Source organism: Dysidea avara, chromosome 1, assembly GCF_963678975.1.
Source record: "Dysidea avara chromosome 1, odDysAvar1.4, whole genome shotgun sequence".
Taxonomy (NCBI): Eukaryota; Metazoa; Porifera; class Demospongiae; order Dictyoceratida; family Dysideidae; genus Dysidea; species Dysidea avara.
The window spans coordinates 62,602,849-62,663,796 of NC_089272.1; the positions used below are offsets into that span (position 1 = coordinate 62,602,849).

General features: G+C 36.9%; 3 protein-coding genes, 1 long non-coding RNA gene and 1 pseudogene across 14 annotated transcripts; 1 reads left to right on the forward strand and 4 right to left on the reverse strand.

The window, feature by feature from the left end:
• Positions 1–11,377: 11,377 nt before the first annotated feature.
• Positions 11,378–20,365, reverse strand: LOC136240239 (uncharacterized). 6 transcript variants are annotated; one of them, XM_066031174.1, is made up of 7 exons: positions 19,665–20,363; positions 19,139–19,515; positions 19,048–19,089; positions 18,715–18,999; positions 17,367–17,390; positions 13,868–13,960; positions 11,378–11,731 (listed from the first exon to the last, which is right to left on the reverse strand). In XM_066031174.1, the coding sequence occupies exons 1-7, from the start codon at positions 19,826–19,828 to the stop codon at positions 11,466–11,468; spliced, it is 1,251 nt and encodes a 416-aa protein (XP_065887246.1). In that variant the 5' UTR covers positions 19,829–20,363; the 3' UTR covers positions 11,378–11,465. The 6 variants fall into 6 exon arrangements, with proteins under 6 accessions (XP_065887246.1, XP_065887236.1, XP_065887263.1 ...); XM_066031164.1 differs by having other exon boundaries at positions 17,352–17,390; XM_066031191.1 differs by having other exon boundaries at positions 13,901–13,960; positions 19,665–20,360.
• Positions 20,366–20,419: 54 nt separating this feature from the next.
• Positions 20,420–53,494, reverse strand: LOC136240273 (uncharacterized). Its single transcript, XM_066031216.1, has 2 exons — positions 53,088–53,494; positions 20,420–21,267 (listed from the first exon to the last, which is right to left on the reverse strand). Exons 1-2 carry the CDS (start codon positions 53,485–53,487, stop codon positions 20,420–20,422), a joined length of 1,248 nt encoding a protein of 415 aa, XP_065887288.1. The 5' UTR covers positions 53,488–53,494.
• Positions 42,701–45,107, reverse strand: LOC136251561 (uncharacterized). The gene is made up of 2 exons (XM_066044034.1): positions 44,971–45,107; positions 42,701–44,919 (listed from the first exon to the last, which is right to left on the reverse strand). The coding sequence occupies exon 2, from the start codon at positions 43,893–43,895 to the stop codon at positions 42,756–42,758; it is 1,140 nt and encodes a 379-aa protein (XP_065900106.1). The 5' UTR covers positions 43,896–44,919; positions 44,971–45,107; the 3' UTR covers positions 42,701–42,755.
• A 1,274-nt stretch (positions 53,495–54,768) lies between the features above and the next one.
• LOC136248258 (uncharacterized) lies at positions 54,769–56,125 on the forward strand (annotated as a pseudogene).
• A 2,480-nt stretch (positions 56,126–58,605) lies between these two features.
• Positions 58,606–60,590, reverse strand: LOC136240410 (uncharacterized). 6 transcript variants are annotated; one of them, XR_010693788.1, is made up of 10 exons: positions 60,353–60,590; positions 60,170–60,213; positions 59,942–60,119; positions 59,852–59,887; positions 59,367–59,551; positions 59,174–59,316; positions 59,043–59,123; positions 58,904–58,991; positions 58,782–58,850; positions 58,606–58,730 (listed from the first exon to the last, which is right to left on the reverse strand). It is a non-coding gene; the product is annotated as an uncharacterized lncRNA (long non-coding RNA). The 6 variants fall into 6 exon arrangements; XR_010693789.1 differs by having other exon boundaries at positions 59,848–59,887; XR_010693792.1 differs by having other exon boundaries at positions 59,367–59,475; positions 60,353–60,589.
• Between the last annotated feature and the right edge of the window lie 358 nt (positions 60,591–60,948).

The window sequence follows — 60,948 nt, forward strand, 5'->3', positions numbered from 1 at the left end:
AGACCAACTCTTTACAAAGACCACCTCTCAATAGCTAGGTTCCAAACATCTTACGTCAGACCGCTTTATCAAAACAGCTAGAAAGTCTAGGCTGTCCGTTGATACAGAAGGTTTGTAGTGTACTAGCTACATTTTATACTTGCGTGGAATATTTTTGTATGACACATTCTGGTACCATTGTATTATCTATGCTGGTACAAGGCTAAGTGATGATGGTATATGACTTGAGTGAATTCATATGAACAAAGCGATGACATTGATATGAGTCATACTATTACCCTTACAACCAACCACAACACAGTACTACATTGGGTTATGCACCACCAAGCGTGGACTACTGTTAATGACCTTAACACACTTGTACAAACACGTGGCGTAGAATGAATTGTGACACTTTAACTTACCTTTTATACCTACTGTCACGTGAGAGAGGCTCGACATGACAACCATATAGTATTCATGCGGGAGCTTATTTTCTGTCTAATTCATTGCATTCAACCGACAGAAAATACACATGTTTAAAGCTTACCAAATATTACCATGTAAAGAGGTGGTCTTTATCAAAGGTGACCACAAAGCGGTCCTCCATCAATTACAATGTGGTCTTTATAAGAAGGTGGTCTTTAAGAGGTGGCCACTAAACAAGGGTTTTACTCTAGGGTACAGTTATATGACGATTTGTCCATTTCCGTTTTCCATTTTCACTTTCCGTTTCTGGTTTCCATTTCCACTGTTTCCAATTGCTCCCACGATTGCATTAATTTTTGTGGTGATACTTTTGCAATGTAGATTTACTTGTGAGATCTTTGCAGTGTACATCTACTTGATATTTGGGCTGTAGCTGTTTATACGTCCATGAACAGTAGTTGTTCTAGTTTGTCACACAGTACTTTTGGATCAAGTCATCACTGGGTCTGGGATTTTTTCTAAACATATCAGTTACTCCCTGTGTTCACAGGCTTTAGCCTTCTCACAGGTCCCTAGTGGGATAGTATTAATAATGCAATCATTGCTTTGGTGGTGTTAAAGACTTGATAACTTCACAGTCATCATAATGACATTGAAAATATTGATCTACTAAGGAGTGACCATTATAAAATACAGGATCTGCTTTCCCCAACCACTTACAACTTAGCCTGTTTGTGCCCCTTCCCTTGCCAGCTCCTGGAGTCACCCCTGGCTATACATATAGATTATACATAAAGTAGGCACCATGCAGCCTATTATGCTGGCACAATTTAAAGCACAATAGATGCACCAAAACATCAAGTGTAATGCTAGCATGATAGGCAGAATAAGGTAGCTATTGCTCATGGATAATGTCATTATCTTGCTTTAATAGACAAATTTCATAATAATGAAAAATTCAACTGTTGCCCCTAGCAACCTAAATTTTACATTATTAATGTAGGTGTCAATGTCTTAAGTCACTTCTCCAAGTTTCAAAAGGATAGCATAAATAAGTCATGAGATATGACATTTTGAAGTTGCAATTTTTCCATACATTGTCACTGAGAGGGGCAACAGTTGCCCCTTCTCAGTAATCACACAAATGATGTGATTCAAGGTGTAGTATCTATGGTCATATCTTATGACCTATATACACTATTCATTTAAAACTTGGAGAGATTATTGTTGACATTCACACCTACAAATTATGCAGATAAATGTACTTTTAATTAGTTTTTGCATATGTTAAAATACCTCATTTTTGTGATTGCCCAGAAGGGGCAACTGTAGCCCTCTCACATAGATATGTATGGGAAAATCACAAATTTCAAAATGTCATATCTTATGACATATATGTGCTATCCTTTCAAAATTTGGAGAAGTTACTTTAGGCATCATCACCAAATAATACTGGGAAATTCAGGTTGCTAGGGGCAACGGTTATTTCTATACGCTATAAAGCCTTATTATGGAATTTGTCTATTGATGAAAAGTTGGAAAATTTTTATAACTGAGGTATGCATGACTACTATATCAATAGAACTGCCAAATTTATGCATATAGTTTTATAGAATACGATGTCATTATTAACAGTTGTTGATATTATAGTTTTACGGAAAGCGATGATTTTTAGCAATAGAGCTGGTGCTTACAAAACTGCAAACAGCACCATTTACATGAGAACTATTGCAACCATACTAAGAAATAAAAATAATCAAGACAAGTCCAGTAGGTAGTCTTGAATGACCAAACCGCTTTTTCTTTTCTGTTAGGGTAGGGTCCCTACCCCAACACAAAAGAAAAAAGTGCATGCTTATCCAGTAGGTGCTTGAGCAGACTAATGTCATCAATCTATTAGAGCATACTAATTAATGTCGTCAATCTATTAGAGCATACTAATTAATGTCGTCAATCTATTAGAGCATACTATGCCGTCAATCTATTAGAACATACTAATCTTTAGAATGATAAGCCAGTATACTTGATGTACAAAAGTCTAGTGGACCTGACCTTATTTCACCATTCATTCTAAAACATTGTGCAAATGAAATTGCCCCAATTCTATACAAGTGATCTTTACTCAATCATTGTCTACCAGCTCATTCGCTACTGAGTGAATGGCTGTCAGCTAATATTTGTCCTGTATTCAAAAGAGTAACCGCAATAGTGCAAGCAATTACCAACCTATAGCTATATCTGTGCTAAGACTATGGAACACATTATTTACCACTCCATCATGAACCATCACAATGTTTTAATTGAAAATCAACATGGCTTTCAATCAAATCACTCTCATGTCACTCAGCTAATCATGCACCCTGACCGAAGATACATCCTATGCCTCTTGACCATCAAAAACAAATTGATAATCCTCCTAGACTTCTCTAAAGCTTTTGATACGGTCCCACATCATATGACTTCTGACTAAATTAGGACACTATGGAATTAACAACAGTACTCTTACATAGTCTGGCGGCGCCCCCCCCTTCGCATAGAGTAAGGGTCTGGTATGCTTAGTATAGTGGAGTTGTACCGGATTACCAAAAACTGGTGCAACCAATCAGAACGCTCCACGTTTAATCAGCGCATTTTTGTGTATGTTACGTCAAAAGAATGAATCAAATTCCCTAACAGAACTGAAGAAACAAAAGGAGTTAGCTAATAAAGAACAAAGAGAAGAAAGTGTTATATCGGGAAGGGCTTTTCGCCTTGTTTGATACGCGAAAAACCCATGTTACGCTCTGATTTCCTAGGTAGGGAGACATGTCTATTTTATAAAAGTAGACCAATCCACTTTCGCCTGTGTGAAGGCGAAGAAAGTTCAATATCTCTGCCACAGTTTTGGGTTAGGCACTTCCGTTAAGGCCATTTTCGTTACGTCATTACATTCAAATTAAATTCCTCCAGAACAACTCGGTGATACTAAGCATACCAGACCCTTACTCTATGCGAAGGGGCGGGCGCCGCCAGACTAACTCTTACATGGGTTGAATCTTGGCTCACTATAGATGCTCACAGTGTATAGTTTTAGATGGTGAAACTTCAAGGAACTGTCCTGGTCCCCGGATGTTTTTATTTTATATAAATGTCATAACAAAAGATATCAATTCTTCTCTTCAGTTGTTCACAGATGATTGCAATTGCTTGCTTTACAGAATAATCAATAGCAGAGAAGATACCATCAGCCTCCAACAAGATCTGAACAAGTTATCTGAATGGGCTAACACTTGACAACTGAACTTTAATGTCATCAAATGTGCCATGATGTGGTGCACAAGGACCTCTTCATCCATCACACATGATTACATATTGAACGACCACATATTAGAAGTATCTGAACAACACTCTTATCTGTGTGTCTTGATTAACAGATCGTTATCCTGGTCCTCACACAGATCCACCATAGTAGCAAAGGCAACAAAAACTCTAATTTTTTTGAAACACAACCTCAGCTGCTCAAGAAAAGCTACAGCTACATACCATGCACCAGCTATCAGTTGTGAAATAGCATTTTACGATTCAAATCACGTAATGAAAATAGCTAATAATGAAAAATTTTTGGGATGATAAACAGTGAGTTAATTTTGCCTAGTCGAACTACAATATTTAAAAATTTGCTAGATATAAATTACAACCATTTGTATAATAGCTAGCTGTATTATTAGTTTTGTTCTGGTAAAGCTAATAATATTTAGCTGATATTGTATCACTGTAACACTGTTGAACACAGAGACATAAATATATATAGCTAGCTGTCTACCAATTTGATAGTTGAGTTCCAGTTGAACTGACTCCACCACCTTAAATGCTGAACATTTATCAAAGAATTAATCAGCTGAATTCGAACCTCCGGACTTTAGCTCCCTGTAAAGGACACGCACTACATGTAGGACAGTTTCTGCATGTGGTCTGTACAGATCTACCAATTCGTATCTTACCTCTGAGAATGGACAACCTTAATTCTTGCAACCATAAAAATTAATCAACTGAAGTGTCATTATATGGTCTATAATATAGACCTCGACCTCAATAATATTATCCCATCCAGAAATTATACACATGAATTACACAACTGTTTGCTGTGTGTTTTAATTCATCAGATTATACACAGCAGATAGTATACAAGCAGGAGATTATTAAAGTTATCCATATGTGCATGCATACATGAACTAGCAAGCACAAATTGACAATCAATAGATGGAAATAAAAAAACAAGAGGATAGCTATACAGTACGTAAAATATAGCATGAATTAAGTTAGTGAGAGACAAATATATGCTTCATTTCACCCTGAGACCACTCTTTGAGCACAAACTTGGGCTGTGCTTTAACCAAGAGTATATAATGGTTAACTTATCCATAGAGAAATGTCAACCTGAAGCACACACAAGACACATGAAACAATTAGAGGCTCATGGAGTAGTCTTATCCCTGTTAATAAATTCTGTTGTGTTTTGTGTTTATTTTGCTTGTTTTGCTGTTGTTGCTTTTTTTTGTATAGTTTGGTGTAAAAATAACGGTCAACTTTGGACAATTTCTAGCAAGTCAAACATTATACTTTATACAGAAAGTGCAAAACTGTTAGTTAAACATGAAAAGTTGAGGCAAAAAGTTTGAGCATAATAATTGTGAGCGCAATTTTGATTTTGCACCATTAAATGTAGCCCTCTGGGAATTATACCCAAATAATTTTGGAAATAATGCAATTATGCTGACAGTTAAAAGCAAATAAGATCAAGATACTCTAAAAAGCAGTCGCATAATCTAATAGGACATCAACAGTCTGACTCAGAGAAGCAACTCTTTACTTGATAGTCGCAAGTTTAAAATATGACACAATGAGTAGGACATTTTCATACTGTGTAGGAATTAACTCCTACAAGTGTAGGAACAATTCTTATAACTTGTCTTGTGAATGCATAACTTGGTCAGCTTATAGCTGTTGCATAGTACTATTATGCGGCAAAGTTTTAAGAAAGGTACGTGAAGGTATGGAAATTTATGAGTTATTAAACTTGGATATTTGAAAAGGCTATAAGACTGGCTTTCACATTTTAGAAATAAAGCACATAAAGCTGAAGTATAAAGTTACAAGCATTGACTATACTGAGAACATTCAGAAAACAGATCAGGCCAAGTGTATAATATAATAATGTATGAAAAGCAGTATTGAACAACTCCTTTATCACCAGCTCATAATGGGGTATACGTCTGAGTCAAATATGCTCAAATGTTTGCCCAAAATGCATGCTTTCAGGAATTTCCCACTATTATGCTCTTCAGTGTTCCCATTATGCTTAGCAAAATTTCTTACAATAATCGTAAAACATTTTAATCAGTGAATGCTCTATTAGAGTATTTCACTACAAAATTACTGTTCTATTACAGAGTAAGGAGCTACAGTATGTGCAATGTATTTATTGCAGTTTCTACTGACTGCTCTATTGGGGAGTATCAATCTAATTCATGGAATTAAGCTCCATAGTTTGAAATAACCACCTACTATGCTAGCATTATTCTTATACCGAATTTATAGCTCTACACATATACAACTTTTAACATACTTTTAACAAAGTCAGGACCATTTTACTGTGAAGAATTTAGTTCCCCTTATTTATGTAGTCAAGAGATGCAGAGTCCATGAGCACATCACTATAACCTTTACTAAAAATATGTTCTATAGCTATATATATGCAATTAAACAGAAAGATGGTGAGCATACAATGACTCATGGTACTGCAAACCCATGAGTAGACACCGACAGCCTATTATGCTTTATTTTAAGGTGTATGCACAGTGCTTAAAATTCAACCTATTATGCCTGTGTGTATATGGTTATTCTCTAAAAATTAGCAAAAACTGTTTTTCTTTACTTATTATTGGTTACAAATAGCAGCAGTCAGTTGAAAAGAAGTTTCCACTGTTTAACTAAAATTATATTTATTTAATTTATTACTTTGAAACTTAGCAGCCAAAGATTACACATAGTTTTGGCATGCTGCTTTCAAGAACATGAATATAGAATTTTTTATTGTCTCATTATTAGTGAATGAAAAGTTAGTATAGAATGTTAGGGACTTAGTACAGGACATATTTAGGAGAGATTCTCCTCAGCAATTCAGTCATTCTTCTTGTTAGAAATTTAAAACACCGTTTGAACGGGCAACATCCAAGGACGTGTTTAAGCTCTACTACATACTGTATAGTGATAAAAGTGACATTGACCAGTATGGAATACCTTCTATGCCATTTAGACACAGCTATGTTACCATTGTGCCAAACATATTGTGATATCATTGTTGCTACTAAGTCCCTATAGTAAATTGTCATAAAAGAATAACATATATTCAAAAAGGACCAAGTGCAAAAGAACATCATCATAGCAGGCTACACATGCAGTTCCATGGTTAGGTGCTGCATATGCAAGTTTTCATACTCAGGGGAGGATTCATAATAGTGTTGAATACAGTGACTGTTGTATTAGAGTATTTGACTGACTGCTTTATTAGAGTATCTTAATCTTGTCTTCTGGATCCATCATCAGATGTATAGCAATTAAATTATGTGATGATTAAAGCAGATCTAGATCTTTGCCTATAGCAGGTTTGAGGGTATTTTAAATTGTCACATTATGCTTTTAGCTGCAAAATAGCCTATTGTGCTCATTTTTATGCTTTTCCAATAATATTATACTAGCTAGTTCAAAACAGCAATACAAAACAGCAATACAAAACTGCTACTGTTACATAAATTACAAAATTTAATGAAGAATCCTTTGTACCCAATGACATCATTCAAAGTTGAATAAGCGCTAGTAACTTTGCCTTGGAATCAAAACCTTATAATAGGTACAACAATTATTATTATTTTACCATTGGTAGAGATTGGTATGTCCAGTGGATCAGTTTTTTGCAACTTGCTTCTCTGTAGTGTAGAGGGGCTTCTCCAATTAAGATTACACAAATTTTACCTATTATAGCATACCTGTAATGTATTTTAAGCCAGCGTTAATGTGCCTATCCATCATCAGATGTATAGCAATTAAGGACACTGTTGCATTAGCTAACAACTAGCACCAAATAGATCTGACAGTAGCTACACTGTACGTACAACTCTGAAATTGAGACATGCATATATACAAGTGGTTCAATACCAGCTGCAGCACCCTAATATAGGCATTTTCTTTGTCTTACAGCTGTAGTAAAAAAAGACTGGTCTATTAAGGTATTAGAATAATATTAATCTTTCTTCATGGCCTCACTCCTAGAAATGCAGTTTCGACCACAATATATCTGCTAACTGAGATGGAGAGGGTCTTTAGCTCCTAACTTTCCTTTCGGTCACATATACAAGGTACAGTGTATAATATTCCATCATCTCCATAACAACTCATATTATTTGTATCATCAGTACGACACTACACTGTAAATTCAGAAGTGTGAAGTTCATACTGATGGTATGACTCCTGCGGTTGCTTAGTGTGATGCTCATACTTCAGAAGTATGACGACCACACTAAGTGACCGCAGGAGTCATACCATCAGTATGAACTTCACACTTCTGAATTTAAAGTGTATTATGATGGTGTATGTCATACTTACTACACAATGTACTGGGAGAGGTAATTAATTAAGGACTTTGCATTGGCAAGTGTGATGCACAAGTGCAGTATAGGAATTTAATTACTCCAAACAATAAGTAGTGGTGACTGCTCTATTAGAGTACTTTGTTAACCTCAGTGTACGACTGTACGTAAGCTCTATTAGAATATTATAAACAGATCAGAGCTCTGTATATCACTGTGCAAAAAGTGGGATATAATATGGTATTTCCAGTGGCTTATTGAATACAAATAAGCCTTAATATAAATCCTGCATTATACTCATTTTATACTTTAGTATAATCCATACTATACTATTGCATATATGGTTTCAGTTTATTTACCACATTACCTCAAATAGCTTATATCAAATATAATGCCCACACTATACCATCGCATATATGGTTTCAGTATATTTAACACATTAACTGAAGTCTTACATGAGATTGTTAGTATAATACAGGTTATACCAAGCTTTTTTGTATTCAATAAGCCACTGGAAATACCATCTTATATCCCTCTTTTTCACAGTGTATAAATGCATGGGCTGAATGTAAATGTACAGTGGGACCTCTATTATCTGAATACCAGTGTGCTATTTCAACCACAATAGTAAAATAAGTAATAAATGGCATTAATACTGAAGCGATGAGTTGAATTAAACATTTTTTTGCAATCACAAGATGTTTGTCCATGAATAACCATGCATGATGTCTCAACACTCATGAATGACATGCCATAGTGTACGTACAGTATGTATGTGCATTGTGTAACCATTTACTAACCAATCATAGACAGAACTATATTATGCACCACATAATGGAACGACACCTCAGACCTGTATCCATAAATTACATGTACCCAATCTTTATTCATGCAATAAAATGTGGTAAATTACATCATTATACACTTAGTTGTTTGAGGTATTGCATACATGCAATCACAGCTAGTTAACCAGCCAGTTATTAACAAAAATTCATTGATTATGCAATTTTCAATCCTTCACACAAAGCAAGTTAAAGAATGTAATTATTCTATTCCAGTGATAAGCCAGACTGATGGGGTGACTTGTAGGGATGTTGTTTAATTTGTGCCACATGTACATGCACAGTTTTCACAGGCCCAGTCATGCATATAATGAGTGTGGAGGTTTCTTAGTGAATTAAAAAGTATAATATTATTACTTATACATAGATTTAGAGACCACAAACTAGCCCACTAATAAAGTAATAATCTAATCCACAGAGAAACAGCCAGTTAAGCTATGAAAAAATGGTGCGGCCTTAAAAAGCCTGGGTTAAAAAAATCGTGAAATCAAAGCCTTCATGGGTGACAGCCAAAATATAATTTGCTGCAATGATGTTAATTTTAGCAATGCACACAGCCATTACTAAAATATATTATCATTAACATCATTGCAGTGAGCCTGGGTGAAAAAAATCATGAAATCAATGCCTTCATGGGTGACAGCCAAAATATAATTTGCTGCAATGATGTTAATTTTAGCAATGCACACAGCCATTACTAAAATATATTAGCATTAACATCATTGCAGTGATCTCTTGCAATTGGCCACCACCTTTTATTTCACAACTTTTTTCACCCAGGCTTTTAAAGGCTACATCATTTTTTCACAGTTCGGCTGTTTTTGTGTGGATTTCACTTCTTTTTATAATTATAAGGCCCCAAAACCAGCCTATGGCTGACTTTGAGGTTGTTTTACTCACATTTCTTCTTTTCTATACAGACACAATGATGATTATTGAAGACAGACTTATAAACGCATGAATTTTGTAATAGTCTTATAGCAAGAGTTCATAATATAAAAACTTTTATATTATGAACTCTTGCTTATAGAGTGATAAGAATGCAGGTGTTAAATATGGAGGTCCCTGGTTTGAACTCTGGTAAGGTTATCTTCGAGACTTTTTATGCAGCAGGGACTGCTCTATTAGAGTATCTCCATAACATGATTTTACACTTGTTTGGGTTATGTTTTACAACTTTGTATGGCTATTCAATCTGTGAAAAGGCACTACTACGATGATCAGCCTATGTACACACTAATGTTCAAGTTATTCGGTTTACCCTGTAGCCGTGACAGAAGTTTGATCTTTTTACATCAATAAAATTAATGTTCACAACTTATTCTTGGATATTCATTAGATTCACAGCAAACTTGGTACGTGAATTCACCTTTATGCATTCTGCATTTGTGCCAAAGATTGAGACAATTGAATAAATTACATGTTTATGTTTTATAGTAATGTTGCAGTGTGCGAAAATAAATCAAAGCCCGTGTGGCAAAAGAAAAAATGAAGAATTAATTAAATCGAAACTTTGAATGCCCATAATCAAATTAGTTGTGTGGCCTACCCTACCTGGCAGACAGCTTTAATGCAAAAATATAGAAGGGGCCATGGAGCTATGCACACATGAAACAGCTGTTTTCTTTCTTCCTGTCAGTGTGGTACATCAATTTTCTTGGCAGCACAACAAACTACCATTACCGTATATCTTGATAATTGTTGTAGTGCTTTGTCCCTATATAACTATAATGTACTATGTTCATGCTCTAATAACTTGACACATCAAAGCAATGGCAGATCCTGGATGGGGAATTTGGGGCAAATGCCCCCCACCCGTGGAGTAGTCATAGCTATAGTTATACTTCTTTTAAAAATTAATAGTTAGGCTAATATCAATTTAGCTATAACTCATGAAAATGTGCACATTTTAGGCCATGAAAAGTTAATTATATCTTTCTGGTATTTGTTAAAAAGCTTTCATGCCTTGTAAACACATTTCTTCTTATAAAGATGCACTAACTTTATACGCCAACTTTGTTTTCCCCTATAGCCTGCTAATTCCATGTACTGCTACATAAATTGTCAAATGTGGTGTACATCTAAAAAAAAAAACAAGCCGGTCACGTGGTCAATTTTGGGGAATTGGTAGGACCAGAAACATATAATTAACTTTGCACGGCCTTACTACCATTTATTATTACAAATTCACCTAAAACACCAAAGCAAATCAAACTAGCTATGAAATTTGTCACCCAGCACCTTCGTGCATACTAAGCACCTCTAAAATAATTATCGGGTTGCTGATGTGATCTTTTGTTTAAACTCATGACGTATTTGACAATAATAGCCTTTAAAAATCACAACCATCTGCAAAGGCCAAAATGGCAAAATCATAGTGAAACACTGCTAAGAGGTAATTATTTAATAACAAGAGAATCTGACTCTCCCCAACTATTTACAACTTAGCCTGCTTGTACCCTCCCCCTTGACAGCTGCTGGATCAGCCCCTGCAAAGTGTATACAGTATGATATAGTAGCGTAAACATTGTACAGTATAATGCATGATATGCTTTAATAATTATTAGCTATGTTTTAATGGACTGTTCAATTATTTAAGTGATTCTGCCAAATTGCTTTCATCAACACTATGACTCTTTAGTGCTAAGAATACATCATTCCAAGTTCCATCATGCTTCTCTCTCAACCATGCCTTGAACATTTTCCTACAAGCTATATCACTCTTGCTCTCTGACTTTTCAATCTGATCCAAAGTGTCATCATTAACGCCCAACTGGAGGCCCAGGTTGTACCACTTCTCATGCACACTTGTGCCAACATGTTCTACAAGTTCTGCAAGCTTTGGCTGAGAAGAACCTGCAATATCAACACATCACGTTCTGTCATAACATCTATTCCCTTTGTTACAGCTGTAATAAAGTCTAAAAATATCAAAACTGCACTAAGGCTGGCACTTTACTACATCATCAAAATGGCACATCCCCATTATTTTAAGGACAAAAAACATTTCGTTCCATGCCAGGAATTTTAAAAACTATATAAAATGTGAAGTAATTGTATTGAAAAATAGAGGTGTGCTGTTAAAAAGTAAGTTGCTTGGTAAAAGTACATAACATACTTTTGCTTGGTGAGTTATCCCGCCTAAGGAAGGTTTATGCAATAGAATGCACAATACTTTTGCCCTCATTTCCCTCCAAAATCCCCCATAAATTATCGTAAAATCTGAAGTTGTAGCAAATTTTTGCCACACCACACCTTAGTGTGCATGGGGTCTATAAATGGCAGCAATATAATAATAGTATTGTTTAAAAGTAGTTTGCAGTATGGTGCGTGGGCAGTTCAAAGGCTGCCACCAGTATTACAAATCAGTTGTAACCAGTTTACAAATAATTGTAACATGGCTAAGTACCTCATTTTGGCCACACAGTCTGGCCACTAATTAGTTCAAAGACTTCAAACAAAACCATACACCAGACTAACGTAGGAAGTCACAATGCAAAGCTAATAATGTCAAGGACTGACAAGGAGGTAAATCACTCTGGAACATAACACTGCACTCATCTGAATGAATGGGAAGCAGTAAAACCGCTGAGCTGAGCCTGGTAATCTACCACACGCTTGTTTGCCAATAAATTAAGTTAACCAAGACTATTATAGCGCTGCACCACTCAACAATGAATATCAGACACTTCAGCTACACCCATCTAAATGATGTGGAAGCTGTACAATGGCTGGAGTGATTGGCATCAATGATGGCACCTCGCGTTTGTGCATAACAAATGCGCTACCAATGAATAAACTAGCTAACAATGAATTAACTAACCATCAAGACAGTAATTAGTGAGTAAAATCGTTCCTTGTACACAGCACTCAGCGGTAGCCAATATTAGCCTTGCGTTCTTGCTCTTTCCATGTTACAAATGGGCACCTTTGATCTGCGCACACCCCATACCACAAATCAGTTAGAACACACCCATTCGGTTTATATCTGATTTGTAAACACTTCACCCTCAGGCCAGCGGCCCTCAGGTGTCGTGTTTACAAGTCAGATACAAACCTCATTGGTGTGTTACAATCATTACTTGTATTACGAGTTGAAGCCATTTAAAATGTAAAAACTAAATGCCTTAAAACATTTTAAAGAGTTAAATTCTTCATCTCAGCCTTATTAAACATACGTACAGTAGGTGGTATATAAATGCGTAGAATTAATCTCAAAAATTTTAAAGGACAGTGATCAGTATCAATTTTAAATTCGATTATGTATTTGTTTGCTACCGGTGAAATTGTTGCATAACCGGAGCTATATGCAGCTTTACAGCAAATGCTTATGCAAATACTGATACTGAATTGGATGTCTGCACTGGTGCTACAGCAGAAACATAGAAAAAATAATAAAAATATTTCCCATTTGCAGGGTAGTGAAGCACTCTTGATAACGTAACACAGAAATTTAGATGTACCACAGAGAAATAATGTTGTATGAAAGCAAGTTAATCAATTCAGGTATTTACAAGGCCCAATACTAAGTGTATTGTTAACTGGTACTGGTTAATGTAAACACACCAAGTAAGTCGGCAATGCCTCTACAAAGATTCTAATTTTGAGACTACCATAAGTGAACCCAATTAAAAATAAAATTGTAACAGCAAGATGGTCTAGACATACAATGTTCATGTATATCATGACAAAAATTGCTCTACAATAGAACGTCTATTATCTGAACTAATTGGGAGAAGGGTGTTCGTGTAATTGAAAAAGTACATAAACCAAACATCTGCATTTATATACAGAAGTTTGCACAATTACTCTAATAAAGCACACATTTGTTGAATACTGTAATAGTCAAATTGGTGTTCAGATAATAGACTATTTGGTTCCACTGTAATTGCAATTGCCAAGTTATGGATATTACCCTAGGTATGAGATGCATTGAACTTAACAGAATTGAATTGCTGTAATTAGTCTTAGAAAATAACATGCTGTAATTACCATTGTCGTCAACATTGTATGTGTTATCTTTACCATTGTCATCGCAAGAAATCTTCATTCGTGGTTTCTTTGATGGTGGTGAATGTGCATAATCTTGAGTAATAAATAAAATTAATGAGATCAACAATACATACAGTACAAGTATAGTTTTAACAGCACGTTTAAGGTAACTGAAACAGTTCCCATAATAATGGTTTCTCCATGAATTTTGTAATATAACAGTTTTGCAATGAAGTTATGAACAAATGTTTGCAAGTTAAGTACACCAAACTGCAAAGCAATTACAAAATGCATTTGCATTTTATGATGTTTTGTGAAGTGTGAAAATGAAAGAAATGCAGTATTAAAATGTCTAAGACTTTGGTTAAACTTATAAATATTAGCTAAATTTGGTCGGTTTGCTACACCTATAGCAGGGACATCCACTGTAGAGAGTGTCATTCCAAATGTGACTGAATTTTGTAAAATCACCCATATGGGCACACGTGAAATTATTAGAATTTTCATGTTTAGTAGGTTGCTAATAAGAGCACAGAACAGTTTTGAAAATATCTCAAGAATTTTCTTGTAATTTAAGGTATTGAGAATGGCTTAAAACCACCAACAAGTAGATTTGCACTATAGAGTTTGTGATATGATCATTAAATATGTGACCGAGCCTGTGATAATAGGGCATGTGGGCACATGATTTTTGCCTACTTTTTCACAGTTTCATCACTCATAACTTTTTCTACCATTATGCTATGGAATTGCAATTTTCAGCTCTTAATTAGTATGCAATTAATTGGCATTATGATGCAAGTTACAGAATGGAAATATACCTTTCCAGTACTGAGATATGACCTGTAGAGTGATGGAGTGTAGTTTGTGCCCAAATGACCTGTTTTCGCAGGCCTGGTCACATATTTTAAATGTCAAATGCACCCATATGGGTGATTTTCCAAAATTCGGTCACAAATGTGTTTACCACATAGAAATTCTCAAAGTGTTTAAAATGATTATTCATGAAATTCTATTGAACAACAGTTTGCTGCTGCCACAATCAAAGCTATAAAAGCTTGAACATATTCACAATTCTTTTATGAGGCTGTTGTCATTAATCACTTTTTATACGTACAGTGTAATTTTGTATTGACATTTTCATTATCTGACAGTTTGCACATGCATATTAAGTTATATTAAGTTATATTACAGTCAAAGGCAATGCAAGATTTCCCAATTAGTAATAATATTATGTATAATTTTGTACCATGGCAAGGTGGCTCAGAAGTTTTCATATGGCTTCAACAATGCTGAGTAAGCTACTTTGTATCCCATTAGTAGTGAGGCTTAACTATAATCATTACTGTGGTTGACCACCAGTTTATGTCATGTGCAAATGAATAAAATTATGCTACATATTGTAAGCATAAATCACCACCATGTACAGTACTATTACAGTATTGCAAGCCTCAATACAATAATTATGTTTTTTTGACTGTCGAATATTTTATGGGCTAGCAGCATCAAATATGTAAGTTTAAATTTTGTGCAAAAGCTGATTTTTATACTGCCTCCACCTGATGTTTTTTAGAAAAGCAGTTTTAAACTTTTGTGTTATGTGGGTAGAACTAATGTGTGAACTATAGACCTAATAAAAAAGTGGCACAGCACAACGGTAGATAATCTGTGTAAAAAGTGTCTAAAAGCAAATCCAGCTCCATTTTTCCAGGCAAGCATAAAGGAGAACAGTTTGCTCTGAAGTGCTAAACTTGCAACTCATGGTTTTCAGTATTTCACAAGAGTACATCAAGGGCGTATGCAGGGGGGTTCGGATGGTTCGGACGAACTCCCCTTTCAGAGGAAGATTTTTTAAAAATTAAAAATCACACCAAATCTTATAGCCCTGGAGCTCTCTGTTAGCTACTTGTCCACTGGCGCTCCTCTGGAGGGTCACATCACATTAATGCTGAACCATTGCAAAGCATAAGTATTGCATCACGTGATCAATTGCGCATGTGATGCATGGTTAAAATGGCATGAGTGAAATGGCAAAGGACTGTTCAGTGGTTGGTTGAGACAAATTACAAGGCAGCAGCTGCTAAACTTGAGTGGTCGTGATATACATGTGTCAGGTTAGCACAAACTGTGAATTGTTGATGTATATTTACCTGATGAATGGTTTGTTTATGTCTCAATCATATTGGAGTACAAGCCAAGTCTGAAGTTATTGACCACAACAGGAGGACCGGACAAGAATAATGTATAGCTGAAAAGAAGTATTGCCAACTAAGGGACTCAAGTTTGGAGGGCTTCTGTGTGCTGAAGTTGGCTGTCAGTACGCTGTCTGGAAGTGAAGATTAGTTGCTTTTACAATAGGTTTATAGTTTCTATAAGCTGCATAAACAGCAGTATGTAGGTTGCAGCTAGTTAGATGCACAAACACCTTTTAATGTTACTGCTAAGCGCACATTTTGTGTATGCATCATTTTCGTTCAAACATGGTCTAGGGAAGCACCCAGGCCATCCCATTAAGACATTCGACTTTAAATCTGAACCCCCCTTTAAAAACTCCTGGCTACGCCCCTATACATGGAGTATGCTAGGGGAGGTGGTAAAGTTCACCTATATACATTTTTTAAAAATGCAGCACCCTATGAAGAAATAATTCATAATAATTTAGCACTGATGGTTGGTTAGACTTTTAAAGGTGGTGGAAGGAACTGAAGGCTGAGTTGTAGATGGAGTCTGAAAGATCTGGTTACGGGCCAAGTAATGTACACACAATCAACTTCTGTCAATGCCTATGTTCTGATAAATCAGAAGATAAAGCAGGCATACACAGTGAGGAAAACCAAAAAATTAACTATGATTTTTCAAATGCAGTATAGCATCAACATTATTATAGTACACTTTAGGTAGGAGGGTGGGGGTAAGTGAATAGTTCTCTCTGTTTGCTTGTAGAAAATTATGAATTATTCTTCACAGAATTTTGAATGTTCATTCAAAAGATAGGCACATGGTTGGTCATTACAATACAAAGTTGAAATTCAATACTTAATGTACCATTGTACAGTGAAACATGAATAGACAAGAAATGAAAGCAATCGGCAATGATTTTATTTTCACTCGATTTGAATAACAAAATGGATGCTATTAATAAAATTTTGCCCTTGTGCTTGGCAAACACTCTTATTTTAAAACAATATTTATTGTAAGATTGCACCCTACAGAGCTTATATACTTGAAGCACTTCCTTAAGCATTTACTATAGGACTAAAGCACAAGTACAAAATTATAAATGCCTGAAATTACTGTCAATAACTTTGAAATAAGCACCTATCAGCTAGCACAAGTGTTTAAGTGCTTTCCCTATGTCAACATTAATACACACATGTGATTAGTTGCTATAATTATAAGCAGACAATTTTAAAATGACAATTAATTATCTACATGCCATACTTAAACTACATGCAGTTGCACTTATAACAGACATGTACATTACCTGTGTAAGTATTACCTTTGCTCTCATTCAACGTAGAATCTACGGGCAATGAAATGCGTGTACCACTACTAGTGAAATAGACATATTGTTTCTACACCACACACTGTACATAACACAAAATTAGCATACAATTGGATAATGTGACTATCTCTGTGAAAACCAATCTTATCACCTATTTGTAAGTGTCAACGAATGCCAGTTTGAATCAAGCATTGTGTTTGCCAATGGGTAAGGCTACACATACCAAATTTTCATATAAGTATACCAACTCCTAATATTTCCAGGCTATCTAATGCACAAGTAACTAACCAATAGCCAGATACTGAACTTGAACATATCAGGCAGGGGCACTAGATTCTTTTCAATAATCACAATTACGCTACATAGAAATACAGTGGTGAAAACAGCTCAAGCAGAGTAGTATTGTTAAAGGACAGGCCATAGAAGTCATTGTACGTGCAGTGGTGCTTTAACTGGTATATATAACAGTTTAGTCTGGGTAATCATTAGTACTGTATTGGTGATAGTAACTATAACAGCGGCTGACCTCCCACATGCTATTTAACAACTTCTTGTACAGGCAGACAAGAAAATTAGTGTTGTTGCATGACCTGTCCTTCAACAATACTACTCTGCTTGAGCTGTTTTCACCACTGTATTTCTATATAATGCAATCGTGATTATTGATAGTGGCCCCAATCAAAATGTGGGGAAAGTGTTGCTAAGCAGTGACGTATTTTTGGAAAGAGTCTATTGATGGAGATGGTACCGCAGAGAAGCTAGAGAACATGTAGAATTGAGCTAAGTTGAGTTATGGATCATTTATAGCTCAAAACAGGCTAAATAAAAATAATAATTTACAGCTCTTCTTCCAATGATAAGTACTGCTAAAAGTATATAACACAAATGTTTACTTATTGCTGCTACTGTACTCTGCCTACTAATAACACTTAGAAACTTTACGAACAACTAGTATGGGAAACTATTAATTTTAATTAGTTTAATTTACATATTCATTGTAATGGTCAGTTAAAGTTTTTTATATCTTTATACTCCACTATGTGTGACTACGAGTGTTATTAGTATGTAGAGTACAGTAGCAGTATTAGTGTAAATGTTTGATGTATAATTTACTCTTAGTGATACATATATCCTTCATAGTAGTTTGCTTTAAATATGTATAATTTCAAAATGCTTTCAGGAATTTCCTAAAATTCCCACCTCTTCGTGTTCCCAGGGAGCATCGATCTATTTTCATGGAATTAAGCTCGATAGTATGCTGGCATAGCACTCTGGCCTATTACCAATTTTGTTATGCTGGCATATTTGACGCAGACCTAAAAATTAAGTACTGACCACTCACCATATATATCAGAAACAGGGGGGAAATTTTGCCCTGCTCTATCTACATTAGTGAGAACAAGCTCCAGTTTTTTCCAACAAGCCCCAGTGTCTACTTCAAGCCATTTCTTAAAAACTTCTTTCAAGCAATTTTCATGTTTATTTCGATCAAAGGACTGAAAATCAGCTGCAATGTCATTAATGACACTAGGTTTTAAGCCAAGCTCTCCTCCAATTTCCTTCCATTTTACAGCATACTTGGTCACAACATATCTATTGAGTTCCTTCATGGCAGGCTTGTTAGTTTCTATATATAATATATACAATACAATTGTCAAATGGAAACACTACTTACTATCAGCAATATCATCAATGAAAACTGCACATTCAACTAGTCCTGTGAACACGACATGTACAAAATGATCTGTTACTGCAGCAGTACTTAAGAGGTTGTTTATTTGGCTTCACCAACAGGTTATATGCACTAGGTGGAACATCTTTACGCAGTACAGTACAATACTTAAACAACTGCATGTCACCAACAAATGGCAAATGCGGTCCAGGATCATCTTTGTCATGTAGTGGACAATATATGCAACAATCTGGTGGTGTAGCTTTTGGCATAAGTGAAGAGTGCACATCACCAATACACTGCTTGAGGTGTTCAAATAGCTTCAAGCGTTGCTCCCACAAGTCTTCATTGTGGACTTCATTTCGATGAACACTGATATAACACTTGATGCTATAACTTGTAGAACAATATTGTAGTGTGAAGTTTTGTTTGCCACTTTGAAAATCAAAAAATCCTATACCACGATATATGCTACACAAAATATAAACACGTACATAACAGTTGTACAAAATAATGGCATGCTTTGTGTAATATTTAGGGATTTCAGCAATACATAATAATTATATTGAATTAATATTAATTACTATATTGAATTAATAATTATTATACTGAATTCCTACCGGCAAACCCTATGATGATTCTTGATGGACCATTTTATAATCAAGATCAACACATGATTGAAGAAGTTGTCAGACAGGAATTGGTCAGGGAAATGATACAGTATAACATTGTCAGTAAATCCTTCAACACTGCATGGAGCAACTGTCTTATTGTATATGAGCATGGAAGGAACAAAGAATACTCGACCTGTGTCTGGTAAGGATGGACGAGGAATCTCATTTTCAAATTTAGTATCTTTCTCAACTTCAATAGCAAGACCAAACTTTTCCAAGAAAGCAATAATAATACGTTTGTCTTTAATACGACCAGCCTTCTCCAATAAGTCATCAAGTAACTCCTCTTCCAGTAAGCCATGTTTATCAAACCGAACACACTTCTTGTCCAGGTTAGAATCAGGCAGTGTTTTAGTAGTATACTCATGTGTTTTAATGACAGTGGACACAAGATCAGCAACTTCTTGAGGTGAGATAAACACGGTGTCCTTCAGTGCCTCCACTTCAGGATAATAGAGGAGGATACCTTTATTAGTATAATATTGGAGTAGTTTCAACAATGCTTCTTCATTTGCTTCCAAGCCAGCTTCTTTAGCAATATGAAAAGCATGTTCCTTAGTAATGACAGGATTTCTCTGTGATATCTCTAAAATTTCTTTCTCAAAATTTAAATAACTTATGTATCGGTGTTTATTAATGGTAAAACCAGCTGCCTTAATAGCTACAAGTTTCAGATGTGCAAAGGCTGCTTCATCTCTTTCTTAATTATCAATAAAAATTATGCCATTTCCCCAAAATTCTCTAACTAAATGATTGGAAAGTCTTTTTCCACGTAGGTGCGTAATAATGTTTCTAGATATAACTGATTTTTCATTTTTATTGAGATTTTTAGCATGGGTTGCTACCATCACAACAACAGGAATAAAACGAGAGATTGAATCACTATCATATCCCTCATATCTGCTGTGAATAGTGTGCAAAGCTATCTCAATGGCTTCAAGGGTGGTCAATTCTTTTCTTGTTTTATACTCACTGTAATCACTAGCATAGCGATGTCGTCTGATAACTGGAGCATCAAGATCTTTAGAAGCATCAAATATTAGAAACACAACATCGTGTGATGCAAGGAAGAGAAATTGAAGTTCATAATAAATCTCCTGACCACCAAGATCATAGATTATTACTCTGAAATCACCATCAGGTTTGTCTTCATTCTGTAGTAACTCCTTTGCCCTGGCTATTTCTTCTGGTCGAAATCTTTGAATCCTTTTTTCTTCAAACATTTCATTACTATTCAAAGATTCAGTCAGACAGTCTTTCATTTCACATCTGTAATGTATAGAAACTTCCCTAAGTTGTTGTTGAATTTCTTTTTCATTCCAATTTGAGACAAAGATACGGCCAACAGTTAAAGTGTTTTGGATCTCAACCTGGAAAGTATCTGCTCCAACTGTTGAAGATTGATTTGGTTGAAATGGTTTATCTAAAAGGGAAGCTACTGTAGACGTTTTGCCAGCTCCCTCAGCTCCAAGCATTACTATCTTAAATTGGTTTGCTTTGCGTTCTCCTTTAATGGCTTGACGATGGGCGATGACAGCTTTTACATCATCTACAATATATGAAACACAAATCAAATTATATAATCAATTCATACAAAGTGCATACAGATGTGTGATGTTTATAGATATTCAATTACAAATATAATGTTAAATCACTGAAATGCACATTCTGCTGACAATGTATGTTTTCCTCAGTTCTTATTAGTGTTGTTTTTGTACTACAAAACTACTTTGTAGTTCTAAAGGGTGGTACTTTTCAGTGTATGGACTGATATACCGGACTGGAACATTTAATTGATTGGGCTTACATACTTTTGACTGGATTTGCAAAATGAGGTCTTCCACATACATTTCCACTTTATAAACTTTGACAATTCATAACTTCAGATTAAAAGATCTATTTCCTTGAAATATGGCCAGTAGTGGGCACTAACGTAGTCGAATAGATGCATGCTCGTATGTATTTTGTTAGCATAGTTATGATCTAGCGAATGGAAGCACGAAAGACCCTTTTTCACAAATCCAGTCACATTTTTTGATTTTTGTACATGCCACGGTTGAATTTATTGATAGCTAAGGCAAAGGGCCTTCAGGGAGCTTGAAATCCGCTCTGAATACAAGCAATGGAATAATCAAAAACTGTTTACATTGAACACCCCTTGTGGTAAAGCACACTCTATCAGAGAGTATACATATGTGACCGGATCTGTGAAAACCCGACATAATGGCGCATTATTCAAATTCTTAATTATTGAGTATTTATAATCTACTTAGCCAAGTATATGCTCTGGCCAAGTTTCAGCCTCATATGGCAACAACGTTTGGAGTTACAGCCCTACAAAGTAGCAACAACAGAAAGATCGATTTGTACAGCAAGTATTAGGAAAATAAATTACATGCGCTTACAAAAACGACTGTAACTTACAAACACAATGCAGTACAGAGATGCAACTTGCACCATTGTGTTCGCCATGAATAGGGGAGTCCATTACTATGTAAGGTTTTTCTTCTATTATTACCATTCTTGACTGCATACAGAGATGAAATCAGTGGAGAAAAATTGATCACGTACGATCATTTCGACGTGACGTAAACAAACGCCCATAACTTACGTATCCTTCCGATTTGTACAGCAAGTATTGGGAAAATAAATTACATGCGCTTACAAAAACGAATGTAACTTACAAACACAATGCAGTACAGAGATGCAACTTGCACCATTGTGTTCGCCATGAATAGGGGAGTCCATTACTATGTAAGGTTTTTCTTCTATTACCATTCTTGACTGCATACAGAGATGAAATCAGTGGAGAAAAATTGATCACGTACGATCATTTCGACGTGACGTAAACAAACACCCATAACTTATGCATCCTTTAGTCTACTGCAACAAAACAAAGATTTTTTAACTCCTCTTGAGTAGGCAAATAAGATGATATCCAGGTTTTTATCATAGGACCCTTCCTTCACAAAGAACATAAATAATTTATAAATTTTTTTTGATTACATTTTACCCATTGCAAATCAATGGCTTATACTGAAAATTTAGGCTTGCACCATTATGTCGGGTTTTCACAGATCCGGTCACATATACTACATACGTAAGCAGTCATACAACAATGTAACACTTTGCACAGGCAAATCAAAAGGATTCTTTTGGTATAAACATGTCATGGAGGTGAGACCTGTGGATAGGGCTCTAGTTATGCTTTCTCATTATTAAATCCACTCAAAACAAAAAAGCAAAAAAGAAAACAGCCAAGCCTTATAAAAAGAGTGTGGCCTCCAAAAGCCTGGATGAAAAAAGTTGTGAAATCAAATGATGATGACTAAAGATGAATAGTGCTCTACCAATACAGATAATATCTACCGATTTGATATAAAAGCCAAAGGATCTATGTTAATACTGGTAATATTATTGCTCTACAGTTTTGTGCTTGCTTGTTCATGGCTATGGCAATATAAAGTTGTATTATTTTATTTGCAATTATAGTGTTTGACGAAGTAAACTCCTTGCAAGTTAAATAAGCATAATTGTACTATAGGGTTGGGCGATATTCAAAAAAGTGCACCACGTATATCATGTCATGATATTCAATATTATCACGATATTACATGTAAATTAGAAAAACCATGTAATATTAATAACAGCAAGTTTTTCTGTAACTCGTATTGTTGTATCCATCCCAAAAAACAACCGTTAAGCTACAAAAATTACATGCAACCATATGTATATTAAATGTAATTCACCGCATTTGTATTACAGCTAGATATTTCATTTCGCAAGCAATATATCACGATATATCATAAACTCGATATATCACACTGTGTAAAAATACGTAGTCTCGATACAGTTATCGTCTCATGCTTTCATCATGATAGCAACGATATATCATTACATTGCCCAACCCTACTGTACCATTTGTCTATTTAGACTTTTTTATTTTTCAGTGACTTTGAATAGAGTATTTCTTTTTTCATGCACAACATGATAAGTTGCAGTTACTCAATTTTTACAAAGCAAATCCTCCTACCCTTTTATGTTAGAACCAATGGAAAATCTTCAAATCGAAGCTGATATTATAGCCATTTTGGTACCGATCGGCAGGGTAGTACACTACAAACAAGACCCATTCATGCCAATCATCATCATCATAATCATCACAATAAGTGCTGTGTTAGTAAAATTGATGACAACAGGCTGGAAATAGTATGGATCTTTGAACTTACAGCTTATTGTTTTACTGTAATTTAATATATTGTGCACTATATCCCAACTTGTCTCAGTACTTTAATCGATGTGCTATATGGTCCCTACTCTAGTTGAAAATTCCAAATTTTTTCTGTGTACTTGTTTGTTAACTTTTTAAAAATTATTATGACTGGTGAACCCACCTATACTGCATCTGAATAGTGATGCGCACCCCAGCTATATTAATTATCGTCTGAAAAGTGAAGTATCTATTATGCTCCGTTGCCTACTATGTTCAAACTGTTACACAGCAGTACGAATTCAAAAAGTACTCTGCAATCAAAATAGCCACTACGAAAAATATGGACGATTTCTGTTACGAAGGGAAGCTATCACGTGCTACCACCAAATCGACACTTTTCACTGTCAACAAAGATGAATGGGACACAAAGGAGGACACTGGTAAGTCCATGAAGAATGTATTGTACGTACTGCGGCATGCCAAAAGGCACCAGTCGGGTTGAAGCAATGTCAAACACTGAAAAAATCAAGCCCGTAGCCTTAATCGAGTTACACTTGTCTGAAGACATCAGTCAGTTACTTACTCAATCAGTAGAAAATTCTGTTAAGTAAATTATTTTTTAAATTCTGTAGAAACTTGTTGAAAGTGTTTCGGGTCGATCTGAAAGCTTTTTTGAGCTTAGTTTTACCTAATTCCAATACTGCCTCATCGTCACCACGGAAAATTGAGGCTGTTTTTTGGGTGATATTATTATGTGGGCCACGCCTACTCCTTTGTGGTCCCTACTATACAGTTACTATCGTACTGTATGATAAGTACATATGTAATCAAGCTCTATAGCCTCTGATGATTAAGCACTGCTTATGTTGCAAAATCATATGACAAAGAAAGGTTTGGACAATTAACGAGATGACAAAATGGGACAGGCAAAGTCTAGTCATGTGAAACAAACAGAATACAAAATGTTATGAATGGGCTTTATCCACAATGACATCAAGAACACAAGATGGCCATGTTATTTGGTGTTAACATCTCAGGAAAGCCACAGAGTCTAGCTTGCAGGCTAATTTGGGGACAAAATTGGGACTTCGCTGGGGCGTACAAAATCTCTCAGACAAAAGGGTTAGTGCCACTGTTAATATCTGTTTGATTTTCTGCATTTAAGAGATAGCTATGCCAATCGGCATTACAGTTATTCTTTAAGCAGTATTACTGCACATATTTCCCCCACATTAAAGATTCTGTAGCCGCTGGGTGTATCCACAATGCATGTGCAATTATATAAAGTAAAACTAGCACACAGTGTGTAGCAATTACATATTCCTCAGCAATAACTACTGTAGTATACTATCATATAACTATGGAGTTACAATCAAACTGTTTGACAGCATGCAGCAATGCATATATAACACTGTGACCTTTGATTGCAGCGACTGCACAGCATGTGGCGAGACGGAATACTGGCATACACAGTGGCAGCAACCTGAGCAACTGTATGACACACAGCAAACACATACTTAACACTGTGGCATACACCATGGCAGCAACTGTACAACACGGGCAACTGTACGGCATGTGGCAATACAGAACACTGGTACACAAAATGGCATCAACTGTACAACGTGAAGCAACTGCACGGCATGAGGCAACACATAACACTGTGGCATACAAAATGGCAGCAATTGTACAACATGAAGCAATGTACAGCATGCAGCAACACATAACACTGTAGCATACACAGTGGCAGCAACTGTATGACATACTGTATAGCACTCGTATTGTTGTATCCATCCCAAAAAACAACCGTTAAGCTACAAAAATTACATGCAACCATATGTATATTAAATGTAATTCGCTGCATTTGTATTACAGCTATAGTATGTTTATGTTGAGCTGAATCACAGCTAAAAATGAAATGTGGATTTTTTCTCAACAGATTAACATTTCAGCCAACCAGATGATTATTGGTAACAGCAAAGGTGTCAACAACAGACACGTACGGTTTGGCTCCATTACAAGTTCGGGAAACGGCTGTAATGGACACTGTATTTGTATGGCTTCCCCATAGGAAATGTATTGTGAAAATTTTGATTGGCTGTAAATATTATGTCAACCATTTGAACTAAAAGATTTTGAAATATTTTTAGCGGGTCAAGCAGTACTACAAATGAGCCAAATTTCAAGAGCGTGAGTAATTGCATCCATGAGTTATTAAATGTTTTTGAGGATTCAGCTCAACGTGAACATACTATAGATATTTCATTTCGTAAGCAATATATCACGATATATCATGAACTCGATATATCACACTGTGTAAAAATAACCTCAATACAGTTATCGTCTCATGCTTTTATCATGATAGAACAATATATCATTATATTGCCCAACCCTACTGTACTATTTGTCTATTTAGACTTTCAGTGACTGTGAATAGAGTCTCTTTTTTCATGCACAACATGATAAGTTGCAGTTACTCAATTTTTACAAAGCAAATCCTCCTACCCTTTTATGTTAGAACCAAATGGAAAATCTACAAATCGAAACTGATATTATAGCCATTTTGGTACCGATCGGCAGGGTAGTACACTACAAACAAGACCCATTCATGCCAATCATCATCATCATAATCATCACAATAAGTGCTGTGTTAGTAAAATTGATGACAACAGGCTGGAGATAGTATGGATCTTTGAACTTATAGCATATAAAATTTGAACTATTGAGTAGATTTCAGCTAGAATTTTCATTTATACCTGTATAAGGTAGAAAATTAAGTGAGGTGAACAACCGTGATAGCAGGTTAAGGATTTGGGTGCTCAGTATGGAGGTCCTGGTTCCAAAACCGGTAAGTTTTTTTTGACATTTTACATGTACCTTTTTTAACCCTGTGGTGACCATTTTATTAGAGTATTAATTTCAACCCCGAGATTAACAGTTGTTTGGTTTTTGCATTGTAACTCTGTAGCTGTTAAAGTGATTTCTTTCAAACCACAAAAGGTTTGAGCTATGATTGTTAACCTATATGCATACCGATTTTTAAGTTACTCCCATTTTCTAATGCAAATAATCATCAACTATTAATCAAATTTATACCAAACTTGATATGTGATTGTGCCGCAACATGCTCTTAAAATGTACTAAAGCTCAAGCTATGTATTTGTATTTTATAATGGATTTTGTAAAGTGTGAAAAGAATAATCTAAGCCCCCCAAGCCTCCTAAACAAAGAAAACACTGAAGAAATTAAACCGAATTTTAAAGGCTCATATTTCACGATTGCACTAGGCAATCTTGGTACATACGTGGGGTGCCAAAGGTGGCGGCTGTTTGCAGTATCACAATGATTAAAATTTGAGAAAGGAGCATGAAGCTATGTATGTGTAAAAATCGCATTTTTTTCTTCCTGTAAACATACGTTCTCATGTTGTGGCACACCAACTTTCTTGGCCACACAACACACTACCATGTGTCTTGAACAGTACGTAAGTAGTAAAAATATACAAACCTATTAATATATAAGCAAGATAGACTTTACATTGTTGGGCTCAATGATCTCCTCTGGCTTACAATTTAGACTCCTGTGGCTCTGAATAGAGAACTAAATCTCACAATCCAATCCTTTGATTTGATTAGTGATAACTGTGTAGAGATAATGAATGTTTGGGCTTTTCTGGTCACCCAAAACCAAAATCACAATACCTAATATGGTATCATGGCAGTGTTGGAGTGGTATAAACAAACCCAAACGTGTCTACAGGGATGTCAATTCAGCCCAACCAGTGCTTTTTGGCATACCACAAACTTACTTTTGTCCTCCTGTGTACCATTTCTTTTCACTGACAGTGTGATATGTTGATTCTCAGTAATGTATTTGATTTCCTCTCAGCTGATTATTACGTACGTTTATAATGAAAATGTTGTAGGACTGGATTGATTAAAGAACTGTTTCCTGTACTGTTCTTTGTAATGCTGTGTAACAGGCTGAAAACTATAAGCATAATGGCACTTCACTTTTCAGTAATAACTGATAGTTGTAACGTGTGTTCAGATGCAAAGTTAACGATGTTCCTTATGTTCAATGAATTATGTAATATAATCAGTCTTTGTTCAATAGCGTTTGATTTTTATAAATTTGTTTTAGTGCAGAGCACAACATATTGCTTGGACAGAATGACCACTCAAAAGTAAACGTGATTGACCATCTGCAACATTACATGATCATGAGTTAGTAAGCAGAAGCAGGGGTCTGGGGTTAAGAGATTAAATCTGAGATCAACTTCAATTCTTTATCACCAAATTTTGATGCACGCCTTTTTAAGTGAGTGCATTTCAAGCAGTCTAATGAAATAGCCATTAATCATTCACAGGCATAACTAACTTTAGAGGCAGAATCTTGGTACAAAAGTAACAAGGCTTGTTAAATGAATTACCGTTTGTGTGGGAGTTATTGTTGACTTCATTTTGAGCAGGTACAGCCCAAACCAGGCCATTTTTCTTGCAGACACCATTCCATATGCAAAACCATACAATGTCAAAACTTATAAGATGGAGAACATAGTTTGTTGTTCATTCTATTATAGCTTAAAAATTAAAGCTCAATATGTATAACCTAGGAAGCTTATCCAGTGCACAACAGTTTGTTACTAGATGACTTTCCGAACTGTAGTGAAAACAGGCATATCATCCTGATGTGTTTTCTCTCAAGCCTACTAGATACAGTACACTGCATTGTACAAAGTTGCCTACAAAGATCATCAAAACAGTTCACTCATAAGCCCGCATACAGCTATGTGCATTTTCTTCAATATGTGATGTATTGTGGTTTATAGTCTAGTCACATGAGGGTGTGACACTGTCTGCAGTGTGGGTGCTACACTTACAGCTGCTGACCACATATACAACATATATAGATTTCTTCAGTGTGGTGCCCATGGATGCCAATAGCTGGAAATGATATACAGTGTTAATGCATACTGTTAATCTTAGCAGCCATGCAGGCCACTTGTACAAACTAGCATGTTTTCTGACATCACATCATACCACATGTGTAGTAGATGTAAACCAATCTTGTAAGCCTGAAATATTTATCAACATTGAAACCAGGTCACTACTGCTGGCCTGGATGACCTGCTGACTTGAATGGCAATTTGGGTCAGACCTGACCGGATTAATTAAAATTAAGACATGCCCCAAGAGCTAATAGTATATTTTCAGTGCTTGACTAGCATGTTAAGTACAAGGGTAGTTATAATTATAAAAAGTAAGCAGGCAAATAATAATAATATTAGTCAGTGGGCGTAGCTCCACATAAAGTTTACAGATAACAAGAAACGTTTCACGGGTGTGGTGTTACGCATACCTAACACATCACAGTATGGCATATTCCTGATGTTAAATTGGGTACAACTCATACAAAACAAAACTTGCCAGTCACAACACTAGACCATGTCTTGTACAATACCAACTGATTAGTGGGTGTGACTCCACATAAGCCTGCAGGCAGTTATGGGCATGCATACCTACAGACTACAATGCCACTGATAAATGGGTGTGGTTACACACATGGCTGCAGTCATCCTGATAAGTGGGTGTGGCTTAGAAAGAAGCTGAGTTGCATCTGGACTTGACCATATGACACGTTTATACACTTCCATATCATCCAACTAATTAATTTACTTTACACGTGACCCAATCCAGGTCAGACCCGAATAATCTATAAAACTGGTCAGACCTAGATGACACTGACAAAATGTGACCTCAGTTGACCCGACCCGGTTTCAACACTGATATTTATGCTATTCCACCAGTGGGTAATGTCTGGTCTTGATGATAAATATGTAGCTACGTACATTCACAATACTGGTAGATTACATATAGCAATGGTTGTTTGATCAGAATGTGACAAGCTGTGGTATATTTTATTATATACTCCATGCAGCAGTTGAGCGTTAAAATAGGTATGTCCATGAAATTAAACATGACTGGCACCAGATAGAGCTGATGTCTGGGGCAGCTAAGACTGTATGTTAAAGTATTAACAGACTTTTATCATTGAATCATGTTCTACATTCAGCCTTTTGCTTTAACTTTAACGGGCTAGTATTTTGGCTGCCGTTTTTAAGTCAGTGTAGAAAAAGGCATCCAAATTACTATACAAGTAGAGTTAAAGGAATCCATGCAAAAACAGCTAAGCTATATGAAAGGACACGGCCATCAAAAACCAGGGTGAAAAAGTTGCAAAGTCAAAGGTGGCGGCCATGAAATAGCTGCAATGATGTTAATGATAATGATGCATATATACATCCAAAAATAAAGTATATTATTATTATCATTTCAGCCATGTAATGGCCACCACCTTTAACTTCACAACTTTTTTCACCCACGCTTTTGAAGGCCACACCCTTTTATACAGATTGGCAGTTTTTGCATGTATTTAACTTCTCTTGTATTTTACATACCCCCAAGGCTAACCATAAATGTGACCCAGTCTGAGAAAACAAGTCTTATCGCCTATTTAAAGTGTCAAGAAATGCTGGTTTTAAGTATTTAGTGCGTTGTAACTCACCAATGATTGAAGCTATGTGTACCAAATTTTCACAAGTTTTACACCAATTCCTTACCTTCCAGAGTATCCACTGAGTAAGTAGCCAACAAATAAATTTTCCACCATTTTAGATAGTTTTAAAACAGTGGTTGACTGTATCAAGCGAGCTCCAAAAGGGGAGGGGGGCAGGGGCCCGGAATGAGGGCAAGAGGCTATTTAAAAATTGAAATGGAAGGCGTAGGGATGAATTAGGCCAAGTTTTGGGCCATCGAGGTCAATGAAAGGAAATAGACCAGTTCATTTATTGCAAAAGTATTTTAATGAAATTCATAAATGTACATACGTCACAACTGGATGCTGAGGGTGCTCAATAAAATACATTACGACCATTGGGAAAACTATGATTGGCAGACTTTAAACTACTGTAATCCAGAAACTATACGGTAGGCTCTATTTTTGCATAGCCACAAGAAATCTTCAGTCTTATAGATATCTTGTAATGTTCGTCCGCAGTAAATTGAGCAAAGCGTTTAGGAGATACAGTCCTCCGAAGTTGAACTATGCCTGGACAAAAGTGTACTGTGTGCGGAAACACTCAAGACAGTGATCCAACTGCCAAGTTTCACAGAATCCCTCAGCAAAGAAACACCCTATTGCTAGGGCTACATGGATGTCGGTCTTCAATTTTCATGAAGAGGATATAAAGGAATGCACCAGAGTTCGTAGTAGGCATTTTCCAGATGGAGATTCCAAGAAAACACCAGATATGACTTTAGGCAATAAACACTGTTTATTCGTGTATAATACTGCACTATTCTGGCGTTGTCAGACCCTACAGAATAGTAGTCTCTCCCCGACAGACTGCGGTCAGGGGTGAGACTAACAGAATAGCTGGCTAGTAAGCAACACTTCCATTATCTCATAGAACTAGCTAGCTACTCTCGAAGCAAATATGTAATGCGTTGTTTTAGCCTGGAACCTATGTGTGTTTTCAGCTAGGCTTGTTTCACAAGGTGGCTATGATGTCTGTTGCTCTACTTTTTTAGTTGTGCTACCTTGATGTGTTTGAGGCAGCCAATCTTCTACTGGAAAGCCAGTTTGAGGGAAAATTCTATTGCTGCTGTGGCTGATGGGAGCTTCAGCTGGACTGTTGATTGAACACAATTATTTGTCATAATTTCATATTCAAAATTACTTATATACTGTAACATTAATCACTCAATGCATGCCACATGTTACGTTGTGTGTATATGTGTATACATTCATAGGAAAGAGATTTGCCTCTGCAATGAAACTACACCTGAGATGTAAACATGCAAGGTCATGTAATGACACAAAATTTCTGTTGGAAACTGATACCTCTAGCAACACTAGCACTCTGATTTCTAATGTTGATTCAGCATCACAACCTTCCCTGCAGGTTGTTGAAATTGGAGATCAGTCGCCATCCACTGATGATCAACATGTGAAATTACCAGAAAACTCCCAGGACAATACTGCTGGCAAACAATTACAACAACCTGACCCAGTTATTTATGAAACTTTGTTAGCCAAAATTGAGCTGCTTGAGGCTGAAAATTTAAAATTAAAAAAACACACAATGAAGAGTATTTTAGGATAGAAAACATTATGCATGATGATAGGCTAATGCGTTTTTATACAGGTTTTGTTAGCTACAAAATTTTTGATGCTTTTTTTGAATTTTTAGGCCCAGCTATTGAACTACTGGGGAGCTAAAGAATGTCAGGGTAAAAAACGACCCAAAAAGATTGACACAAAAAAACAACTTTTTTTAAACCCTCGTTAAACTACGTCTTGATTTTCCCATTAAAGACTTAGCAATAAGGTTTGGGTTGTCTACTGGCCTGACATCTCAGTACATCACAACCTGGATTTGCTTTCTTTTCCACCACCTAAAAGAGGTAGATTGAATGCCCACAGTGGAGCAGGTTTGGGCTACACAACCAGCCTTTTTTAAAGAAAAGTTTCCAACAACTTATACTATTATTGATGGCAGTGAAGTGTTTTTGGAGACCCCATCTGACCTATACATGCAACACTGTGAAATTTTTGGTTGTATGTACCCCTAATGGCTGCATATGCTTTATGTCACAAGTATATGTGGGGTCTATTTCTGATGTTGAATTGACAAGGTTGAGTGGCCTGTTGGAAAAGCTTGAGGATAAGCCTGGTATAGCAGTCATGGCAGCTCGTGGGTTTACCATTAAAGATGCATTGGCAAATTTGCACATTGAACTCAACATTCCACCTTTTCTTGATAGCCGCAAACAGTTGTCAGCAAGTGAAGTAGATACTGGAAGAAAAATTGCGTTTGTTCGGATTCATGTTGAACGAGCAATCAATAGGTTAAAATTTTATAGAATCCTCAAAGGTACCATTCCCATATCAATGGTTCATTTAACAAATCAGATTGTCTTTGTGTGTGCTATGTTGACAAACTTTCAACCAGCTTTACTTCCAGTAGAAGCAGATGTGGACGTGGAATGGTACTTTGATGATCTTACAGAAGATTCCGGATCTGATGCAGATTAGTTTATGCTAAATTTACAAATTAAACACATACCTAAGTAGATGTCATGTATTCAAGTGTTAAGTTTGAGTACTGGTTGGCCTACTGCATGACATGGGCTTACTCTTTCTGGTGCAAGGCAGTTGTCATAAAAAGAATTTAATTTAGGGAGAATACCTTCCCAATACCTATTGTTGAAGTGAATTCTTTGTATGTGTGTGTGTCTTGGTGTGTAAATCACAAAATCACACTATGGCCGTTCACCAATAGCCATTTGACCCTACACCTGGCTACTGTATGCATGATTGTCTTTTAGGACAATGTCTCCAGTAGAATTGACAATGCAGAAAAATCCAGAACTTTGGGCAGCTTCATATGGTGTGGTTTCTCTGGCTGAATAAGGACACTTTATTTCAACAAATCCAAATGGTTGCTCAGAATTAGAAGGATCATATACAGCTCCATCTGGCAAGATGTGAATAGGAAGGGTTGATAATAAAACCAGATGGGCTAACCAGCAGATCAGGATGTCCACTTTGGTGCTGCAACAATACGTATTGCTCTAAAGCAAGATTTCATTATCAATGCCGTATTTCATAGCAACAGAAGTATAGTTGGGTGGTTGTAAAATGCTGAGAACTAACTTCTCAGGTGGTGTGTTTGGCTGCCGTGAAATTATTTCTCCAAACCTTGAGGCAGTTAAACGATATCTTCTTGCCTGAAACCATGCACTTGACGAACACTGCTCTCTTGTGTTGCATTCTATTTCTCGAGCAGCATCTTCAGTGACTACAAGACTCTTCTTGAATGCATCTATGGTCTCTTTCAATCCCTCTACACTTGGTATATTAACATCAGATGACTGCTGTGCCACTTGAGACTGTTCCACATAATCAGAATCTAGTAAGACAGAGATACCAAGATGGTCACCTTTTACCTTTATTAATATCTCAGGAATCAGTTCTTTGGCATTACCACGGAATTTCAGTGGTCTGGGATCAAACTCTGCCAACTGGGCTATCGATATCTTGACTGGTTTGTCTCGTTCATGTTTTTTAAACACTGTTGATGACATCTGTTGGGTACTACCCTTTCTATTCTTAGGAACTACCCATGTACAAGGCAGAGATGTGCAAGGTACTTCATCTTCATCATTGCTCAGTGAATCGTCCAGATTTGGTGGTAACTGAAGAGACTGCTTCAAACCACTCAAGGCAGATAAAATTTTTGCAATGCACCCAGAACGACGAAGAAGCATGTACACACGATATGTATCATTCTTCATTGATGTCTTCATAGTGCACTGCACATGGCAATAGTCCGGGTGATGGAGGTTGACTCCATTTGTTCTAGCCTACCACAAGTCCACTGTGTGTAACCACGAGTCAGTGCTCTGAAGGTACCTTCTTCGCTTGATCTCCCTACGTGGCCACCCAGGTATGAGTATACTAAATCTATAAGATTGAAATTTAAAAGCTATACAGATGTTCTGCCAGACACTTTTACTTTACCTGATGGAACAATAGGCAGCAATAGGGCTATATTCTGGTAGTTGTCCTTATTGACTGCTCTCCATCCATGAAGTGGTTTACTAGGACAAGCAGGGAACATCACAGTCTTTCCACTATCACTCAAAGACTTGTATTTTTGATACAAATACGATCCATCGATGTCTACTACAGGTGTTTTTTCTGTAACAGCTTGCTCAACCCTACGAAAACGATTGTAGGTAAATATTTGGCCTGCACAGTTGTTGTCAGCAAGGTTGCCAATTAGTAAATGGCTTACCAAGCAACTACTTGAGATTTTCTCCACGAAGTTTGAGCCTTGATTTCTCGACATAAGAGCCACTGACGTAGTGCAGTAACTTTGTGCCTCTCGAAGGGTTTGTGAAGTTTCGCCCCTGGAATATCATCTTCAGTGAGTACAACCATCTCCGCATTGAACGTGGCAGCAGATCGACTGTTTTCTGAATTCATTGCGTTATATCTTACCTTCCCTTTATCGTATTGATGTCGGACAAGAACTGGAATTCGCTGCTAAGACTATAGATTTCTTGTGGCTAAACAGAAATAGAGAATTCCATATAGTTTCTGAAATATGACAGCTTGAAGTCTGCATATCATAGTTTTTCCAATGGTCACAATGTATTTTTTTGAGTATCCGCAGCATCCATTTGTGATGTAAACGCAATTAAAATTAACTGCTTCTTAAATGAACTGGTCTATTCACAGCAGAGGTAGCTACTTATTCAACACCACAGAGCTGTACAGCCACATATAGCCATCTACAGGCTGACCAGAGTTCCATTAAGGCCCCACACTGCACGTATGGATCACCACTGGGCTTGGGAAAAGTATAGCTAGCAAAACCAGATCATTCAAGTCTAACTGATTTGATTGTGGAATTAGATAATTTATTCATGTAGCTTTGTGTTCTGGGTGAACAATCCAATCTGCTGACATAAGGGCGATAAGACCAGTTTTCTGAGACTGGGTCACAAATTGGATTTGAGGGTTTGTTTTTATACAAATCATTGTTCTTCTTATCTATAGATACCATGATGAGTAAGACAACTAGTGCTCTCTCTACCAATTAAAAGCAGAAAATACCTACCGATTCAATACCAATGCCAAAGGATCTATGCAACAACCAATAGCTAAGACAAATTGAATAATCTAATCTAAATATTGATTATAATTTTGTGCTTGGCTAGGCTGCTGAGTGCTTGTATTTAATTGCACTAGTGTTTTATATATAACAGGTAAATCCATTCCAAGTTAGATATCTATTAGGAATTTTATTTTGCAGTGACTGTTCTATTAGAATATCTCAATTTTCATACAAAATGTGATAAGTTGCATTTGCTCAACCTCTAAGCAAATCCTGCACCTTTTATGCTACAATTTACGTACAATTTCCAGCCTGTTGTCACAAGGTTCACTAGCATAGCACTTAATATAATGATTATGACGATTGGCATGAGTGGATCTCGTATTACCAAAATGACCAGTACTAAAATGGCTATAATATTGGCCTTGATTTAATGGTATAGTATCATATTGCAGAGTTCATTAGATTATTTTTGTAATACTCTTATAGAGCACACTATCTTAGGATTTCTAGTCAAGACACATGGTTGTGTGTCGTGCGGCCAAGAAAGCCAGTGCACCACACTGTGAGTATATTTATAGGAAGAAACAAAATGTGGTTTTCACGCATATATAGCTCCATGCTCCCTTCTTGAATTGGAATCATTTTTATACTGCAAACGCCCTCCACCTTCAGGACCCCACATACCAAATTTGAGCAAGATTGCTTAATGCAACCGTGATTATAAGCCTTCGAAATTTGGCTTAATTTCTTTGTTTTTTTTCTTCTTCGTTTTGGGGACTCTGGGGGGCTTAGATTCTCCTTTTCACACACTTTATAAAAACATTATAAAACACAATTTACACCAAACTTGGTAGGTGATTGTACCACAACATGCTCTTAAAGTGTACTAAAGCTCAAGCTACGCATTTGTATTTTATAATGGATTTTGTAAAGTGTGAAAAGAATAATCTAAGCCCCCCAAGCCTCCTAAATGAAGAAAACACTGAAGAAATTAAACTGAATTTGAAGGCTCATATTTCATGATTGTATTAGACAATCTTGGTACGTACATGGGGTACCGAAGGTGGCGGCTGTTTGCAGTACACTGTATAACAATAATTAAAATCGAGAAGGAAGCACGGATCAAGCTATTTATGCGTAAAAATTGCGTTTTGTTTTTTCCTGTAAACATACGTTCTCATGTTGTGGCACACCCACTTTCTTGGCCACACAACACACTACCATGTGTCTTGAACAGTACAAAAAATATACAAACTTATATATTATACAAGCAAGATAGACTTTACATTGTTGGGCTCAATGATCTCCTCTGGCTTACAATTTAGACTCCTGTGGCTCTGAATTGAGAACTAAAGCTCAAAATCCAATCCTTTGATTTGATTAGTGATAACTGTGTAGAGATAATGAATGTTTGGGCTTTTCTGGCCACCCATAACCAAAATCACAATACCTTTATGATATCATGGCAGTATTGGAGAGGTATAAACAAACTCAAAAGTGTCTACAGGGATGTCACTTCAACCCAACCGGTGCTTTTTGGCATACCACAGATTTACTTTTGTCCTCCTGTGTACCATTTCTTTTCATTGACAGTGTGAGATGTTGATTCTCAGTAATGTATTTGATTTCCTCTTAGCTGATTATTATGTACGTTTATAATGAAAACTCTTCATATTTCCATACGACTGATTGATTAAAGAACTGTTTCCTGTACTGTTCTTTGTAATGCTGTATAGCTGAAAACTATAGGCATAATGGAAATCCCTTTTCAAAATTCCTGTGTATACCCCTGCATAGAATAGCCTACCTCAGCAATGAAACCGGGTCGGGTCATCCGGGTCAAATTTTCTCCGGGTCATCTGGGTCTGACCCGGTTTACAAATTATCCGGGTCTGACCTGGATTGGATCACGTGAGAAATGAAATTGTTCAATTGATGATGTGGAAACTTATAAATGGGCGTGGCTCGTAATGTGATAAGTGGGCGTGGCTCTTTCATGAGCCACGCCCACTTATCACATTACAAATATACGCTCAGCTACGCCCATTTATTAGTAAGTGCAGTATGTAGCACGAAACTGAGGGTATCTATGCTCGCTCAAGACTAGCCGAAACATAACTCTTATTGCACGCCCCGGCTTTAATTAATCCGGGTCACATCTGGGTCAAATCCGGGTCATTGGGTCATCCGGGTCAGCAGTAGTGACCCGGTTTCAACACTGGTTTACCTCCCAAGTTCAATTAAATCAATATAATCATTCCAAAGCACTGGTTTTTAAAATGCTTTTAAATCTATTAGAACATTTCACAAACTACTATCAAGCTCAAATACCTATGCTACATTGAAATCTGGGACACTTACGGGAGATAGTGAAAATAGAGTGCAAAATGCCTCATCTATTAAAGTTATTGTAATTAAAGTGCAATTAATACAGTAAACTCCAAAGCCTGCCATACTGTAATTCCAAAACGAAGTTGTGAACCTCTACTCAAACAGGTGAAGAACGTGTAACCTTTAAGCATTAATAATCACAATGTCATGTACTTATATTTCTGCTTCCACTTAGCTGCCATCTTTGATTTTACAATCATATATTAAGAGTAAATAAATGTTCTGGTTTCCTTCCTGGTCATTTTCTGCTGAATGAATTGCACTATCATCATACAATAATTTATAATATTTTATAGATTTTCATGTCTCGTAAACACTCTTTTCTTACAAAGATGTACTAACTTTCTACATTACCTTTATTTTCCTCTATAAATTCCATGTACTGCTATGTCAAATGTAGTGTACCACATCAAAAAGTTGCAAAATAAAAAAAAAACATGGTTAGCTGGTCAATATTGGGGAATTCGTAGTACCAGAAACATACGTATAATTAACTTTGCACTGCCTTAACAAGTATTAGGAAATTAAGTTCGATTAGGGATCATAGACAAAAAGTAGGAAACAAGGGAGGTCACCTACACCTGCAGATATAACAAGGAAGGCAGCCTACAGTAGTATATCTACAGGTGTAAGCAACCTTCCTGGTTTCCCTACTTTTTTCTATGATCCCTAATCAAACTTAATTCCTAATTTTTCCTTATACTTGTTTGTTTACTTCTTTATAACATTACTATGACTGGTGAACCTGCACATACTACAGCAAAAGAAAGGATAGCGCCAGAATTAATGTTTTCCGTCTAAACGTGCATCCCACCCATTATCAGTTATTGACTCGAAAATAAAGTGAACATTACGCTTTGCTTTCAGCTATGTTTAGTACGTTATACATCACTGCAAACGAAAAATAGTAGAAGTTCCTCTACAGTCAATCCAATTACCATGAAAAATAGAGACGATTTGCACACCCCAACTATAAAGTATTGACTCGAAAGTGAAGTGGTGATTACGCTGCACTTTTACTTATTGTCAGTCTGTTTCATAGCATTACAAACGAAGATGCCTCGGCAATCAATCCAGTCACCATGGAAAATATGGACAATTCCCATTTACAAATGGGAAGCCATGCATTGCACTAACACGAATCAACACCTTGAACTATAAAAAGAAAAGGGACACAAAGGAGGACAAAGGTAAGTCCATGATGCATGTATTTTACATACTGCAGTATGCCAAAAGGAATGAAACGACGTCGAACAGGGCAAACCAGTAATAGCCTTAGCTGTTATCAAGTTGTGCTTGTCTGAAGGCATCAGACAGGCAGTTAGTCAGTCAGTAGAAAATTCCGTTGAATTAATTTTTTTTAAAACTGTAGCTACCTATTGGAAGCATTTAGGGTCGTACTGAAGGAACTATTGGGCTTGGTTATAGTGCTCGGCAATACCATGATATTACCGTATATATCAGGATATTTACATCTGATACCATCTTCAAATTGTAATATCGTCATAATCGTATTTCAGTAATTCTCTGTATTTAGTGTAACTCTGCATATTTACACATAAATATGCTATTCTTTGATGGAAGTGCTAGTCAAATTATATTCTAAAAATTTTTAAGTGTTGGTTACGTATTTCTTGGAAAACTATTTTTGCTGTACCACCTAAAGTATGGGATATTGTGATATTTAGCAATATCGTGATGTTTCAGATGGTGATATATTGTTGGTGTGAATTGTGTTATCACCCAGCTCTACTTGGTTATATACCTAACCAATACTGTCAAAGTACCACGATGGTAAGGAGATTCATAACAAGTAAGCCACTGTAGTTACAGTGTTCATTTAACCTTCTCCAAGTAGCCCAGTAAACCTGTAAGAATTAAGTTACCCCACCTAGTGTCGCCATGCATGCCCATATTGTGTAAATACGTATTTCCAAAAAGTTCTCTGCGGGTTTAAGGGTTAAACATGCAACATGCACGTATAAAAATCAACACTTGTACTATGATATGACTACAGTCGTTTTCAGGACCTTCTTTACAAACACATGTGCACATGACAATTTTTTTATACATCTACGTATGCTATAATAAATCCTATGTGTAGGTTAAGGACCTAGCATGAGGATCTTTAAAACCAATGCAAAGCCAAGGCTTTTAAACCTGAAGATCCGAGAGCATGGTCTCTAACTGACTGGGGGCATATAGGTGAAATCATTATGGGAAATCGTCACACAATCTTAACAATCACTGCTTCTGAAGTCGGAAATTATAGTGAAGTTAAAAATGTTGACAAGTTAGGAAAATGACCAGTTCCTACTAGCTATTACATGTGTCATGGTGTTGCAGCAATGCGTATCATACAGTATGATAGTACTGTATGATATTGACCACTAAAAAGTAGGTGTAGCCCACCAAAATAACATCACCCAAAAACCACCCTCAAAATTTCCCTGATGACGATGAGGCAGTATTGGTTAGGTAAAACTAAGCCCAAAAAAGCTTTCAGATCGACCCAAAACACTTTCAACAAAGAATTTAAAAAATTTATTTAAAGGAATTTTCTAATGACTGACTGACTGACTGCCTGATGCCTTCAGAAAAGTGCAACTCGATAACGGCTAGGGCTATGGGCTTGATTTTTTTCACTGTTTGATGTAGCTTCGGCCTGAGAGGTGCCTTTTGGCATACCGCAGTACATACAAGGCATTCTTCATGGACTTACCAGTGTCTTCCTTTGTGTCCCATTCATATTAGCTGACAGTGAAACGTGTCGAATTGGCGATAGCACGTGATGGCTTCCCTTTGTAACAGAAATCACCCATACTTTCATAGTGGCTGTTTTGATTGCAGAGGTGCTTTTTGAACAGTTCTCAATTTGTACTGCTATAAAACAGGTTGAACATAGCTGACAACAAAGCACAATGGATACTTCACTTTTCAGATGATAATTAATACAACTGGGATGCGTGGAACCATTTGTTTCGGTATGTAGAGGTGCTTTTCGAACTGTTCTTGATCTGAAATGCTGTGTAACGAGTTGAACATAGCTGACAATGAAACGTAATGGATACTTCACTTTTCAGACGATAATTGATATAGCTAGGTTACGCGGCACCAATTCAGATGTGGTATGCGTGGATTCACTAATCATTATACAACCAAGTACTAAGAATAATAAGAAATGTGGTCAAAATTATGTCATAAATAAATAAATAAATAATGAATTAATAATCAATGTTCTCGAAAACTACGAGGCCTAGAGACATGAACAAATCGGGGACAGATTCGCCTGTGAACGAAGGCACAAACGTATAATCGTTGCGCCTGCTTGTGCTGATGACTTGACCATACATGTAATTCTATATAACGTCCAGTACCACACCCTGCTTAATTACAGAGAAGATTAGCGAATGTCTGTGGAGGAGAGCCAGAGACCACTTTACACGTAAACAAGAAGATTACAAGTAAGTTTTTATGTTTGTAACCCTTTAAGTCTCCATGCCAGCTGCCAGTGATTCAATCACATAAAATATGTAATTAAACAATGCAAGAAAACATTAAAACATATGCCACACTCTTTACAATACAGTTACATATAAAATACAAGTAAACAATTTTGTCTTGTGCAGCTGGCATGGCGAACTTCCTTTGTGTTGGTGTCAGGCAATTCAATATGTGCTTAATCTTTTTTGCCCATATCATTCTATTGGGAATTGTAAACCGAAGCAGTCTAAACAAAATTTTGCATAACATAAAGTATTACGATTACATCTTATGAATTATGTAATAAAATAGCTTAAAATCAACTCCACGTCATTTTGGTATTCATAACTTAGTCAAACTAGTTTGTTGAAAAAATCTTGTCGGCAGCCATTATTACTTCCCCCATGCAAAATACATGGATTAGCGTAATCTCCCAATTATCGGTACATGAATCGCCTAACCTCGTAATGTCCGGTAGGAGCGTCGTACAAATTAAAACTTTATATCACCAGAAACGTCTAGAGTGCTTCCACAAAATAGTCTGGTTACAAGCGCATGCTTAAATCTGATGGGTAGTTACTGGCGCGTAAGTGCTGACATACGATTTTCAATTATCGGCACACGTACTCTATTATCGGCACTCCATAATTATTAATGCTTCAATTATCGGCACTTCTGCAACTAACTGCCTGTTTACTAATCTTCCAAGCCTTACAAAAATCCCCCCAAGTTTTATTAACCACACCCATCAATCACTGAAAAAATCACAGCTGAAAAACGTTTTACATGGGAGATACAATTTTGTAAAAACATGGCCTGCCATGTATAATAATTAAAATGTACAATAGCATAAAATCATGTAATATGGAGTCTACAACACACAGTAAGGACAAATCAGTTCCCTTCCATTCTTATCCATAACCACCTCAGAATAACAGTCTTCATGCACCCATCTTCCACAAACACAACGTACCCAAAGAAACCCAGTCTCTTCTATCTGATCCTCTTCATAAGTCCGAAAACATACACAACACTGGTTATCATAATCATCAGTAGTAGTGTCGTCATATACTGTGTTGTGTCTTGTACCTGAACGAGTAGGACACAATAATTCAACAGAGGAAACTGACCCTTCATCAGAGGATTCACTGTTATTGTCACCTTAATGCATCGCAGCCTCTTGCTGCTGACAGTACTAGCAGCATTGTTACGTCTCTTACATGATATACTGGTACTTACTTGATCTTCATTGTTTCTCCCTTTACTTCTTGCAGCTTCCCTCCTTCTTGCAGCTTCCTCTTTCTTCTTCGCTGCTTCTTCCTTTTTTATGTGCTGCTTCTTGCTTTCTTTTCTCACTTCTTTCTGCTCTCAATTTAGCAGCTTCATTTCTCTCTTTCTTCTTCTGTTCTCTTGCAGCTTTCCTCTGTTCCTTTTCTTCACGTTCTTTTCTTTTCTTCTCTTCACGTTCAAAAATCATTTTGGAACATTCTTCACTTGTAAGTATTCGAGCACCAGTAGCAAGTGCAGCAGGGGCTTTCTTGGACTTGGTAGGCACATACTGTATCAAGTACTTACTAATGTATGTTAATTCACCCTCATGATCAGGAGGAGCAATACCAGGTACACTTCCACCAGTAGTTGAAATAGTTAAAGATGACTGAGGTGCTTCTCTAGCATCAGAAGTGTCAGTTGTTTCATCTTGTGTGGCATGAGAAGCATCAACATGACATGGCTCAATAGTGGTGGCAATGTCAAAAGCTTCATGTTGCACAGTGGGTGACTCATCAATAGGACATGATTCAACAACAGTGGCAACATCAAATGGCACAGTGGGTAACTCACCAACATGGCACGGCTCAACAGCAGTGGACTGTTCTAAGCCAATCAGTTCCTCTTCAGGACTCAAGCTAAACATGGCAGCCAGTGTGGTGTCACCTTGTATGACATTCAAAGGAGGTGAAGACAATTGTGCTGCTCTTGTTGGATGAGTTTCCTTCAGCCATCGTACATACTCTGGATCTGGGATGTCATAGTTGTTCATAAAACGCCCCTCAAACCGTTCAATCTGCTCTGACGTAAACTCTTCAACTCTAACAGATGTGTTACTTGCAGATGAACAACCAACATTTGCATTACTGCTACTATTGGCACCATAGTCAAGAGCATTAGGATTGAATGGAAATATCCCACTCCTCCTGAATCCAGAAATTATATTATTCGGCACCATAGCGTTGCCCCATGCTTCACAAAGAAGTGGAGAGAAATCATATTCAGTAATAACTCTACCTGGGTTTTTCTCGACAAATCTGTGGCAAGCATTCTGCCAATTCTGTTTCAGTGGCTTGAAGACACTAGAATCCAATGGTTGGCTTTCATGAGTTGTGTGCGGTGGAAGGCACATCAAAACAACATCATTGTCTAAGCAATACTTGATCAATTCCGGCTGATAATGTGTGCTGTGCCCGTCCAGCACTAAAAACAATGATCTACTTCCAACAGCATGCTTCAGAAAATGCTTATTCAGCCACCCCTTAAACAACTCTGTGTCAACCCAACCTGTACTGCTGAGACCATATCATGTACCTGGAACTTGCCCCCTGGTCCATTCATAATTAAGGCCCTTTGCATCAAAGATGACAAATGGTGGAATCACATGTCCTGTAGCACTTACACAAGCAATAACAGTCACCTGGCTCTTATTACCGGAAGTTCTGCTACGCACCTTCTTCTGACCTCTCTGTCACAATCTTTGGTGGTCGGTGATCTAACGGCATTCCGGTCTAGTCGACATTGTAAATCTGACTTGGGCTATCCATCAACTTGTTCTTCTGCAGGACATACTTCAACTTATCAAAATAATCAGTCATTGTTTCCTCATTCATACAATCCACTCTAATGTTGGCTATGGAATCACCTTTACGCAATGTCAGGTGGTTCTGTCTTTGCATAAACCTGTAGTACCAGCCATTTGATATTCTTCTACTTGGTGACATCCTTTGCTTGTCATGAACTACATTTGTTGCAATCATCTGTACCTGCTTTCTGCTCTTGCCATACCCTGCCTTAGCAGTATCCACTAAAAACTCTGCCAGTTCAGTCTCCTCAACACGTGATAAATATGGTTTAGGCCCAGGATTAGTGCCATGAATGACACGGCTATTTATTCTATCCTGTAGTGTTTCTCTTGGAACATTGTACTGTTTTGCCGCTCTCCAGATCTTTTGCCCGCCCTTTACGGCATCAATGGCGGAGCGCATACTTTCATCTGTCCACTGCTTTCGTTTCTTGGGGGTGTTGCTTGATAATAAAACTGCTGGGGCTGAGCGCGAACGTGGTCTTCCCCTTCCCCGTCCGTTTCTAGACACGTTTTCACTTCGTCGCATCTTTGGACCATGCTCACCAGTGCCCCCAACACCAATACAGGCCTATATCAACAAGTAGTAATAGATTTCAGGAGTTAATAGGACACTTTTTACCTTGATTTCACTTCACCACTCGTCACCACCTGTTCAAGAGATGCCGTAAATTATTGAAGCACTATACCGTAATCTTATGCTGATAATTGAAAATGCTTGTGCCGATAATTGAGTACTGCCGATAATTGGGAGCTTACGCTATATACTAAATACAAAATATGTAAAAAAGCAACCATTAGCACCCATAATCTCTACAGGACATTATACAACAAATAAAGCCCTTGAATTGCTCTACATGATTTCGCCTGAAGTAACCCTCTATCGTTACCATAGTAACAATTATTTACTGTTGATTACAACATAATACGCACCCCATACAATTTCCTATGGAGAATTTAATTACTCGGGTAGGAAAACCCCAAAAGAGTAACGTCAAGAGTTCATAATATTTATATGGGGGAGAGTGTCTAACTGCCAGTATGGCCTGTACAAACACACTACTACAAGTTCACTTTTGATCATATGTACACCTCTAGCCTGATTCTACTGATAACAGAGAACTGTTGATAGGCGATGATTGGTGTCGATAAGGTCAAGCCTTTCTTCTAAGAGAAGCACAAGGTGTTACTTGTAGCAGTGTGTTTGCTGAATGTACTCCAGTTAGACACTCTCCCCCATACAAATATTATGAACTCTTGGTAATGTGTTACCCTCAACCAAATTCGCTAAACTTGGTATCATTCTACGTATCAACACTTGCTGATTAAGAATCCGCCCGAAGTAAGTGCCTAACTAATTGTTGTACGGAGTTACATTGCAAAATATTTTTAAAAAACTTTTTTTCTGCTAAATTATTACGTACCTAAACACATAATCTAGTGATACAAGGCTCTATCCTGCCTTTTCTCTTAGTTACTTCACAAACTCCTATATATCACTCAAATCGCCATTGATTAAGGATTCTGATTAGCCATAGTAGATCTCCGTAAATGAACGTATGCGGAAGTTATGACACCGTATTTAGCAGTCAGTGTAATTTTTGCATATTTTTTATGTTACGGATTTTTATAATGTATGGTAAACGTTGACAAATGTTTTGATATGCTTCACCTGGCAAATTAGCTACTAGGCTCTGGCTGGTTTGGCTGTCTTCCTTTATCTGGTTCATCTGGCTTGCATACTCTTACAGTATTGTGTAGCTATCTCCTGCAAGCTGTGCATGCATAACTATAGTGTGTCACCCATCACTGTGCCATTGCTACACCACTGATGAACCTTATCTAGTTGATGTTGATACTGTGCTGTATATTCGCTAATAATTTTTATCTGGTGATGTTGCCTATAATGTATACAGTACTGCAATAATGTATAGTTCTCTCCGGTATGTGTTGTATACATACACTGTGTACACATCACTGTGCCATTACCACACCAATGATGTACTGGCACTTAGCTACTGGTGGCCTTTAGTTACGATGCCACTATTGTGTTGTATCTGTCACTACTGTGACATATTGAGATGATTTGGGGATCGTGCCCTTACCACCTAATAGCCTCACCAGGGGGCTGTCACGTTGGTGTATGTACTTGGTTGTATGTGACACGGTCCTAGTAATAATAATAATATTTACAAAAAAAAGTTAACAAACAAGTACATGGAAAAATCAACTAGAGTAGGGACCATAGTACATCGATAAAAAGTACTGAACAAGCTGCTTTTAGCTGAATTGTCAATAAGATTAACTGGTTGTAGATGAACTCCCTACAAAATAACTTGCAATGTAATATAATTCTAAGTTATAAACGTAGCTGAATGCTCTATTAGGGTGACTGTTCTATTAGAGTATCTCGATCTCGCATTTGCTACACGTAGTTGCCTTTCGAATCATAACTCAGTGGTTTGTACTCCGATTCTTCTGTACTACCGCAAGGACTTTCTATGATGCTCATTCCAGCTACATACTGATTTTCAGCTCATTGCTCTAAGCGGTTTGCCTGGTAGACGTGAAAACTAATAGTTTTTTTATTCATAAAAATCCATCGCGTAATTTTGACACAGGTTGGGTTTTGTGTCATATCTCCATTCCTTTCAAACCACAAAAAGGCACTCCTACGACAGTTACTCCATGTACATAGCAATTTTCAACTCATTCCTCCAAGGGGTTTACCCTGTAGGTGTGACAGACCTTCCACCTTATTTTATGCAAATAATCGGTCATAACTCCATGAATGTTCATCGGATTCCTACTAAAGTTGGTACTGAGATCCGCCTTAATGAGCCCTTTAAGTGAGCCAAATTTCAGTCCAATCCGAGCACACATTTGTGTTTTATGGTAGATTTTGCGAAGTGTGCAAAATGAAGATGAAAAAACGAAGAAATCAAAACAAAAATTTGTTCGCTCATATCTCGAAAATGGCCGGAGCAATTTTCTTCAAATTTGGTATGTAGACTCCCCTAATTGGCCAGCACTTCTGTAAAAAATTTGGTTCTAGGGATCACAGAGCTACATAGGTGTGAATATTGCGTTTTCTTTCTTCCTGTTAATATACTCACAGTGTGGCGCGTCAGCTTCTTGGGCTGCACGACACACTTCCATGTGTCTTGATGTCTGTGTCCGTGTCTGCCCCCATATTCGCCTTTTCCAACCACCCTCTCTTACGTGAGTATTTGCATGAATTTTTGACTTGATCTTCAAAGTGGTCATGAATGTAAAGTAATTTAGTAGTTAATTTCACACATTGAAGTACAAGTAATGCATGTATATGGTAAACCCCCTCCATTCATAGGACCATAATAAGGTACTCATATTATAGAAACCACAAATGTATCTTGGCCCAAATTATGTGCACCGCTAGAGTGGGAGTATAAACAGGTGTCCTGGTTATCAAGGTATTCAGGTATCCCTTTTGAGGAGTTCTGTTGTACGAACCTATGCAGCCACATACACAACTTAAAATAGGGCTAAGTCCACTACGGTGGGGTTCAACTTAATAAAGAAGATATTTCTGATGAAATGGTACAATATTCACATGATATGTTCATTGACACATGGTGGTCAGATCTGTAATTTAAAGTCCACCTGTCTAATAAGGACCATTTTTGGATTTGCTAGAAAGAGTTGATGCTTTGGTGCTATTTAATAGTTATACCATGACCACGAGGGATTTTCCTGATATGTATGCCCAAGCTCAAGGGCCACAGGCCCGAGCATATTTATCAGGCAAATCCCGAGTGGCCATGGTATAAGTAATACATACCACTCTGGTATGCTCATCTAATAAGCCTTTTCCATATGACGTCACAATTAAAAAATGGCGATCTCTATTCGGGGTACTCTAATTTTTTGAGTATTGGATCCTACAGGCGGTACATGAAGATCGATTGTTTGTGTAATCCAGAAAGAATCTATCACAGTAAAACTGGCAGGTATGAGTATAATGCTATGAATGGATTGCTACTTACAAAATTTTTGGCTGGTTTTCTAATTTGAGTGGAAATGTTACTCTATTAATGACCTAGTAACCATACTTGATCGCTGCGCCTCAAGTATAGGATTCATTAATCCAGTAATAATGAATCAAATGTTTGCATCATAGGAAACAGTACTTGAAAATATAAGAGTACCTCAAATAGAAATTAGCGTAACGTCATTATGGAAAAGGCTTATAGGTGAAGAGACAAATCAACATTCAACACATTACTTTATACAACAGTATCTAGATATCAATTGTGGGTTTAAACTTGGGCTCTGGTATTCACAAAAAAAAATTATCGTGGGTGTTGCTGGTTTTAGTGGTACCATTTCTAACCAAGTAACCCAGTTAAGGATGTCTAAAATAGTCTAAGGTGCTAAAGTAATAATGAAGAGCATAGGTTACTGACCTTGACAATGTCTAAGCTATCTTGTCACATGATTGAAATGTGGTATATAGAAACCATTCCCAACACTATGCAAACAATTATTTAGTGGTGCATAGTAGCTGAACTACATGATGATGACTCGTTCAATTATTTTTTATTGAAGAGAATGCTTGGCCAGCCAAGCCTATATGCTAAACTCAAACCCGCAATGCAAAACTTTAAGTAGCTGAATATAAACAATCAAAGAGGGAACTGATGCATTGTAATCGCCTTCGCATCAAAGACATTGTGGCCAGGGCTTTATCATGATATCGCCTTAACCACAGGGCGATATCATGATATCATCCTGTGGTCAGGGCAATATGTGAAATATAACCCTGTGGTTTCCTTTGATCTGAGATGATAAAGTGGTATATACATTAATATCCTATTAGAAAAGTAAAAATTAACTGCAGCACATAGGTGGTCTTTCAATACAGGTGGTCACTAATACAGGTTGCACTGTACCCAGACATCTTCACTCGTAAGACAAACTTGGCATGGCCTTGTTACGAATGGTTATTGGAGTGTACACTCCCATACAGCAATAATGGACTACAAAATTCCACTACATACCACAACGTAATTCATAATATCATTGTGGTCCCACTACAAAAATTTTACCAAACACAGAACATGACCCAATCATTATTCACAAAAGAATCCGAAGAATTTCAAGCAGCCTTTTTTAAAATATAAAGGATTAAAGGTTTTAATAAAGTATTTTAAAACCATAATTAAGTAGATATCCCACAATTTAGGGAACACTGGAAAGGTTGATCAACAGTCTTCCATCAGAAAAAGTTGTGTTTAAAAAATATATTTACACAGTGCAAAGTTACAGGAAAAATTCGTCATCAAAAAATTTTCATCACTGGCTGTAGCGACGTAAATTAAAACAATGAATTATTTTTAGCTTTCCAAATATTTCACGCTTACAAATATTAATGTGTAAGTATTCCGTCAAAACAAATTGAAAATACGCTGCGTCAAAATTTTAATACACAAAAAAATTTAATTTTTCTGATTTACGATACAGTTGATTTTGTAACTAGAGATTAATATTGCACCGATAATCAGTTCAATAATCAGTATACTGATTACTAGCCATTAATAGGTTTTGATTAAATCAAAGCTGATGTTAATCCCCACTGTGCTGTGTAGTATAATGATGTGGGGGAGGATATAGACGCACGTTATTTGGAATTTTAATTAAGTTATGTGTTGATGGTTTAGCAGTGACTACAAGCCATGCCCATAATAAACTGCCAGGTTTTAGGCCATGCCCAACAGTAAACTAAGGTTTTAGGTTTCTGTGTAGTACCAGCCACTTGTCTCAGCTACATAGTAGTAGTAAAATGTAGTAGTAAAATGTAGTTTACCATGAGTAATGGTAAAAATCTAACTTTACATAGTAGCCTAGAACGAGCTGTATATCAATGGAATATTAGTCATTTAATAACAATGAGGATGAGTGTTAGTGTTATTAGTGTATATTGGATCAGTTATTGGTATCGGATTCTGTTGCTTAATATCGGTTATTGGAATAATCAGCTAATTTGGATATCGGTGCAATGCTATTAGAGATGGACCAATTTTTCATGAAATATTCAAAATATTTGTGGTCATAAAATATTTGTGGTCATAAAATAATCAGAAACTATGTGGTGTACAGGGGCGGATCCAGGAGCTTGCAAGGGGAGGGCACAAATAGGCTAAGTTGTAGGTGAGCCAGATTCTCTTCTTAGTTGCTGCATTTTTGAAGCAAATAATCACCTCTTAGTAGTGTCTCACTGTAGATTTTTGCCATTTTGGCCTTTGCAAATGGTTGTGAAGTCTTAAAGGCTGTTTAAAAGGCTCTAAATGTCTTAAACAACAGCAACACGATAATTAATTTTAGAGGTGCTTACTACCTACGAAGGTGCTAGACAGTTAGTTTGACTTAAATTCACTTTGTTTTCAGGTGAATTTGTAATAAATGTATATATTTTCATGAGATAAACTGATCTTGATCTGACATAAAGGTTAGTATTTTAATCAGAAGCATTGTCTGGCTCCTTCACTGTGACAAGGTGAGGAGGGGGGGGGGGGGCATTTGCCCCAAATGCCCCATCCTGGATCCGCCATCGGTGTATGGAGCTAAAAACTTACATGAATGATAAACATCACAGGTACTACAAACACACCAAGATTCGTAAAAATCTGAGAATAGATTCTTGTTGATTTGACATGGGATGACCCAGGTATAATTTTATACTGTTGGGACTTTTCCTGTTCACACTATCTTCTAACCCAGGTATATACAGTGAAAGACGGTATGGCTCAAAAATGTAAGGCAGTGTGAATTCAAACTATGCCAAGCCAAACTGGTATGAAACGATGGGCACAAAAGGAAAAAGCGGTCTGCAGCTAGCCATGAGACACTAGTGTAATCTCTACCCCCATTTAATTGGATTTGACAATTAGCAAAAACACAAGCCCCATTATTTGGGTATAGGGATTGTCTAACCTCCTACCAATCCTAATCCCTACCTCAGCTAACGGGTGATTCACATCACATGTACAAGCTTGTGTGCACTGTGTCCTGCACAGTTAGCCTGTACTCATGACTGCACAAGTGACCAGCTGAGCAAAAATGGTCGTTTTTGCACATTCCTCGAATTCTATTTTATTTATTCCGTTATCTATAGTAACAAAGGAGTGGACAGCTAAAGTTTAAGCCTTTTTGTGATGAATAGTCTTGGAGTTATAGCGCTATACAGGTGCCTTTTAATTGATCATAACTCACAACTGAAACAAGCAAAAAGATTGGACTTGGCTCAGTCTGTTTACCATGAACTGGCAGATTGATCAAGGTTTATTCAAAGTCTTTGTGTGGACAAAGAAGGAGGCCATTCCAAGAAATGACAACAGTAAAATTTATTTCTACCACATTGTAAATAAATGCCCATAACTCTAGTGCCATACACTATATGAAGACGAAACTAAGATTTTCTTACCCTACACAAAATAATTTACTGGCTATTGAACTTAGACAAAAAGGGATCATTAAACGAAAAACCACAAAACTCAGCTGAACCCTGGACTACTCAAGTGTGCTAACCACTGTGCTACTGCTGCTAGCTACCTACCTCCCCTACTTTTCTATCTCATAACGGTTACTCAAGTAGTAGTCTCAGTATATAGTAAGAAGAACGTAACCTAAAGGTGAAGAAGAAACCAAAGCAGAACCCAACCCTAACACTTTTCGCGGCCCCTCAAGTCGAATGCTTGAAGCAACTACTAGACACATCGCCTAAAGTCGAATGCTCGAAGCCGCAAGAACAAAACCTTTTGGTTCAGTAACCAATTCCATTTTTTTTTTAAAAGTAGCATGCATATTTTTACCAACAGTGCCAGTTTTTGCTCAGCGGGTTGAATCCCCACTGGGGCTTTTGTCCAGTATAGCTACTTCCCTTATTTATCCCGTACTGGGGGCGAGGAGAGGGGGTTACAAATGATATAAAACCCGGAGGTGACTACCCCGAGGGGTACTTCACTTCCAGAAATGTCGTCGATGACCATAGAAATTTGGCAATTTTTATTAGAAATGTAGAAATTTTTGTTGGGAATCCAGAAATAATAACTGAAATTTTAAATACATAAATCCATACAGTTAAATTTTTTATAATGTTTGGCATTGAATTTTGATTATTTCATTAGTGTAAGTTATATTGCATGGATTTATATGTGTATATACACGAGGCCAGATGCAAGGAAGAGGGGTCACTATCAATAGAAGACCTATAGCGCCATCTAGATTATACGCACTAACATTTGTCCGTAATCTGCTTCGTAAATTTGTTGTATACTTTCGAGCTGATTCGATTCCCACGGTGCAAAGACCACAGTGCAAGTCGTTTTGGTGTGTCCATGGATTACAGGTGAGTGTTTTATTCAAATTCCTACCTCACCTCAACCATGATAGAGTCACGACAGCTTACCAGACCTCTAGTGAACCGTTCGGCTCGGCTTGAACTCATACTGAAACCATAATACAGTAGCCTAAGGCACGGAATATACTGCAACTCAAGCTACAACTTCGTAGCACCCAAGAATTTCCAAGCCAGAAATTTGGAAATTTGGTAGAAATTTATCCAGAAATTAGAAATTTGGTTGGCAAATTTCCATATTTCGAAATTTCGTAGATGGATTTTGTATGTGAAGGACCCCCTGGACTACCCCTTGGGATAACACCAGGCAGATACTAGACATACAATAAACAATAGGAAAGTACCTTTCGCTGACATACTTGAATCATCTGTAACATCTTCCGGATTGATCTTTCTTTTAAGCAAGTCTATGTAAATGTCTTTAGCAAGATACGCGTATGCTCCGCCACGTTCTTCAACCACCTTTAGCATGCTGCGGAACGTGTGTGTCTTCTTAGACTCTAAAGACAAAGCGACAAACCGTAGGAAGTGACGAGCCTTATCTTGTCGAGTGTTTTTAGCCAATATGGCGTCTTGATCTGAAAACTTCACTATCTTGGCCGCTACGAACTTCGCCATCAACCTCTCAACCGGTAATGCATCTATGAGTTTGGGATAATGTTCTGTAAACACCTCCAGACATACTTCGGCGGTAAAGTCGTCTTCTGCTACAGCCGAGGATACAGTCATTTCAAATACGCGCATCCAACATTAGCGCTGCAAAAAAAACCGCTAATTAAATTAATTAAAGTGCATCCATGATTATTATTATTATTATTATACTAAACCAATATCAAATAAGAAAAGTACAAACAATAAAATCAAATCGGCGGTCATACAAAAATAAATCTACTTTAGTTTTAAAAATAAGTACATTAGGTGCTGAATACAATATCTATCTCGAGGATCTATCTAGCTAGCTATGGCTCAATATAGGGGGAAAAGTTTTTTGAACAGAGATCAATAACCAGGTTTTTGAGGTTTATGAGGGTTTTCATGGTTTTCATGTTTTGGAATTGATGATGTGTAGCTGGTCTTGACAGATAACTTAAGTTTTAGTTCCCGCCGGAAAGTGTTGAAATTCCACTACTGACTGTAGACATTCATTTAGAAACTTGCTTGATAGCTCTTTGCAAGGTAGGTAAGGTGGTTGGGAAAATGCGGGGCAAATGTTGGTAGCTTGCCAGTAGATTAGACGTGCCCACCGGTAAATAAGTTGGTTGAGAAACTTAAAATTTCAGCCAACCAAGTGTTGATGGCTCTCACCAGTAGGTAGGTTGGTTGGTTGGAAAACTTAACATTTCAGTCAACCAAGTGTTGATGGTTCCCACCAGTAGGTAGGTTGGTTGGAAAACTTGACATTTCAGCCAACCAAGTGCTGCATGGTGGGAACCACCAGTACCTAGCCTGGGTTAGTTGGGAAACATGACATTTCAGCCAAGTGTTGGTGGCTCCCACCAGTACAGGTAGGTTGGTTGGAAAACCAGATGATTTTCCAACAAAGATATAAATGTTAGTAAGGCCAGCTTGACTGGCCTAGAGGTTTTTGGGTTTTGAGGGTTTTATAATTTTATTTTTCACATGTAGCTACAAATCACCTTTTAGTAGGCTTAAGTTGGCCTTTATTTTAACAGATAGCCTGCTATTATACATGCACTGCTGTGATGTAGAGCATTTTTCTTGATAATGAATAATGAAAAATGGCCTCCTGCAAGAATTATAGACAATACAACTGTACTTAATGATTCCTTCTGCACTTCAGTTGTATTCCACAAATCTTTACATTCTATTAACCTTTGTTGCCAATATTGCAGGTGTCAAGTCAGTAGTTAAATCATATCCTCAACTTGGAGTTCAACTTGACAACAAACATAGGCGATGATTATGTACCAGTTAGATTGCAACAAAAATACAGGAGCCAAAAGACAACTGCAAAAATGGACACGTGGTCACTTTTTTGTTGTCTGTGGAGGAGGTCACATTGACATGTGGCAACCCTTATATCAGTAAGCAGCCATATGTGACCGGATTTTGGAAAATCACCCTTATGGGTGCATTTGACACATTAAATATTTAGTTCTGAAATACAGCATTATAAGTTAAAGTCCTACCCATGTAAGGATAGAATAAACTATAGATACATTGAATTATAAGAAAAAAATTTGAAATATTTGAAAAGTGTTTTCTGCTATTAACAGCACTATACTAGTTTCAGAAATTCTAATTATTTCAGGTGCGACCATAAGGGTGATTTTCCAAAATTCGGTCACATATATAACTTCACTGTACGGACAGTACTGTCCATTACTGAGATAATGATAATTATACTACAATGGGTGCTTTGTATTATAACTTCTATAGCACATTGGTGAGATATTGCATTATATGTGATGATATATCTCTCAGTACCCGTGCATTTATAATTACCCATCAGTAACCAAGGAATTTACAAAATGAATGCTCATAAGTATGGCATTGTAGACTAGCAAAACTAATTCTACAAGTTTGTTATATAACTATGCAGAAATGGATTATGTGCATAAATGCTTACTGATAGGAAATCATGATGGCTTGTGTAATTCTAAAACCAGTGGAGGATCTAAAGGGGTTTCTTTTGAAAATCCATTTGAAATTTGGCTCAGTTGTAGTATAGCTAACTTTATTGTTGCTGTACTGATAAGGCCAATAAAACTTGATTAGCAACTCCGCATTATTGCCCACATGCTTACAATACATTGGTGATTCAGAATTGTTGAGATACTCTATATAATAGAGCATTCAATTTTTTGTGATTTTTTACGGACGTGCTATAAATATATATATACACATTATTGTCAAACTATGGGTCTGAAGGCCCAGCTTAGGTATTTCTTATAGCCCTTTCTTGGATGGTTACAGCATTGGGAAAATTGAGTAGAGAAGAGAGAAAACAGATAACAATATCCTATGACAATAGCTATGTGCCATGTGGATAATCTCTGTGTGGCCAGGCAATTACTGCTTCCACTTCCAGGAGATCTTAGCTACCTTTGGCTTGATATTAACAAAATAATTGACTGTTTACACATAAAGAATCATAAAGACAAGTTGTGCCATGAGAGATATGATCCATCCAAACTTAAAGATGCTAACAGCAATTTTAATACCATGAACTGTGAACAGACGTTAATTTGCTTGGCTCTCCAGATATAAAAGAATAGCATATTTCATGGGAAAGCAACATCACCACTTCTTCTTACATAGGATGGTTAAAAGAAGAAACAAGTACATTTCATTCTGCTATGAAAACAACAGAAAGCCAATACAGTCAAAAGTGCATTATTGTGTGAATGACTCTTTGTAGCAGGATTGTATAATGCCAAAGTGCACAAACTGAAATTTAGCCTTATATGTTATCATTTTATACTATGCATACAATTTGTTCGTCTTATACATAATATTATCTACTTTATTGAGTTGACATATAAAATACTTTCAGTATAAATATATACATACTATACACAGTGTGCTGTATACAGAAGCACCACCATGGTTGTACATTTCTGGTATTGGTAGATGATCAGCAAAAACTTATTTTCTAATACTGTAATCTTTCAAAGACCCAAAAACAGCTGGTCAATTCTAGTCAATATATCCTCTACTAGTATTTTAATCCTTTAAAACCATCGAAACCAATGCCAAAACCTTGGTGCTATAGTCCTGCTCTATATTTCCCTTTCTAGTATTTAATTTTACCGTCAGAACCCAAAAACCTCAGTGTTATAGTCCTGCTCTATATTTCCCCTTCTAGTAATTTAATCCTCATGCACTATGCCAGTCCAGCTGTACAGTTCACATGCTAACATACAAATATTATAAAACCCTCATACCAATCAAGCCAGGGGCGGTGGAGCAGGTCAAAGAGTGAGGGGGCCAGGCCAGCTGTAAGTTGAAGACCAAAAAAAAAAAAAAAAAAAAAAAAGGTCACAACCTGCTGACAATAGCTGCTCTCCACCAATTATATCTCCTTATTGATAACTACACATACATAGCTAAGTAATTGCTACACTGCTTCTCTGAATACTATGACTGCTCTATTGGAGTATCTAGATCCTGACTGTCTAGATCTTGACTGTCTAGATCCTGACTGTTCTATTAGAGTATCTCGATCTTTTCTTGCAAAGTATCCCAAAAAACTGGGGGGGCCATGGCCCCCCTGGCCCCCCGTCTCCACCGCCTATGAATCAAGCTGTACATTACCCTTACCAATATATCTTTGTTGGAAAATCATCAAGTTTCCCAGCCAATCATGATGCTCCCTGGTTGGCAAAAACATCAAGTTTCCAAGCCAAATTTGCTACTTTAGGAAACAATTTAACCATCAAAACCCAAAAACCTCTATGTCAGTACAGCTGTACCAAATGCATACTATCATTAATATAAAACCCTCAAAACCCAATTACCCATATGCCAATTCAGCTGTACACTTCCCTTGCTAACATTATAAAACTCTCAAAACCCAAAAACCTCTATGCCAGTCAAGCTGGCTTTGTTGGAAAATCATCCAGGCAACCATGATGCTCCTTGGTTGGCAAAAACATCAAAATTGCTACCTAGGAAACATTTTAACCATCAAGAACAGCGTTGTAAGTGGGTCAGTACTGTTGACCCGTTTGACCCACTGACCCCGGCAAATAGTAATCTAATCAAAAACAGCCAAGCTGTAAAAAAAGGTGCGGCTCCTAAAAAGGACAAGGTGAAAAGGATGTGAAATCCAAGGTGGCAGCCAAGAAATGGCTGTGAGGTTAATGGTAAAAATTTTAATAACGACAATTCAGGTGAATTTTGTGCCAAGACCAAGCGGCACCAAATTCACCTGAATTGTTGTTATTAAAATTTTTACCATTAACCTACCATCACAGCCATTTCTTGGCCGCCACCTTGGATTTCACATCTTTTTCACCTTGGCCTTTTTAGGGGCCGCACCTTTTTTTACAGCTTGGCTGTTTTTGATTAGATATCACTTCTTTTTGTACTTGTATAACTCAAAGCTGGCCATAGGCTGGCTTTGGGGCTTTTTTAACCTATCCTATTTCTTTACCACAGGAAGAATAAAAAGACAGAGCAGATTTTTAATACTTCAACTGTTTTTGATTTTATCAGTAATTATATAAATATATTTATTACATGTCTATTATTCCCTACTGGATAACTTGTTCGCAGCTGATCTTTCTGCTAAGGGACTTGAAATGTAGCTAAACTCTCTACAGGTTGATTTGTTTGTAGCTGCACTCTCTACAGGGTGATTTGTTTGCATTTGAACTCTCTACAGGGCGGTTTGTTTGTAGAAGAACTCTCTACAGGATAGTTTCTTTGTCACTGAACTCTCTACAGAGTGGGTTCTTTGTAGCTGAACTCTCTACAAGATCACTTCTTCTAGCTGATCTGTCTATAGGGTGACCTGATCTCTCTGTAGGGTGACTTTTATCTAGCTGAACACTCTACAGGGTGATTTGTTTGTAGCTGAACTCTCTACAGGGTAATTTATTTGCAGCTGAACCCTACACTGTGAAAAAAGCTCAGAATAATAAGGTATATAACAGTCTTATTATGTTAGTATTGGAATGAAATAGTACAACATATATTATTAGATTAGGACTTTACTATAACAAGCTTATTGAATACATTTAAGCCAGTCATATATTAGAGATTAAATCACTAGTATACTGCGGTGTATTATCAGACTATACTAAGCCTATTTCAACCATATATTGGCTACTATACTACTGTACTTTTTTGACTTTCCTATAATCTGTGGCTACCTTAATTAAATAATTTCTATAATTATATTTGTAATGAATTTAATTCTGTAAATATGTTAAAACCACAATAGGTACAGCTAGTAAATCAATGTCTCCTTGGCCATGGCAGTATCAAATCAATTTCGTCGTTTATCAGTCTTTATCCAACTGCAGCAGGTAAGGCAGTAAACACAATTCACAAGTTCCATTACAAATTACCTGTATTATCATCACTATGTAGAACTCTGTGACAATCTGTTAGTCGTCTGGTAGAACTGTCCCACAGCTCTAATACAAAGATGGTAAATATAATGTGTATTCTGGATAATCGTTGGACTTACAGTTTGTAACAATAAGAATCTCATAAAACCACGACCTTGTCTGGAAACCTAGTATTACCATGTAGAATGGTGGCTAGGTCCCACAACTCTATTAAAGATGGTAAATATAATGCGTATACTGAACAACCATTATACTTACAGTTTGTAACAATCTTTTAAAACTGAGACCGACAATCCATGTACATCTAAGACAAGTCTGATAAGACCAGGTCTCACAACCCTAAATGGAGGCAAACATAATTCATATTCTGGATTATTTGGTGTGCTTACAGGTGTTATCAGTGAGTCTAACCAGACATAAAACAGCCACTTAGTATGTGACTTTGTTGGGCTAACGTGTTACGTAAGCTCACAAGAAGCATCTGATACACTCATAACCAAGTCCAAGAATCTTGTAATCACTAAGTATACAACTGAAACAAGACTAAATATAATATAATTTGCATACTCTCAGTGAACTTACTTTTGTTAGCAATACGAGCATGGTCAGTGAAATAAGGACAAACAAGACGGAACAGGTTCTTGAAAGCACTCAACTCATTTACAGTGCCAGACAAGGTAGCAGCCGTCAGCTGTTGATAAAAAGTAGTGAAAAACATGAAGAAATGAGACCGGTTCCCAGAAGAAATGAGACCAGTTTCCACAAACCTATAAATGTGACCGGATTTGCAAAAGGGTACCTTTTTCACACACAAAATTTGACCCATTTTTTGACATTTAAAACTTCATAACTTTTTTATCATTGCATATAATTGCATGAAATTTTCTATGAGTGCAGCAAAAGTATCTGGGTATATTTTGAAACTAAGAGCAACTTAATCAATACAAGGAATCAAGTGTTACGTCGTTTTGTTTGCTGGTATGTAAAATGTGTGGAAAAGGTACCTTTTCGCAAATCCGGTCACAAATATAAATTGTATACTGGACACTCTCAGTGTACTTACTTACAGATGTTAGCAATAAGAATCACCAAGCCTGTAATTCCTACCCCATTGAAAAGAAAATGAATAAAAACACAATCAGGCTTAATGCACTTACAGCTGTAAGTAATTAGAAGATGACGTTGAACAACTCCGTGAAAAAAGAACAAAACTGTCCACATATGGTCACTACCAGATTCTTTAAAGGAAGCAGCTGCCATTGAAGGAAACTAACACTGCAGATATTATACACTGACAGCCTGTAGAACTAAGAGGTTCGACAAGAAACTGTACCTCTGAAGAGATAATATACAAAATCGTAAGAGCAGACCATGTATACTCTTACCGTTGATGGCTGATGAACTGTGTCCACTCGTCATCCGCCATAAGCTGAGATATAACAGGATATAAAACATGTAATACATACACAGCAACACCAAAGTTGAATCATTTGCAGGCCATTGTCACAATAAACAATTTAATACGGCTAAACCTATCGTACAAGCTATCATTTTAGTCTAATACTTACTCATCTAGAGCTGTTTTTGATTGCTGCCATCGAAGGAATTGTCCACTTGGCCGCGCCACTTCACCACTACAGCCAGCAGGCTGAGGGATGTACAGTTGTGGTCCATAACTATCATTGTGGCTCATTGGACGATGGCGCCGATCGCGTACACTCTCTCCGCGAGATACACCGTCGTATCACTCACATTTACAACCTCTGATACAACAATAGCGACAAAGATGGCGACTTAATTGCATCAGTAATACGCATGCGTTCCCCTTCAATTTTAAAACAAGCATTACTACGAACTTTTGCAGTTGTGCTAACTGTGCAAGAAACTCTAGATTTGTATGGCTCTTAGATTGAATAATTAATTTTACTGGTATTATATGCTTTGCTGTATGAAAATGTGTGTGTATGAAATTATCACAACAAACTGAAGCTAGTTAGCTAGCTATAGTGATTAACAGAAGTGTAGCTACTTATTGTAAAATCATCATGACTTTGTTTGGTACAGTAAAAAAAACCTTAAGTCACATGAGATGGTGATAATGAGATGGTGAAGCTAAAAATGAGACAATAATGAGATCTGATGGTGAAGCTAAAAAGTTATCACA

What these genes read in the sequence shown, in the direction of transcription:
- LOC136240239 (XM_066031164.1), bottom strand. Translation starts at nt 19,828, where the DNA reads ATGCTCATATACAATAAGACAGTTGCTCCATGCAGTGTTGAAGGATTT. An exon ending in AATCATCATAGGGTTTGCCG is followed by an intron (nt 19,516 to 19,664) that starts GTAGGAATTCAG and finishes TATTTTGTGTAG; the next exon opens with CATATATCGTGGTATAGGAT. An exon ending in GAAGCCAAATAAACAACCTC is followed by an intron (nt 19,090 to 19,138) that starts TTAAGTACTGCT and finishes TCGTGTTCACAG; the next exon opens with GACTAGTTGAATGTGCAGTT.
- LOC136251561 (XM_066044034.1), bottom strand. Translation starts at nt 43,895, where the DNA reads ATGTGCCTTCCACCGCACACAACTCATGAAAGCCAACCATTGGATTCT.
- LOC136240273 (XM_066031216.1), bottom strand. Translation starts at nt 53,487, where the DNA reads ATGCGCGTATTTGAAATGACTGTATCCTCGGCTGTAGCAGAAGACGAC. An exon ending in TTCAAGTATGTCAGCGAAAG is followed by an intron (nt 21,268 to 53,087) that starts GTACTTTCCTAT and finishes CATATATTGTAG; the next exon opens with ATGATGTAAAAGCTGTCATC.